The sequence below is a fragment of the Tamandua tetradactyla genome, chromosome 14 (genome assembly GCF_023851605.1).
Source record: "Tamandua tetradactyla isolate mTamTet1 chromosome 14, mTamTet1.pri, whole genome shotgun sequence".
In the NCBI taxonomy this organism is placed as follows: Eukaryota; Metazoa; Chordata; class Mammalia; order Pilosa; family Myrmecophagidae; genus Tamandua; species Tamandua tetradactyla.
In genome coordinates this window covers 10308278-10380366 of record NC_135340.1, presented here as the reverse complement: position 1 = coordinate 10380366, position 72089 = coordinate 10308278, and the positions used below count along the sequence as shown (strand labels likewise).

Here is a 72089-nt window from a genome sequence, read left to right as displayed (position 1 = left end):
AAGTATTAATGCATGTGCGTGTGTGTGTGTATGTGTGTGTGTGTGTAGCGATGGATGGGTAGATGAAATCTATGTAAAAGAGTATTTTGATGATTATATCTCTTCAAGGGGCAGACGTCATCAAAAACAATCCCAAAAGAGGACTCAGTGGTGGTCTCCACTTCCAAATTCCTGGAACCTATATAGATCCCCTTATATGACGAAGGTTGAATGTTGTCTTATATGGCAAAATATGTGATTAAGTTAAAAATCTTGAGAGGGGACACTTATCCTGAAGAATCCCAGTGGGCCTTAAATGCAGTAATATTTATCCTTTTAAGAGAGGCAGAGGGAGTTTAGAGATGGATAAAGACAGGAGAGACAGAAGGAAGAGAAGAGGCAATGTGATGAAGCCTCGAGTCTAGGAACCCCTGCATTTCCCAGAAGCTGAAAGAAACATGGAACTGAACGTCCCCATTAACCTTCTGCACGGGCACATCCTGCTGACACACTGATTTCAAACACTGGCCTCCAGACCTGGGTGAGAATAAATGTCTGTTCTTCTAAGCCAACAGCTTTGGGGTAATTTGTTATAGCAGCCACAGGAAACTAATACAGATTGTAACAATATTTTTGCAGAATATGAAATATTTTATTAGACAGCCCTACCTAGACATAATGTTGCCAATATAAAAATAAGAATTGTGTAATTATGTAAGAATGCTGTCAGGTTAATATACTTATATTAATATTAATATACTGATAACTTTATATATATATTAATATACTTATAATTTTATTTTTCTAAATGGGTCTTGGTAGAAGAATCTTCTAATATTCAACAACTATGTATTGAATGGGCTTTAAGAGACAATTTTCCCGACTCTGAAGATAAAATAGTGAACATGATTTATAGTATTGCTGTTACTGCAGCAACAAGGGAGTCAACAATCAAACATGGAAATAAGACAAAAATAAGGAATACAGAAATAAAGTAAAATAATTACAGATCATGAGTGCCATGAAGGGAAACAAATAAAATCTTGGCATATTAATCCAAAGAGAATAGGTTTGGGGGCAGTACAATGGTGGCTCAGTGACAGAATTCTTGCCTGCAATGCTGGAGACCTAGGTTCAATTCCCGGAGCCAAATCATGCCAAAAAAAAAAAAAAAAATAGGTTTGGGGATATCTGCTTCAGGAAATGCGTTTGGAGAAAATGTTCTAAAGAGGTATTTTATGAAAAACAAGTGTTCTAGTTTGCTGGAATGCAATATACCAGAAACAGAATGGTTTTTAAAAAGAAGAATTTAATAAGTTGCTGGTTTACAGTTCTAAGGCCGAGAAAATGTCCCAATTAAAACAAGTCTATAGAAATGTCCAATCAAAGGCATCCGGGGAAAGATACCTTGGTTCAAGAAGGCCGATGAAGTTCAAGGTTCCTCTCTCAAGTGAAAAGGCACATGGCGCACACGGCGTTATCTGCTAGTTTCTTCTCCTGGCTTCCTGTTTCATGAAGCTCCCCGGGAGGCATTTTCCTTCTTCATCTCCAAAGGTCGCTGGCTGGTGAACTCTGCTTCTTGTGGCTATGTCATTCTGCTCTGCTTTCTCTGAATTGCTTTCTCCAAAACGTTTCCTCTTTTATAGGACTCCAGTACACCAATCAAGACCCACCCAAATGGGTGGAGACATGTCACCTACTCCAGTTTAACGACCACTGTTGACTAAATCACATCATCCACGGAGACAATTCAATCACAGTTTCAAACATACAGTATTGAACAGGGATTATTATAGTTCTATGAAATGGGATTTTGATTGAAACATGGCTTTTCTAGGGGGCATACTTCCTTTCAAACCAGCACAACGAATGAATGACTCTTTAAATGTTGAGCACTGATGGATGAGAATAGGTTATAACATATTTCAAGGAGCACAAAGTCTGACGTAGGAAGAGCTCAGGATTTTCCAACCCCAAAGAGTGTACCCTCAGTTTAATAAATGGGGGCTTATATGTTTCGAGACATTTGCAGGGACAATATCATCAGAACTGTTAAAGTCATGGCATGGAATGTGTGTTTCGTTCTTGATGCTTTTTGAAAGTTTTCAATCAAAATGGTGATTTATTTGATCTAATTTTGAAGAAAACTTCTACATGGACAATATACTGTGATGGGCAAGAGTTAAAATTAGGTAACTGGTTATGAAGCTGTGGCAATTTTGCATGAAAGATGTTAACGGTCTTGTTTAAGGATACTGTGGTGGAGATAGAATAAATGGAAAACTAGGACTTGCTGATTGATCACATGTGGCAGATATTGTGAGGAGTGAGGTCCTGAAGGCAAGGAATGAATTAAACTCAACTCCGGTGTCCCTATCTTGAAACAGTACCTACATTATGCTATACAGTTATTATGATGGAGAATGTTCACGAATGATGATTATAACAATAATTATTTCTGTGAATTTGAGGGGGTAGAAGTTAGAATTTAAATAATTAGAGATTAAATAGGAATAATAGTGGACAATAAATGTGTGGAGTATGTTTTTTCAAAGTTAGCCAAAAAGAAGAGTAGAGAATAAAAGCAATGCATAGAGAAAAGTATGCAGTCTAGGAAAGAGTTTATGATTGTTAGATTTGGATTTCTCAAGTAATAAAAAAATTGGTTTAAAATAATTTTTCTTATGAATTTGGATTAGTTGTGTTTCTCTATAAATGACTGTTTCTGTCATCTGCCAACAATTCATATTTAAATGTTCTTTTTTAGTGATATTTATGTTATAGAAATAAATTTATATATGATTATGCTTCTATACTTCATATATGATAATTGTGCATGATTTTATGTATAATAAAGCAGTATTATTTCTTTTTTTATTTAATAGGTCTTTTTCAACCAATTTTATATGTAGCAAATATTTTTTTACTGTGTGACCTGTTTTCTTACTCTGTATGGTAATTTAAATATATTTTGAAACTTTAACGACATATTTGAGGTATAATTTAGATACCATAAAATTCATCCTTCAAAGTGTACACTTCAGTTTATTTTAAGAAGTTTATACACTTGTGCTTAGAATATTTCATCACTCCAATAATTTCCCTGTTGCTCCTTTTCAATCAATCCTTGTTTTCCATTTACAGCCCCAGGCATTTGATCATATTACTTTCTGTTTCCATGGTTTTGCTGCTGCTAGAAATTTAAAATAGAGTGACACTATATGTAGTCATTTGTGTCATGTTTCTTTTACTTAGCATAGTGTTTTTAAAATTTACCCACATTGCATGCACTAGTGGTTCATTACTTTTTATTGGTGAGTAACATTCAATTGTATGGATATATTAATTTTATTTACCCTTTCATCAATTGATAGATAATTGCGTTGTCTACAGTTTGGGGAGTTATAAATAATTCTGCTGTGAATATACATAGAAATCTTTGTGTGGAAAAAATATACATATATATTATTTCTCTTGGCTATTGACATAGGAATGGAACTACACTGCCTAACCATGAGTTTCTCCACCTGGAACACTGTTACTTCTTTTGTCTAGATTAGGCATGCTTGGGGAAAATATATCCAATGTTGTCTCCACCACCACTCCCTCCCCAAGCATTAGTCTAATACTCAGTGCCAGATCTGAGAGAGAGAGCTGAGGGTGTTATTCTTTTTCTCTGATCCATCTCTCCCTTACTGAAACAAAACAAAATATAAAAGCCCAACAAAAGGAGTCTCAATTAGATATAGAGTTTTCAAGTATTTTCTCCTAATCAATGGATTTTCTTTTCATGCTTCTGATGATATTCTTTGAAACACACGTTTTGAATTTTGTTGAAAAATGATTTTTTGGATTTTATCTTCCTTTTCTCTTGTTACCTTTTTGTATGTGTGTTTGTGTTGTGTATTGTGTATGTGTCAACCAAGAGTCTATTGCTAAAGCTGAAGTCCTGAAAGTTTATCACTATGTTTTCTTCAAAGGATTTACAGCTTTAGATGCAACGGTCACTATATCCATATCTCCATCTCTCTCTCTCTCTCTCCCTTGCTAGCAATCTACTTATCTATCTATGTCTATATGTATGCAAGTGCTGCAGTGTCTTGATAACTGTTTTATTGTAGTTAGTTTTGAAATTGAGAAATGTGACTCCCCCAAATGTGTTTTTTTAAGATTGCCTTGTCTATTCTGTTCCCTTGTGATTCCGAATGAATTGTAGAACGCATTTATCAATTTTTACAAAGAATCAAGCTAGAATTTTGATAGAAATACATCTGATCATGTTAAAATATGTAGCTCAACTTCAGAGTACTTTTGCTATACCAATATTGAGGTTTCTGTTTCAGGAGCATAAGGCATTTTTTCTGTTGATTAATATTTTCTTTAATATATTTTCATGATATTTTATAGCTTTTAGAGACTAGGCTTTGGATTATTTTGTTAAATGAAAGCATTTTTTTTCTTTTTTGATGATATTGAAAATGGAATTTATTTCTTTATTTTATTTTCAGATTTTTCATTGCTAACACACAGCTCATTTTTTGTACGTTGCTCTTGTTTTGTCCAAGCTTGTTGAACTCATTTATTCTAATAGTTTTTAGTGGATTTCTTAGGAGCATATTATTGGAAAATAGAGCTAAATTTAAATGTTTTTTTTAAATCTGGATGACATATATTTATTTTCTTGCCTAGTTGCTCTTGTACCTCTAGTACATATTTGTACAAGAAGTGTGAGAGCAAACATCCTTGCCTTCCTCCTGATCGTATGCAGAAAGTCATTTCATATAATGTTAGGTGTGTGTTTTTTTTTCTGTAGATGTCCTTTATCAGGTATGAATATTCTCTTCTGTTACTATTATTTTGTGTGGTTTTTCAAGAAAGAATTTTAGATTGTCAAATGCTTATTCTGTATCAAAACATATGATCACATGGTTTGTACTTCTGCATTCTGTTGATAAAGAGTGTTAGATTAATTGATTTTTGGATGTTAAATCAACCTTGCATTTCTGGATAGATCCCATTTGGTCATGTTGTAGAATTCATTTTATATGTTGCTGGATTTGGTTTGCTGGTTTTCTATAATAATACATCCATTTAGGGTCAGCGTTAGTCATCCCACAGAATGTGTTGGAAAATGTGCCCACCTCTTCTAAGGTTTAGGAATGTTTGTGAAGAGTTGTTATTGATTCTTTTGTGAGTTTGGTAAAATCCACTAGTGAAGGAAATTTAGTGTGGGCTTTTCTTTGTGGGAAGTTTTCAATAACTAATTCAGTTACTAGGCTTATTATAGGTCTATTTGGAGTCTATTCAAGTATTTCATCTTGAACTGCTTTTTTTGTGTGTGAATTTCTAAATATGTATCAATTCCACATAAAGTGTCTAATCTGTTGGTATACAACTGTTCATAATATTCCCTAAAGTCCTTTATTAATTTATGTAACATTACCCTATTTTATTTATAATTCTAATAATTTTGGTATTCTTTTTTCCCTTGGTCAATCTAGCCAAAGGTCTGTCAGTTTTGCTAATCTTTTCAAATACCTAACTTTTGTTTTTATTGGTTTTCTCTACTGTTTTTCATTCCCTATGTCATTAATTTCTCCTCTGACTGCCCTATGTCATTAATTTCTCCTCTGACTTTTATCATTCCCCTCCTCTTACTTTAGTTTCAGTTTGTTCTTCTTTTACAGTGTTGTAAAGTAGAAAGTTAAGTTATTGATTTGAGATCCTTGTTCTTTTTTAATATAGGAACTCACAGCTAAAATTTTCCTCTCAGCAGGAGTTTAGTTGCATTCCATATGTTTTAGTACATTGTGTCTTAATTTTCTTATCTTCAAGTATTTTATAATTCCCTTTAGATTTCTTCTTTGACTCACTGGTTATTGAACCAAATGCTGTGTAATTTCCACACATTTGTGGATTTCTCAAATTTCTGTCAGTTACTAATTTCCAATTTCATCCCATTGTATCAGAGAAGATAGCTTGTATTAATTCTATTCTTTTAAATTTACTGATTTTGTTTCATGACCTTTTGTGTGATCTATGCTGCAGAATATCTATGGGCACATAAAAAGAATGCAACTGCTGTTGCTGTGTGGAATGTTTTACATGGATGTCCAATAAGTCTAATTGAATTGTAGTGTTCTTAACATCTTATTTCCTTTTTGATCTTCTGCTGAGTTGTTCCATTCATTATTGAAATTGGGATTATTTCAATAAGAATTATTTATTACTCTATGCCTTTATATAGCTATCTTTGGTCTCTGGTTTTCAGTTTCTTCATATTTAAAATCTAGACTCATCTTCAATAAATGATTGGATATTGGATGAGTTAATGAGTGTTCAGCCTGAGCACAAAATTTAGAAAATAGAAACGATAGAACAAGTACCTGATATTCATACTAGAAGCACTAGAAGCACTCTCAATTATATTATCCACTTTAGCTCTGTGAATTTAGGTAAATTTAAACTCTCTGAAATTCAATTTATTGAAGTTATGACACATTTCCAGCCACTGCGTGTGGATTTGGTGAACTTCAAATGAGTTAATGTAGATACAGCAATAGAACCCAGGAATGCAGGAATAGAAATGCTTGGAGGGATTTACACTAAGAAAATGAACCCTGTGACTTTGATCTTTTATTTGCCTAGACGTGAAGTAAGCAATTTTGGATGGATAACATCTTTACCAATAATCGAAAGCTAGTAGGCAGGAAGTCGGAGTGAAAGAAGAATATAAACACCTTATGAGATTAATAAAAAGAAGTTCTTGGAAATTCTGATCAGATTATGGTCTTGACTAGACTGTGCTGCTGACACAAGAGCTTCTGGAACTTGAAGATACCAAATCTTAGTCTCTCAGACATAGACTATTTGTGTCTGTACATATTTGGCTCTATGGGGTTGTTTTTGTGTTTTGAGTAGACTCTTTGAACTGCATTAATTACTATATTTTAAACTTTATTTTATGCCTTTTAAAGTGTTTTGTATGTGTAAAGTTCTGATAGCCATGCAACATTTACTTTCTAAAGTATAAGCATATAAGCAATTGCATCATTGTAAACAACATTGATAATATTTATATTTGATCCAATGAATAAAAACTTGAAGCAAAGAGAAGAGAATTTTAGGGTATGTAAACAGATAATGTTCCTTCACGCTCATAATTCCAGTCTATGCGACAAAAGATACTTGTATTCCTTTTTCTTTCTTTTTTTATTCCAAAAAAGCCTGTCAATCACTTGCAAAATAAGTCATTGGAGAACTAAGAATAGCTCCATCAGTGAACAGCGTATAAACTCATTGGTGACGGATGTTTCATTAGTCTTACACATTTAACCAGAGTATTGGCATAATTGATAAGATCCTTAACTCTCTTTTAACTTTGGCATCCTTGTACTTCTTTTACTTAAAAGATATTTCAACAAAACTTTTTAAGGTGGTTTTAATCACTTGGAAACTCCTTCCTTAAAATTAGTCAAGAAACAATTTCACTCGTTGCCCAGATACTCTGCAAATTGCTCATAGGTACCTTGATGACATGGTGATGAGGTGATAACAGTATCTGTATAAGAGTTGGAGACACTGGGAGATTGATGGTTAGAAACAGAAATATTACAAAGAATGAGCCTATATTTTGAGCCTTCATATGCTATTAAAGAAATATTTCTAATTACATAATTCACTGTAATTATATAAAGATAAATTTTAAAATTATATAATTTTTTAAAACTATGTAAAATAGTTAAAATCTATATTCTAATTTGATTAACAAATTCTGGAGATCCTGCATCACGACACTCATAATGGTTTCTCCACAGTCAGAACAACATGACATCATGAAAAGTATAGGTTATGAACTAACTATTCACCAAATATTTAATAAGCATATGTTTTATACAAGATTCTGTGATAGACCATATAATAATTTAAAGCTGACTGAAATGGTTATTAAGCTACTGTCTCTTCTCACTTGATCCTGACCAATGCAATGACTCAAATAACTTACACTTTCCCATGGTAGAAAATGGACAGCTTTGAGTCTGATTGAAAAACTAGGAGAATTGTTTTCAAATGACAAATTTATTTATAAGCGACAATTGTTTGAACTCTGGGTACCAGTAACATTGAAAGAGGCTCGCTTCAGGTGACCCACAACTCACTGAAGGCAGCTTTCATTCTCACAGCGAAGGTTATGCGTCTTCACATTTCCCATGACATTCTACTTCAGGTTTGCTCTTTCTGAAGCATTTAACTTTGTTTATCAGAGCCCATTCAGTAATTTCCTATATTGTTCACATTAGTTCAGGAGAAGATGCTCCTATTTTTGTGGGTAAACAAGCACTAAATGCACCCACACCATGACATAGATTCTATTATTTGTGCCTCTGATTTACCTCCTGTGTAGATAGCTGACAGCAAAACGTGTTTTCTTTCATATCCTCTGATGTTTTATATTTCATTGCAAGTTCCCAAGAGTTATTTAAACAATGCCTTTTTCCTTGGAAGTATTTTGTGGGGAAATTTAGGAGTGGAACAACGCAAAGGAAAACGCTTCCAGTAAGTCATATTATGCGGCCATGCATAAAGCATTTTCAGTCCAGGTCTCCCCTCTGTATTGTAAGGTTTAAGAAAATGTATGAATAGTTCCATCCCTGTTGAGACAATGTAGCCATATTCTATTCTACTCTTATGACTTGTGACTCTTAGCTTTGTTCACTCCTGTTCAGCTTATAGTTCTGGTCTGAAAGGAGATTATGTGGGTGATTAGAGATATATTAGCCCAAATAGAAAATAAGACCTGGTAGAGTAACTCAAATGGTGCCCTACTGTCCTAGGAAAAGGGTCTCATACTACTGAGCTATCAGTATTCATGGAAGCCCTTTCTATGACAATCAATGGTATACTGAAATTGAGACTTCATCCAGGATTTTGCTAATTATTTCTTCCTACTTCATTTCACTTGGAATTAAACCTTTTTCCTGAGTAGCTATGTTATCTTATTATTAATAATCATGACCAAAAAATTTGATAAGCATTATACTACTTCAGATGAATACGCATCATATATTTATCAGTCAGTTTATAGTTTACATTATCAAAGAATTTTGATTGCTTTCTTAACTTGCATCCTTCTCACAATTCCAAACTGATTTTATTCGCTAGTATCCTAGGAAATCTTAGGGCTTTAGGCCAAATTTTTGTATTATTTGGTAACCAATGAAATTTCATCTTTATAATGAATGAAATTTTCATTACTTTATCTACTAGCACAGATAGTATTCCTGACTAAATTTATTTAGCAACAGAAAAAAATCACCTACAAAAGCCCTGCAGGATTTATCCTGTCTCACCTGACTTTGAAACTCATATCTAATATAGCTATTCAATATTTTAAAAAGATTTTATACAAATATAGTGATTTCTTTTCAGTTATAATATTGGAAAGTATGAGTTTAAGAATTTATTTGTACTAATATTATATCCATTAAGAATCTTGGAAGATAATTGCGTGGAATATTTTAAAATTTAAAGTCAGAGAATTCTCAATTGCTGTGAACGTTCACCTCAGTTGCATAATCTTAGACTTCTCTGGATTATGTTCAATAGAAAAATTCTAAAGCAAGTAAAAATTGCATATATTTTTATTCCATTGCAGACATAGTAGAGTATTTTTATTCCATTCCTTTTGCAGACATAGTAGAGTGCATTGCCTGGTCCTTTCTCACTAATGTGAACCAAATTTGGTTAGGTCAACAATACACAGAGACTCTAGAGATGTATCATTATGAAGCAAGCCAGTCATCTTAATCTCCTTTCCTTTTGCTGTTTCCCAGACTCCCTCAACTCGGGCCAGCTATATGACACAGATCTATTTAAAGAAAGGGAAAAAGATTTGAAAGTCTTCTGGCGAGTCTCTTCAAAAAGAAGGAATACTAACAAAAATCTGGCACTTCCTCTTCTTGATCGGAATGCTAATGATAAAGGATGATAATCTAGAGCTGGGGCAATCATCTTGCTGCTAAAAACATTAAAGTGAACACACTAATGTAAGAGGAGCTGAAATCCGGAAAGATTCTGGGTTTCTGCTCACACGATTAAGCAGTTGAATGGCTCTAGATTGCTTGTCTCACTCTATCTTTTGAATGCATAGCAATTGTTCTTATATTTTACGCCATCATTTTCTATTTTGTTTGGTGATAGCTAAAATTTCTTAACATTAAGTTACTTTCCAATTAATGGATAGTAGAGAGAAACTTCATTCAGTTTTTCAGTTTAAACACTGGCTTTTTGTTTTTACTTCATAAAATATGCATGCCTACACTCCCTTTAAAAAGAATATATGCACATGGTTACATGCAGCATATCTAATTCAATAATATTTTTGTGTTAGTAATTTGCTTATGTACTTCATATTACCATAATTAGTTTTGAAATTTGGTAGAATTGAAAGATGGAGGAATATACTAGACAATATTTTGGGTCAATATTCTTTGGAAATAACCTATTTTTTTTAATTTTATATTCTCCTGGACATTCCGATTTTTCCTCTGGTTGACCAGCATGCACAGCAGTTTAATCCTAGACTGAGATATTGTGGTTTCCTGTTTTAGAGAACCCTATTCATGTGCTCTTATGCATTGCAATATCATTGGTATAATTCATAATATATTTCTTCTCATCAACAAGGAGATATGCAATAATTGTGTAACTCTGTAGAAGCAAGTTGTTTATGCTTAAATTAGCAAATGAAAATTGAAATCAGGCATTGGGATAGACAAGGTAAAAAAATATCTATGCTATGTTTTAATTAAAACACCCAAACTAAGGACAAAATGTTAATAATTGAAATCATTTTAGTTAGCCTCTTCTTTAGAAATTAAGCAAAATTAAATACTTACTGGAAAAGTAAACATTTCAGTGTAGTATATCTTATTTGTTAGATACACATTTGTGTAGTTCATTTAGAGGCAGCATTATATATACAATAAGTTTAAGAATACCGCATACTTACCCCTACTAGAAGCCCAATTTCATAAAATCTGTAAATATCCATCAACCAATCTACTCCAATGTTCTAAGAAATATAGAGCGTAAATCTTGAAATAAATAAATACATGCAAGTTTTGCCTCATAAACATCATGTTTATGAGGCAAAACCTCTGCTAAGGAAATTTTCACTGCATTATTCATGTTATACATCAAAACCTTAAACAAACTTTGTTCTAGGTTAACTACGAAGGTTAAAATAAAAAAGTTTTGAGAGAATGACTCTTCAAAATCAAATAGCAGAGTGTTTAAATAAATCATTTTAAGTGTCATTGCGATGATGCAGGAAGTTGTACTGTGACTTGAGCCTTCATCTTTTGCAAAACAAAATAAAAAATACATATAGAAGTAACAGCACCACTCTCCTAGAGTTGCAATAAAGTAATAGATAGCATGGAATGCGTGGAGGCGTAGGTGATCATCATTACTCGTTGAAGTTGCTAGTTATTAGACACGGATAAAAGAAAAGATGAATACACAGAAAATATTAATTTTATGTAGGATATATTAATTTTATTAAAATGGTTACCATGGAATTCTATGTGCATTCTGTTAGGTGTATGATTTGAGCAAGAACAAGATAAATTCACTGCAGAATTGTTAGATCTAGCCTAGACCGAGGGTTTACAAACTATTTGTCTCTGAAGGGCCAGATATTAAATATTTTAGAGTCACTATCCAAAAGTCTCTGTTGCAATTGCTCAATGCAGTCCAGTAGAGTGAAAACAGCCATAGATAATTTGGAAAGAATGGGTGCGCATGTGTTCCAATAAAACTTTCTTTACAAAAACAGGCAGTGGTCCAAATATGGTCTATGGTCTATAGTTTGTTGCCCCTTGCTTAGACTAAAATCCTGAAAGGTTCACAAAATTAGTCACAACAAATTTTCATGATAGAACAACTTCAAAGCCTGGAGAGAGATGAGGTAGGAAAAGTATAGCAAATAAGATCCTTTCAAAAATCCTACATGGTTAATGGAGTTAACAAATTAAACACTTTGAACAAAGTTTATATAGAAGGAAATTGTCCTGCAGTAAATAGGAAACTGGAAATGCACAGTAAATTCATGGCACCCATCTTCAATCTATTTCTTCTCCCTATTTTGCATCTGGATAATAAAACTCAGTCATATTTATTTAAATGTAGAATTAAAAAATGCCCAGTAGTTATCTCTTGTAAAACAGATTGCCACAATAAAACCAACAAACTTTTATTTTCGCGTGTAATTTCTGAGTGTTAGGAGTCCAAAAGTAACTTAACTCGGTGATTCTGGAGCAGACAGGCAGATTTTACTTACGCGTTAGTACACATTGTGCTAGGACCCAAAATATTTTTAGAAGTCCATGAAAAATATTTTAATTTCTTTTAAAATCAGAATGAAACAAAAGAACTCGCAGGTATAGCAAAATATTTTCACAAATGATATTAATATATTCATATTTTAACAATGCAGTCATAAATACAGTATATTATTCAGACATATATATGTGTGTGTGTGTGTGTGTGTGTGTGTGTGTGTGCAAGTTTTATTATTTATTTGTTTGTTGCTTGTTTCTAAATAGAGCCCACAAAGGCACAAGTACCAGTGTCAAAATGCATATAATGTGTGAGTTCTGGGTGAGCCATCTGAAAGTGTGTGAGAGAGCAACCAAAGCAGATGTTACAGTATCTTTCATAACTTAATCTCCTAATTATAGCCCAGGAAAGGTTACATAATTTCTGTCATAGTCTACTCTTCACAGAGAACAACCCTGGGTATGTGGGAGAGACTGTACAAGGTATGAATGCTAGGAGGCGGGAATTGTGGGGTCATCCTGGAGGCTGGCTCCCAATCAAATGAGTAAGGAGAGGCATGAGATATCACTGTGAGCCACCATGTTGGATAGAAATTACAACATACGGTTGTCGCCCCACCAAAATTTCAAACTTAAACTTTATTATGGAAAAAAAATCCATGCAAATGATCTAGTAAATTTGAGCTTTATATATTTTAATTGCTAAATATAAAGTAAAACTATATTATATCATTATTAAAAATTCTCACTGATTACTATACAAAAGTCAACTGATACCTTTTGATAAAATTCTATGATTGGAAATACGTCACATTGTTTTATAAGCCAAATATTCCAATCGGCAGAAAAGCACATGTATCAGAGCTTGTATCTCTTATTTTTTGAGTACACTGCCTCAAATATTCTACAGAATAAAATCAGCCTAAATTAGAGCAAAATTGTAATGTTCTCATTATGGAAATAGTTAAAACTGGATGAGATACAGTCTTTGCTAACTTACTCCTTTTGAAAAGAGATTCTGTGAAATTAAAATGTGATCAAACATCATCGAGTCAATAGTTGGGTCTTCAACTCTAATCTCATATTTCCCAATTCCTAACTGACTGCTAGTGACCTACTGGTGTCGAAGCTACCAGAGTTTGCTTCTTTTCTCAAGACAGGGAATATAGAAGACATACCTTGCCTGTCCATTTTCATGAAAAATGAGCACAAATTACATGCTTCCAAGTGAAACTGGGGCAAGCTTCTTAATTTTTTTCTTCTTTTCTTTTTGCTCTAATTGCAGACTTCTTTGCTGCTAATACCTATACTAAGAAAGTCATTACATTTTTTCAAGCTAATGGAAAGAATACGTATCCCTTGATCCAGAGGGAAAAGATAAACACAGACAGGATTTTAAAGATTCAGTCAGAACGGGGATATACTGACTCAGCTTTGTACCCAAAGTACAAAATCCACTACTTCTTGAAATGCAATTATTAAATGACTCCAGAATTAATCCTTTATGGCACAAGTTTTCAGGGCAACAGAGTGGCCAACGGTTGGTAATGAGAGCATCGACCAAGCAATATTTTTTCCTCATGTCCCCAAGCCTTTCATTTAACATGAAATCAATGATAAGCAATGCACAACCATTTAAAATAAGTTAAAGGTTGTTTTTCTATATGGAAACCTTTTTAAATATGAAACAAGAATATTTAAAATCTATTTGTGCTGCTCGTCCATCCTCTCATGTCCTTCTGTACTGAAATGATTCTTCTGGTGACATCAAATTTAATGGTTTCCTTTTCAGGATATTTTTGCATCCTATTTATCATTTTCCAATTCCTATATTTCTAGACACTATAAGTATAGAAATATACTTTATAAGTTAATTTATTTATCCACTCGTTCAAAATTTCAAAATTAGTTATAAATATATAAATGAGAACTATAGAAAAATGCAGATAGAAATAGGTCTTATGGGAAACTGTTCTAGAGATGATGCTTCTTATCTGAAAGATGCTATACTTGATTAAAGTAATCAGGGATCATGTAGATAATATTCTTAAACAACTATGTGTGTTGACAGAAAAATGTGATTCATACTTTTGTGTGGGAATCTCACGCATCCTTCCTCTGCCTCATTCATATGCGCACTGAAATTACCAAAGAACTATACATAACCTGAAAAGCATAAAAAGCCAGAGAACAGTGATGAGAACATTTCAGTGTAATCAACTTAGAACTCCGATTGCGAAAAAAAAGAAAAAATCAAAAGAATCCTAGCTGAAGCTCATTAACATCCCCTAATTGGAGGAACGCGAGCTCGGGATGGGTTTTAGATCAATTCTTATATCGCTAATCAGTCTCTTTGAGAAGCAGCTGTGCTGGAAGCCCTTGGATAGTTTCCAATGCCGAAACCAAGCGGAAAGGTGGTGCTTCTGTTTCTCTTCCCTCACCATCCAAGCATCCCTGGAAGGACCCAGGCAGTTTCCCAACGTACGTGCATTACAGAGCCCCCTTTCATCAGGGCTGCTGGAAATCTGAACCCAAAACGTCTGTTCTCATTAACCGTCAGCATGGCATCTCTGCTGCAGGATATATTTCAGATTAATTTGAAGATTTTACACTTCACTTATTTTCTTCCTTCCTTTTCCACCTCCGCGTGTAACTCAACTGAGAATGTTTTAACTAAGGACTTCAAAGTGTAGCCTTATAAAGTAAATATTTTGAAAAAGAAGGAAGTGGCATCAGTGGGCAAAGTCCATGTCACCCCGAATCCAGGTGGGTCACAGGTCCAGGTGGTTTTCACTTCAACCTGTGCAGCTTATAATTACTGCAGTATTGTTGCTTCCTCTTGGACCAAGGCTGAGCTGTTGGGCAGTTCATCTTTTCCGTTCAGTTAAAAACAGAGGACTGAGCAGAAGTTCCATGATTTTTCTAGCCAAGATGGATGGAATGCCAAGATCAACAAGAAGAAATTTAAAAACAAATGTTTTTGCCCCAACACTTAGGATAGTATTTTCTATATTGCTTTCTTTAGATGATGATTTCCTAAAATATATTATAAAATATTAAATTTTTCTAGGTGAGCTTTATTTCCAAAATTCAGCATGCAAAATGTATCCCATTCTAAAATACTATTATTTTAAATCAAAGTCAATCTGGCTCAGAACTTGTGTGCCAATAGCCTATTAGGAAAATCAATATATTATTATTATTATTCAGGTCCTTTCACACTTCACAAACTTGGACCTGGAAAACTTTGCTGATTGTGGGGACCATGGTGTCAGGTCCTAACACATACCTAAGGACAACATGAAGACTTGTCCCAATTCTTTTTCTACTTCTATCCTTGCTTTTCTCAGGGGAGCCAGCTATAGCAGACTTTTCACATTGTCATCCCTTTGTAGTCTTAGGGAATGCTCCCCTTGCACACACACACACACACACACACACGCACACTCTCTCTCTCTCTTTTAAGTCAGTCACCTCTTTCTCCTTTATATTAGCAAAAAATCCTAAGGCACATTATGTTTTTTGGAAATCAAAACCAGGAATGCAAGTTATACATTGGCTGCTCATATTTAGCCTGGCAACACAAATCTCTGCTGGCAAGGAAATCAGAGGTCTGAAACTCTGCTTAAAAGGTGAAAGGGGAAGAAAGCATCAATTAATATCTCAATAAATTATCTTACCTCACTTGCATCCCTGACATTTAAAAAAAAATTGAAGTATATTTTAACTTTAGCAGGATATTAGATTTGATTTAATGGCATTTTATTTCCACAATAAAAGGTAATTGTTTGTGGCAATGATGTAAATATTCCTTGATAGATTCTAAGAGCCTACCTACTAAATGTTGAGTCTGATGTTCTTATTACAGGTGTGATTCATCAGCAAATTATAATTATAATAATTATAATCTTAACAATGTCTATCATTAAATAAATGCATGTTATGTGTCAGAAATATATCAGGAGAGCTGCATACATTATCTCATTAACTCATTTGTCGAATCCAGCAATGCTGTGTTAAGTAGTAGTATTCCAATATTTTATGTCGGTGTCAATTAAATTAAATTCACATGGATGGGAACTTGATGCACCATATCTTCAGATTACATAGTGTCCTTTTCTAGTGTTTGAACGGGGTGTTTTTTCACAGTTATTTTTAAAACAAATTAACATTTGCTGTATCTATTTTGATATATTTCCTTGGAACCATCTATTCCTTTGTTAAATTCAAATATTGGTATAGAGTTATGCATGTTTTTCTTTTTTCCTTTCTGTTTAAATATTCTTCAGCACCTGTGATATTACAGTCATTTCATTCCTTTTCATGCTTTTTGAGTTTTAACAGCTAGTTTGATTAAATACTGTTTTATCATCCTTTTATTAAGATCGCATTTTGTTTTATTTATTATTATTGCTTTTTGTTATTTCGTTAATGTCTATCTTTCATTCACCAATTGCTTTTCTTTATTTTCAGTTTGCTTTTCCTTCTGTCTTTGATGTCAACAATGGAATGATTATTCATTCATTTCCGTTATCATTACCATCAGTTAAAGTGGTGAAAGCAATGGACCAATCTCAAACATTCAATATATTTTGAAATGTCGTATTACTGTTCTCATTGCATAGCTTTCGTTTTTTGTTTCTCTTTGAGCATTTATTTATTCATTCACAAAATATTTATTGAGGGTATTTAATGTGCAGGATCTGTTGTTTTGGAAGAGAATTCAGTAAAAAACTGGCAGACAAGATCATTTGACTCTTATATCAAAAGTTTTATGGAGCGGGTAAAACAATAAGCAATTAAGGAAAACAACTAAAGATAAGAGCTCTGATGACAGCAAATCGAGGTAAGCAGATAGAGAGTAACTGAGTTGGGTGGTTTGATTATGTGGTCATAGTTGACACCTCTCTGAACATGAGACATTTGAGTTAAAACAAAGCATGAGTAAACAACCAGTCATAACTGATACAATTAACAGAGGTCCTAGAACAAAAGTGACTAGTTTGCCTTAAAGAACTAAAAGAAGGTTAGGGAGGCTAGATCCCAGGGAGCAGGTAGAAAGTTTATTGAGATGAGATTTGAGTTGAGCATTCATTGAGGTCATGTAGCAATTAACAAAACTATAAGAAATGTGGTTGGAAATTGTACTTGGAGGTCCAGTGCAGATTGTAAGTAGAAAAGTAATAGGGGACAATGAAAATTCTGAGAAAAAATACACTCTGGATCGGTTTTTGTGAAGATTCAGCACTTAGAGAACAAAGATGGAAATTCTAATTTCAAGATTGAGAGGATACTCACATGGTTTTGAATGACAAGAGGGAAAATAGGTTGTTAAAAATTGATTCAGGATATATTTTGGAGGAAAAGCAATAACATCTTATTTTGGAAAGTATAAGACCTGAGGGGAAAGGTGTGATTAAGGATGAATTACTTAATAGAGTAACATTTGCTTTTTGAGGGGTTTTCTTATTTTAATGTTTGTATCTAGCAACTTCAATTTTATTGCATGTGGTGGTTCTGCTGCTGGGAATATACTGAGAATATGTATGTACATATGCAAACATATACCCATTTAATGTATATCTGTTGAGTTATGTTCATATTAATACATGAAATTTGAGTTTTAATTAATCAGCTCGTGGGGAAATGTTAAGATGTTAAAAACCTAAGTAGGTATATAAACCTGCCATAAATACTGTACATTTCACTAATTCCCCATATATTTTCATTAAAGATGAGGTAATTCTATTAAATATTTTTTAAAAAATAATAATATGAGTTAAAAAATGAAAATTTGGAAAAATAAACAAATTTGTACTCATTTTAGAATGGTAGCCTTTCTTAATAATTTAGAATATCTCATAGTATTTTTTAGACATGCAACTATATACAAGTTTACTTTGTAGTTATAGGTATGGATTCATATTAGATATGGAAGTGTAACATATTGGATAAGAGTAAAAATTCTGACCCAAACATGCATGAGTAAAATGTTAGTTGTACTCACTAGATATGTGACTTTGGACAAGTTACATAAACTGTCTGCTCAGTTTTGTCATTGGTAAAATAGGAATAATAATAATAACAGATAGAGTTTTGTCATCATCACTATAATTAACATAGGTTTACTTTTTTTCCAACCTAAGAGGGGAAACAAGGGATAAGCATGATCTATGGCTTGCCTTTATTGAAAATCAGTGTTGGTTGTGTGTGCATAAGTATACATATGTACATATATGTAATATATGTTACATTACAGTTTTAATGTGTGTTCTTATATGTTTATTTACATGCTTAATTTTTTAAATTTAAATCATTCATCCTTTTACTGACTTGAAATAGTTCGTTGCAAATTAAGAAAATTAGCCCTTTGAGGAGCACGTATTTTCTAGTTTCTTCTACTGTGTAATTTGTCCTTTGATTTGTTTATGGCTTATTTTTCCAAAAAAAAAAAAGCTTTTCTTTTGAAGTTAAATTAATGAATGTTTTTTACACACTCTGCTATTTTGACTCATGCTTAAAAATGTCTTCATCTCTTCAAGATTATTGTCATCCTTTTTTTTTTTCCAAATTCTTTCTTTTTTCTTTAAAACATAAGGGATTTACTTTATGGACATTCATTTTGTTCTAGGATGCTTGTAATCTTTTCTTATAAATATTCTATTATTTCCTCAAATTAACAAACCTTCCCCTACTCCTTTAAACTCAATTGTGAGGAGATATTTTCCCTTACCCTACTAGAATTTTTGAAGTAGTGATCAGAGAAATTAACACCCAGGACCACATTGATGGCAAAATTGCTAAATATGATTGTTAATATTGCCTGTGACTTATCACGTGGAAAAGAAGAATTTTGTAGAAGGAGATATATTTCACCTATAAAGAGGCAGGGGATGAACTAATAAGAACCTTAAAACTATTTTATTTTCAGTCCCATTGTTTCTGAAGCTACCTGCAACGCTGAAATGGAGACATAAACATATATTTTTGTATAATTATCATTTAACATTCTAATTACTAATTTATTTGGTTTTAATTTACCTAGGTTTCATTTGAGTTACTGACATTTGGATTCAAAAAAGATCCTCAGACACTTGGCTTTTTTCCACTTAGATAAACTCAGGGTTTTGCTTTTAGTTCTTAAACTGGGTGAATTTTATGCAAACAGGTTAATAATCGAACAATCCTATTTTTACAAGAGGAGCTGAGTATTTAGGGAGCCTAACTAAGGGAGATTACTTATAGGTTTCCTCTCTGTGTTTATTGAAATTACTTCTCCATTTATTATATATCACATAATATTATTTTGTATATACAAATACATATATATCAAAACATGTAATAACATTATGCAATATGTACTATATTATACACAAATATAGCATGATACTTTATAATTACATTGCATGCTCTATTAGTTATGTATGATTATTTTAACTATATTTTAAATAATAAATTTTCAATTTTGGAATTGCCTACAGTCAAATTTTTGCATTTGTTAGGTTTTCTTTGGTACTGCATATTTTTGAGAAATGACTCTATGAAACAGGGAGGATAAGCTGTGCTACACCAGTGGATGAGGTAGACATAGCAGCAGGGTTCATTATAATAAATCTTTCAAAAAAGCAATATTTCTTTATAAAATCAATTCTAGATTTTGAAATTACTCTTCTACATTACTGAGGTCCACCAACATGAGCAAACTAAATCAGAGAAGCATCCAGTTGTCCCTATCTTTATTGCAGCTCATTTGTCTTGGACATGTTATTGGAACTTTAATTTATTTATTTTGCTTTCCTGTAACTGGACCTCAGGAACATAACATTGGTTAACCATAATTGTTATTTCACAACATGTTACCATTACTGGTCTGTGTGTGGATTGTTGGGCTCATTTTTCCATCCCTTAATTTATTCATAATGATTGTCTACAAACCTACGACACAAGATCTAGAACATTCCCTGTTACTTCCATATGCCTTTGTGTTTCTCCTGTCTTATTCCCCAACTTCCTTTCAATAGGTAACCGTATCACTGTATATGCTATTGCCTTGTTTTTATTTCTTCAAGGTATTTAAGTTTAAAGAGCTTTGCTTACTATTGTTTGTTTTTGAATTTCATAAAATGTTATCATGCTGTATTGGTAATCTATCGTGGAACTGCTTCTTTCTTTCAATATTATCTTATTAAGGTTTATGATTTATTGCATGTAGCAGTTTATGTATTTTCTCTGGAATATGACTATATCACATATTTTTTATTCAGTTTGTTGTCAAAGGACATTTCAGATAGTTCCAGGTTTTGTTTTATTTTTTTTCTTGTTTGTGGACGCTTTGTTTTGTTTTGTGTTTAGATGTATGTCTGTGCTAAACTTTCTCCTGTTTATATACCTAGTAGTAGAACTTAAGAGTCAAAGGGTATGCAAATGTTCACCCTTAAAAGATGTAGTGTCCCAGGCTCATGCCCCCTCCTAAGTGGGAGTAAGATCCCAAGCCCATAAAAGACCACTGTAACCAGGGCAAAGGTCAAGAAAGTAAACCATCCCCCCTGAGGGAGGAGAATGTAATCATGGACATAAAACAGCACTGATTGTTTCCTAGTCTTAAACATCAATCTTAGTAAAACATCAGGACTTAGAGCCTTTTAATGATTATGCTAGAGGCTGACGTCCTGATTTGATGTGGAATGCCTTTGTACTAAAATCATATGCATTTTGCCCCTTATACTCCTATTCCTTTGTGAAGCACCATGCTTTCATACTGGCCACCATTCGAGAATCTCTCCTGTTCATAAGTCCTAATAAATCTACATCTATTTCTGTGCCTGGCACATTTTTTGGTTTCGTGGCAGCACCAGTCCATACTTTGCATGAACTTGGTCTGGGCCCAAACACAAGATCATGCCTAATTATTTTCCAAAGTGCTCAGACTAATTCATACCCCGACCAATAATGTATAAGAGATGATATTAAACCATTCCCACCCTCCCTTTCCCCCACATATGCATTAAAACACCTTATCGTGGTCTCAATTTGCATTTCCTAGAATCATATGAGAATGAACATCTCTTTATGAGTTTATTGGCAATATTGCTTATTCTTCTGTAAAATGCCACTTTGATTTTATTTCCGTATTTTTATTGTTTGGTTTGTCTTTTAATTATGGATACCTAAAAGGATCCATTCGATATTATCACATAAATGCTTTGACTTTTCTAACATGTTATAAGTATCTTCTCTCAGTTTATAGGTAATTTTTGCTTTCTTAAAAATATTTTGATTAAAGTTCTTAAAAGCATTCAGTCAAATCTTTCAATATTTAAGTCAAAATTCCATATATATCAGTGGATCTGACTTTGAGATCATTATCTTATTCTATCTCAAATTGTTTACGCCTGCAGCAATGCTCAATGATATTAAATATTGTACCTTATAACAGTACTATAAGTACTATTTTCTTATGGTTACTTAGAGCAACCAGTATATGTACATAGTGTACTGGCTATTCATGGTCCCTTGTTCTATAATATGTATTATTAAAATTAGCATGTGAAGTTATATTAAAAAAATACTAATAGGGTTTTTAATTTTCTTTAAATATGTAACAAAACTTAAGGAGAGTTATGATTTTTATAATTTTTTATCCTTCTCAATATGAAATACCTCTCCATTTGTTCAAACTTTTTAATGTTCTTCAATAAGACTTTATAATTTTTATTTACAATTCTTATATTTTTTATTAGAATTATTCCTATGTATTATATAGTTTTTGTTACTGCTGAGACTTACTTTACATGGACTAACAATTGCATTGTACAGAAAAACAACTGACTTCATATATTGAGACAAACTGATTGTGTTCATTGATTATTTTTAGTGATGTGATGTAAGGTTTCCACATAGATAAGCGTGTGATCTGAAAATGATGGCAATGTTATTTCCATCTTTTCAAAAGTTATGCCTTTTATCATTCAATTTTCCACTTATGTTGGGTAGGATCTCAAATATAATGCTGAATAAACTCAGTGGTAAAAGTCATTTGTCTTCTTTTTTATTTTAAATGAAGGGTTTTCAAGATCTCATAAATCAACATGACTGAATATATGATTTGTGAGAAAAGAGTTCCCTTCATTCCTAATCAACCAAAAGACATTTTTATTGCTTAATTTTAAAAGACAGTTTGATTTTTAAAATCATACATGAAGATTATTTTGATAGTTTCCAAAAAACAAACTTTTAACTTCATTGATTGTCTTTGTTTTCTTTTTTATATTTCATTATTTCTGCTTTATGTTTCCTACAGATTTCTTCAACTTACTTTGGGTTTATTGTGCAGTTCTTTAACCACCTTTTATATGTTGGAAACTTGGTCTGCCAGATGAAGAATATTTAAATTTCATCTACTGTAATACCATTTATGCATATAAATTTCCTGTGAAATTTAAATTCCATTACAGCCAATAGGGTCTGAAATGATGCCTTTTAAATATATTTATTTTGATTATTTCAAAATGTAAATTATAATTTATTTTTGATACATGATTCATTTTCAAGTACATTTATTTTAACTTCTAAATATACATTGATAATGAAATTTTATTTGGATATTAACTTCCAATTTAATTATACCGTGGCTAGAGAACATAATATATATATAAAAATTGCCTATGAAATTTTCTAAAAATGGGATTAAAACATAGTATATGTAAATGTTCCATATGTGCTTGGAAGTAATGTGAACTTATAATTATTGATATCAGAATACTTTATACGTTTACAAGATCAAACTTGTTAACTGTGTTGTTGCTCACTTTTTGAGTAATCTTTGTCAGCTTCATCCATCAGTTAATGAGAGTTTATTTAAATCACTCACTATGATGATGAATTTCTCTAATTATCCCCCAGTGCTACGAATGTTTATTTTTATGGATTCAAGATATGAATCATATTAAAATATATCTATATACATCATGCAGATGATTTTAAATATTTTTTATTTTATGGTAAACTTCTATGAATCTAAAATATTTTAATCAAAAGTATTTACTCTGGTAGTAATATGAATGTTTAAAAAAATGTCTAAAGTATACTTGCTTGTTTTAAAATGTGTGCATGAGGGATTGGAAGGTGGAAAATGCTGCAAAACTCTTTCCCAGGTGAGGCAAGAGATGATTTCAAGAGAATGTTTAATTTGAGTTCTAACTGCCCTACAGTGAAAGATTAACTCAGAGTTTTTAATTGTCCCTATCTTACTGCTGAAACTTTCTAGGAACTTCTGAATGCTCTTGATCTGCAATTTTACACTTATTTCCACACGAAAAGATCCCACTCTTTTCCTTGGCATCTTTTGGACTAAGGAGTTTTTTTGTGGGGTGCATCAATACAATCCTTTACTTAACTCTTTCAAAACTGGAATATTTCCTCAGAAGAGGACTTTGTTTTGGATTTTGGTGGCTGGAATCAGTCTGGTCCAATAATGACTATGCTGATAATGTGTTCTTTGAAATTGTGGGAAGTGATTGTTATGTTCTGTTAAAGTTAAGTGCTGATATAAGATTTTTCAACATTTGGGAGACAGGCTATTTACATTGATTCATGAAGTAGAGTAGTGAGAGGTATTGCCACCTTGATAAGAGGTGCCCTTACATATTCTTTTAAAGTTAAAAGATGACAGTCATTCTCCAATGAAGTATTGTCAAAAATGATACTATTCAAAGGGAGCAGTTGAATCATTTATTTATATGAGCAATAATAATAAATACTTAGCCCTTATTTAAATTACAACTGTAGGGAGTACAAGAAGAATATGATATATTTCTTTTATAAAATTGAACAAAACATTCATTTTTTTGTTGTAAAGAATGTCTCAATTTCGATATCAAAAACGATATATGATTTTTTTTTATATCTTCATGAAAGGATGGGTGGATTTTCCATCATTTTGATTAAAACCTAATATTTCTCAAGAGGAGCTGCACCACAAAGTGTCCTGTAGTTGTTGCATTTGCTATTTGTACACAAAGACTTTGAGGGAACTGAGGAATAGTGACAGATACACGAACCCACACGTTTATTTTCAAAGGGTCTTAGGAGGTTGTTTACTCTTGCCAGTTAAGCTCTGTTCCCCTTTTATTTTGCAGAAGCAATTAAATACTTAGGTATTGGACTCAGATGGTCACCGTTAGAGAAATCGCAGACACCCTGTTAAGTGACAACCCCCAGACCTCAGATACCCTCACCTCCTTTTCTATGGGGTGCTGTTCCACAGCCAGGGGATAAGTGCAGTCCTAACGAAAAGGCCTGGCCAGACTTTTAACCGGAGACGGGGACCGAGCAGCTCCAGATGCTTATCAGAACAGGAATTCTCAGTGGCTGCTCACCCCAAGGTGAGTAAGAAAATACACTGTGGAAGTTGACCAATCCTCCCTTTGTCAGAAAGGTCAGCATAGCTGCGGGAGTTTACAGATAACAGCGTGGGGTTATCACCTCTGCTGGGAACTGCGGAAATTACAGGGGCTCTATCATGAACCATGAGACCCAATGAGACCTAATTGCAGGGGCTCTTTCAAGATCCTAAAGACACTTCTACTGCTATTTTGAGCATTGTATTGAGCTGTAGTTACACAATTGCATCTCTTGTTTTTGAACATACATTCAGAGAAATAAATATTTATCAGTCAAATCTGATAATTTTTATTAGCTGGAAAAAAAGTGCTTTTTAAAAGTTGATATTTCTGTTAAAACTCTTATTTTTTTGGAAGATCAAATAAGTAAATTTATTCCTTAAAATGGTTATTCTTATTTGCACAAATAATACATGTTCCTTATAGGAAATTTTTCAGGAAAAAAGAACACACCAAATATTCAAAAGTAGAAAATAAAAATTGCTCAATCCAAAATAAGCTGAAATCACCAGTTCTGTTATTTTATAAAATCATGAAGTAGGAATTTAAAGTAGGTTGTAAACATATATCCAGAATAACATGTTAGCCACAAATAATGATTTATAATACTTACTTAGTATTTCACTCTATGGTTGTTCTATAATATATTAAGCAATTCCTCCTTATGAATCATTAATATTGGTTCTATTTTCTATTTTTCACAACACAGTGATGAACTTGCAACTATTTAACGAGGCAGCAACATAATAGATGCCATAAAAATTTTTAAAAATACTACAACAGATAAATATGGTTGCCATATTACATTGTAAGACAAATGAATATTTACCTATTCCTTGAATTTTATTTAAAATATAAATGAATCAATTACAGGTTAAATAAATATATTTTTAAGAAGATACTTTTTCGAAACCAGAAAATAATAGTCAGAATATTATTTTTTTTTAAATTCTGCAAATTTCTTCAATGTCTAGCTTACTGGAAGACAGCTGGAGTATCCTATCTGCTCTTGCTTCCCATCTGTTGGGAATTGTTTTATTGTTGAAGTAGATGAAGAAAATTTGTCTTCACACAGATAGTTAGAAAAGGATTTAACAGTCCTTTCAGATAAAGTGGCTGTTCTAACTTGTTGTTACACCAAAACCTGACAAATGCTAGTGTATTAAAGGTTAATGCATTATAGAATTGGAAACATTAGCAATGAGCTTTTTATACTCTGTGCACTTGTGTGGGAATGAGGGTATAAAAAGAAATATATCCCTTAGCATTATTATGGATATAATTTTGGCCTCAGGAACCCCTCAATGGATATCGGGGACTCCCAGTATCCCTGGACCACATTTTAAGAATTGTTGCTTTTAGCCATTAATTGCAATTCTAGTGACATTAGTCATGGAGGGTTATTTTTATTTTTATTTTTTATATAACAGGCACCAGGAATCAAACCCAGATCTCCCCCATGGCAGACGAGAACTCTGCCACTGCGCCACCATTGGCAGCCCTGGAGGGCTTCTTTGTCTAAGTATAGAAAATAAAATTGTATGTTTTTTACATCACTTAAAATTTTCCCAAATCATGAAATTTTAAAAGTAGTTTGGATAAATGTTTGTCAATAACAAGAAAATATTACCACACCTGCTTGGCATATTTACCTTAGTTATTTTGGTGCTTTTAAAGACCAATTAGGGGTGGTGTGACAGTGGCTCAGTGGTAGGGTTCTTGTCAGCCATGCCGGAGATCCCTGGGTTCAAATCCTGGTGCCTACCCATGCCAAAAAAAAAAAAGACCAATTGGAAATTTTCTTATTCCTCAAATTCATTATGTAATGTAACACAGTCTATTTAACATTTGGAATAGACATTTAAATCTTAGGTATTATGTTAATGCTTCTGATACTTTGATACATTTATTTTTCCATTGATTTTTAGTAATGTAATATATTAATTTAGTAATTTTTCACATTCACAGGTTTTATAAATCCAAATGTTTAATTTTTTTTTCAATTGGATTATAGAAACACCATGTCCCAGGCTGAAAAATGAAATTATCCTTTTAAAGAAAGTGATAATATTCCTAACAAACTATTGAAGCAATATCAACAGTGAAACTTTTAGGAAATTGGAAACATTTTCCAATTACATCATTTTCAGACAACTTATCTGTTTCAGATAACATTATCTGTTTCAGATAACTTATCTGTTTCAGATAACATTTTCAGATAACTTATCATAAAGTACCCATAATTTACAATTTGAATTGGCTTTTCCCTCAGTTCTCTTTTGATAGCTAACTTCAGTAACTTGGTAGCGCTAATGAAAAATAATTATTTCTTGTGATTTTGTGTGTTGCACTTTGAGCAGCCCTAAGCTGGGCCATCTTTCTGCCGGTATTAACTGCAGTTAAGTCATTTCACACACTGACTGAGAGTTATCGGGACATAAAAAATGGCCCCACATACATTTCTGGCAGATACGCTCGGTGCTGGTGAGAGCCCTTCCCCAAGCATGTTGTCTGGGAGAAGGGGTCACAAAGCCATGCTTAGAATCCACATACCTACAACCACAATTCTACTCCATTCTGCTGCTCAGAGCAAATCACCATATCAGCCCAAATTCAAGTAGTAGCAATTTTAAGTCTTCTTCAACCCCTCAAACTAATCTTGCATCATTTTGAGCTAACCTATTTTTTTTTTCCTTTTAACAAACCAATGTAAGACATAAGATAAAATATCTTCCATGGATATATTGTTATATGTGATTTACTTTAGGCTTCATTTTAATCATTTAGAATTCTCTGCATTGATGACATATCTGCATGCTATGAATTGTCTCTACCATTTACTAGAGTTGGCCATTGAATAACAATGTTTATCCCCATCCCTGATTTCTTCAAATCAGTATCTAAAATTGCATCCTCAATTCACGTAATGGTAAAAACAGTCACTCTTCAAAGCCGTAAATGAAATAAAAATTTATCCTCTTCAATTTGATAATTATATAAAAACAAAATTCAGAGGATGTGAGAGGTGGTCAGAGATCAAAATGGACTTTCATTTCTACCTCTCCTCAACATACATTAGAAGTATATCCTTACATTGGTTAAGGTAAAAAAATCTCCTTGCACTGGCTAGAATGAAGGTCCATGTTAAATAAAAGGTTATTCATACTTGCTAAAATTGCACATATAATAATAAGACCAACAAAATATTTTATGATGATATTTTGGGTCAGTATGAAAACATTCAGTCCTCTTAACTATCCTACTACATATGTAATCTTAGTATCCTCACTACAAATGTATGGAAACTGAGGGTCATAAAAGCAGTAACTTGCTCACATCTCACATACCATCAAGCAATTTCTGTACACATGATATTTCTGCTTGTTCAACAACCATAACCCACAGAAATAACATCCTAAATTTACTTTGGACAACTTACATTCCCATAATTGGGCCATATGGTTCTGGAGTGGCCAAGCAGCCTCCAATCCCTTCCACATTGTGGATAGCCACGTATTTTCTCCTGATCTCTCCTGAGGTGAGTAGGTCCTCAGCTCCTTGGATCAACAATGAATGCGTAATCCAAGTGTATCAAGTGAGAGTAACTCTAGAGACTTTTCACTGGAACTTTTGAGAAAGTGTGTCCTTTTCTTTGGGATTGCTAGCTGTGGACATAATGCAAAACAAGTGCTATCACACAAGGTAGATACATAAACTAAAGGAATTAAATTAAGAGATCAGAAATAGATTCTCATATCTATGGCTGAGTTGACAAGGCCGCCAAGACTAAGCAATTGGAAAAGAACAGTCTCTTCAACAAATGGTGCTGGGAAAACTGGATATCCATATACCAAAATATGAAGGACTACCCCTATATCACACCCTATACAAAAATTAACTCAAAATTTTATCAAAGACCTAAATATAATAACCAGTATATAAAATTCCTAGAAGAAAATGTAGGGAAGCATCTTTGAGATCTTGTTTTAGGTAATGGTTTTTCAGGCTTTACACCCAAAGTCCAAACAACAAAAGAAAAAATAGATAAATAGGACCTCATCAATATTTTAAAAATTATTTTAGTTAAAAGGACTTTGGCATGAAAATGGAAAGACAGAATAATTTAATTAGTATTTTTAACTTCAATTATGCCTCTTTTAATTACATATATATAAAGGCATATATATAAAATAAGTATGATTTTGACCTACTATGAAGTCCTTTATTGTCTTGCATTATTTGATAGTAATAAAATACTATTTTTTCTGATCATGTTATGGTTTGGGAGGTTTTTAATTTGATGTAAGCTCTTCTGCGTACTTACTGTATGATCACAGCCATCTATTTATCCATCTCAGTATAGGGTTAATGTTTATTGTCCTCTTTCCATGCTTCTTGGTTGAGTTATAGAGGAAGGAACATCTACCCTGCTCCCCTTGTGTATGAGTCCTGCGGAAGGGTCTGCTCTCCCTCTTCCCATTTGCTTTGCTGGTTCTCCTTCCTGAAGCGATGTGCCTTGTTCAACTGAGTCAACTTTACATTTATTCTGGAAAGACCCCTTTAGAAAAAATCTTTTATTTTTTCTTTTAATATCTTCCCTTAAAAATGCACATAATTCTGCATAGTTGGGGTAGACAATACCCTTGCACATATACTTTTTAAAAATAAGTAATTTGCTGATGGGTGATTTGATTGTTACTTGGGGTGTTGGTTTGCAAGCTGCCAGAATGTGATAGAGCAGAATGAGAATTTTTTTTTTCCAGGATGGTTTTTAAAAAGGGAATTTAATAGGTTACAAGTTTACAGTTCTAAGCTTATGAAAATGTCCAAACTAAGGCATTCAGGGACAGATACCTAATTCAAGGAAAGCTGATGGGTCAGGAAAAGCACTGTCACCTATGAGATCATGTGGTTGGCATCTGCTGGTCCCTTGTACCCAGGCTCTCTTGCTTTCAGCTTCTGTTCCTGGGGGGTTCCTTACTTGGCTTCTCCCAGGCTGACTTTAATTCCTTGGCTCCTTTTGTCTCGCTCCAGGTTCTTGTTTTCTTAACATCTATGGAGATATCTGCTGGGTTCCAAGTGTCTCCAAACATCTGTGTCTCTCTTCTTTGCTTGTCAGCTCTGCTATGGAAATTTTCAGGTCTTTCTCTGTTGGCTTTGGCTCTCTCCAAAATGTTTCCTTTTTTAAAGGATTCCAGTAAACTCATGGGTTGTGTCACATCTTTCTCTACTCATAAGTCACCCCCACAATTGTATACATCACATCTTTGCAAAAATAATCTAATCAAATTTCCACCTATGATATTGCATCAGGATTAAAAGAAATGGCTGCCCCCACAAGATTGGCTCAGGATTGAAATATGGCTTTTCCAGGGTGCATAATAAATTCAAACCAGCACACTTGGTTTTAGTGCTGGCTCTTTCTTCTCAAATGTTGCCTTAGACATCATAGTGATCACTGGCTAATTATCTTAACTATAAAATAGAAATAGCCATGGAATATTTCTGCACTAAGGAATGTTAAAGCTTTTGAGAGTTACTTGGTTGTTACAAGTGTTGAGATTCCTACTTAGAGCTCATAATAATTTGTCTATCAAGTGCAGATTCTAAGTATAATATACAATCCTTGCAAGATGACAGTTTTCTTTTTGGTACAATACCTGAATTTAAAAAATCAGCATTGGGATGGGGTTTGACATGTAGTGAGCAATGATTCATCAAAAGCAATGATTCATCTAGACTGCTCAGGCTGGTTATTGTAACAGGATTTCATTGTGCTTTTCTTTCTTTTTTTTCATGAAGAAAATAACAGATTTTCATAATTCGTATCAGGTACAGGCATTCGTTACTTTCGCATAGAATATAGTTACAAAGGAATTTATCTATAATAATGCAGAAATGAAAAAGATGCAAAGAATTACTCAGGCATATTGGCTAAAATGCAAGAATATTTTTGTTCACACTTTACATTGTGTCTGGTTGAATTGTGTCATATAATTCCTCAGGACAAGTATTGTTAAGAGAGTGGAGAAAAACACCCTTTATTCATAGAAGACTTGTTCAAAAAACCATTATTTCCATGAAGAACACTTTGAGGACCTTGTTTCATCCTTTGAATATAAAAATAAGAGATAAACCATAAAGCCATCTTTATACCATTTAAGAAAACCAAATTTGAGTTATGCTCTGAATTTGGCAGTGTCTTCAAGTAATTATCTGAAGACATATATTCAAGAAATCCTTAAATAGCAGTTATAATTAGCAAATGGAGACATCATCTGTCTAGATCTTGTATGTTAAGGCAGTTCTGCTATAATTATATAAAAAGACACTATAAAATTGTGAGCTAATTCGAACTTTAGAGCTAGAACTCTGCCTTCAAATATGAATTTGACATTTTTCTCTACCTCCCTCTTCAATTTTCTTCATTAATGGGATGTGACAAAAAGGGTCGTGGAAAAAAATTTGGAAATAATAATTTACCTGGCAATACGTTTTTATTATTACTTGCTAGGAGAAAATAAAGAATAACATTTAGAAACAAACATAGCCCCTTGGGTTTTCATCCTATGTGAACGTATATTAGTTGGTCAAACAGGATTTGGGGTAGTCGTTGCATACATTTTCTTGAAATATACTTGATTTTTCAAAAGTCTAATGACTTGATTGTTTTGAGAGAAACAGCAACTTCTGGTGCAAAACACTGCTGAAGAGGGCATAGGGACATGTTAAATAACTACTGGATATCTAATCTGCATATGCAGGCCTCTGGGAAACACTATTTGAAGCATGCCTCAGTAACCCACTTCTCCTTGGGAAGAAGGACCTTTAAGGAGGTGCTGAGTTTGTGTTGGCTGCTTAGGCTTGGTGTTGATCTGGATCTACCAGGTTAGACCTCTCAGTGGTGTGTTCATCTGTAAACTTTATGATAATGCTAGGATGATAACATCTGGCCTATATCTAGAAATATCTGTATTTCTAGAAACAAACACATATTCATAGAAGTTGTAGGCAATATCTATTTGAATTATTGATGACTGAATGCAACTAACAATAACATCCTTACCATTTGTGTTAGTCAGAGATCTCTAGAGAGACAAAACCAACATATACACATGTATAATGTAAGTATTTTGATATTCATTATAGGAATTGGCTCCTGCAACCATGGAGGTTGGCAAGTCCTAATTCCATAGGGCAGGCCAAAAACTAGTATCTCCTATGAAGTTTAAACTGAATTCCCTAGGAGAAGCTGGCTGGTGGAAGTCGAGATAAAATGTCTTCCTTCTGAATGATGAAAGCTTCCATTCTTCCTTTAAGGCCTTCAACTGATTGGATGAGGATTCTCTTACTGCTGAAGACAATCTTCTTTGTTGATTGTAGATGCAATCAGCCATTGATGGAATCAAATGACCAAAGATTTAAATCTACAAAACATCCTTAGAGTAACAATAAGGCCAGTGCTTGCATGGCCAAATAATGGGCATCATAACCAAGCCAGGTTGACACATTAACTTAACCATTGCACTGTTTAAAGCACTTTACTAATATATTCTGGCTCTGAGTATAAAGGCAAATAGCACTGGACAAAAATGATGTGGTTCTTTCATCATTTTCATATGTGGGTGTTTCATTAAATACTGAAATTCTCCATAGGTCTTTTACATTCCAGATCAACTGCCTTTTCCTATTTATTTTCTTCAATTCCTTAAATATTTCATGCTCCCTCTTGACATTGGGATTTTCATCCTGATGATTTCTCTACATAAATGAATACTGAGCTTCACCAAAAAACTCTATTATCAAGGAGGTACCATTTTTATTTCATCATTACATTTCCTGTGCCTAAAAAATAACTATATCCAAATAAATAAATGCTAGGTCTACACTTGAAAAGTTTCTAAATCCATATTTCATTGTTATGTGTATTTTAAATAGAATAAATATTCTTATTTAAATAAATTGAAAGACACACTTTACTACAGAACTGACTAGTGGGTAAGAATTGAAATGCCAAATATCTTTCAGTAATCTTCTTTCAGTAATCAATATCTATTTTCTTCTAAAATTAAGTCTATAAAGTCAGTGCCAAATTAAAAAGGTGAACATATTTAATAGATACTATATTGTTATATTTCCAAAGGAATTATGTGGGAGACAATTTTGATTATTAAGCATCTTGGTTGCCTGAGAGATATTATGCATGCTCCTTCTCCCTTCCACCATGACACATACTCAAACAAGGTACAGGGTTTACAAGCATATATTTTTTTCATTTAATTCAGATTAGAGACCCAGTTTTATGAATTACTTGTGATGTGGACTTTGTAGGACTTTTTAATCACAGAAAGCCTCTGTTTCTTGCTTATTCATTAGGTTCAACTAAAAATGTAGAACAGTGAATAGATCAAAAGACTGAAAGATTGTAAAGGATTTAGCCAGACCTGGCATATAGTATGCATTCAATCTTATATTTAGTATTATTTTTGTAAGATAAACAATAAATTATATCAGCAATTTATACTTTACCAACAATAAAACATTATTTTAGCAATAAATGATGCTAAACAACTATTCAACTGTTTGACAACGATTAATGAGGAGCTACATTATGGCCTTATAAAATATTTGGTTAAATTTGACACTGTTTTTTTTTTCAAAATAATCTACACCTAAATTTTACAGAAAAAGGTGCTAATCACATTTTGACATTTTCTGAATGTTTATCTTTATGCTATCAGCATATTTATCTTGACCTATTAAAATTTTTCTACAGGATTTGCTTTTTAGTCCTGTTTTGTTTCAATTCAAGATTAATGGGAAATCTAGTTTAGATATTACATTCTAAAAATTTACAAGGATGGCAAAATACTTGTCATCTAATCTGCTTTGAAAATTTGAGAGCTTTTGACATTGTATTGCCATTCATCAGAGACTGCCAGAGAGGAACTGTGAGTCAGAGATACCCCAGATCAGACTAAGAGGCTGCATGATTCACTAGAAGGACTCACCAGACTCAGAAAAACTATTATACTCATGGCTGCAGTTTGTTACAGACAAAAAATACTAATTAAATGAGGCAAAATGAAAAGGTCTATGGGGTGAAGTACAAAGGAAACCAGGAGCTAGCTTCCAAGTGTCCCTTCCCAATGAAGCTGCACCAGGACACAATGAAGTCTCCAAAGGATACATGACAGCTAGGGATGGCCATGGGAGTCTTAGTGTCCAGACTTTTTTCTTATTGGAGGTCAGTCAGGTAAGCAAGAGTGCCTGCATGCCTGACATCCCCTACTCAGTTCCCAGCCCCTCCCAGAGCAAAAATAGACATTCTCTACAAGTCTGTGTTAGCATAAATGATCTGATCAGACTAGGTTGGTGTGGCCCAGTTTCTCAGGCATACAAAAACAGTCTTATCCAACAGAATATTTCAGGGTCACTGAGCTCATTTCCCAGGAGCCAGCCAAAAACCTGTCCTGAAATCTGCCCTTACTCCTTACTTGAGAATGTGTTAGTTTTGGCCAACCCAGTCCCACTGAGTTAATTCCTTCCTGAGCAGTCCGCCCTGCAAGACCCTGGCCTAGTCTTTCACAGAAAAATGATCATATATTCATGAGTGTTTATATTAAGTATGACATTTACATAACAGATACAGCAATAGCATCAGCATGAAAAGGCACTGTGTACAAGGATAAAATTAAAGAAACAACTAATCCATCACATAAAGCTATTACATATATCTTCATATTTTTGGACTAATTTGATTACTCAGTGCCCCTTTTGATCGCCTTTGTGTGTAAACTTATACCTAACTGTTTAATATATTAACTAGTTGATGGTTAGCTAAATCCATTTCTTTCTCAGGCCATTCACTTACCCTTGCTAATAAATCTTAATGAGGCTTTAATTCAGTTTCCCAGTACATACAATCGTCAATATCAGTATTATCATATGACTGATTTGCATATGTAATTGACTTTTAGCAACACTGCCAGGGTTACACGATACTGAAATATGGTCATAGGCCATTTCAGTTTCGTTAGATGATGAATCAATAAGAATTGATGTTTGATTTGCCTTCCCAACAGAACTGGTCTTTTCCCATAATTCAGATATTTTTATGGACAGGCGTCATTACAATTGTTCCCAAGTTATATGGGGACAAATCAGTCACCCTGTTTAGTTCACAGGTTTGTACTGAGATTGGTTTTGTGCTGTATAATATTATAAGTGGAGAGAAACTGGGTGTTATTCAGAATAGTTCCTATCTCTTCTAACTGCTCTTCAGGATATGTCTTATTTTGATCTATGCATGAGGTGGGGGCAGTAGTAATGCACTAATGTACATTATAAGTGCATCCCTCACCCCAGAGAACCTCGACAAGTTTTAGAGTCATAGATTCCAGTAGGTGTTCCCTATCAACATCAGCTGCTAGAATGAAGAAGGGCCACTGACTCTTTGGTCCTAGCGTCATCCATCATTATTTGTTAAATCTGAACCACCAACTTCACTAAAGCTTCATAATCTTTCCAAGCTGATTCTCATTCCTTGTCTACCTCCTGTGAGAGAATTCTCTCTAATGCGCTTACCCTAATAAATAAATATTTTCCCCTCTGAATGCCACTCCTCATCAAAAGGAAACTCATCTTGCCCCATGAGCTGGCACTGTTTATCTTCCCTAAATCCCTACTCTGTCTTGAGGCCAACGTGGCTCAACCCTTTACACACATTGCCATTGTGTACTAAGGGCCTGCATGCAGTTAGAATTCATGCTTTCACTCACAGTTCTGAGTCCCCCATATTTAGGTTAGATGGATGGTAGTCACACTTAGATGTAATTTAGTCTGAGAATGCCATAAGGCCTTGAACTGCCATTCTCATCTCAGAGTGGGGCCATTCCCCAGGAGAATTTCGATCCCTTATGTGAAGCTAAACTGCTTTATTCCCATCAGAAACTCATTGTCTTTTCCTATTCTAATAACATTCACCCACCAAAACATGGTTATTATGTGCACAGAACACTGCAGCCTGCTGGCTATGAGGCTGCTGTATTCTGTCCATTATACCCAGAGATCTTTCTTAGAATTAGATAATGAAGGTTTATAGTTACACAGTTATCAGTTTGTCAGGAATTTTATGCTGCATGCTCTGAAGGCCCAGTGGGAAATAGATCCTAGAAATTTCTTCTCATATTATCCTTTGTAGTTGATGTAGCTTTTTAAAAAGAGCCAAAACACAATGACACATTCCTAGAGTTCCCCTTGGTAAACAGCAATTGATCTAGTTTATCATCAAATTATCTGATGAAACTATCTCCCAAAGCAATTCCATTCAAGTTTAGAGATTTTCATTTGAGCTTATCAGGCTCTGAAGGCAGGCGCGGTCTGGGCTAACATATAGCTTCATTCTTTCAGGCATGTGGTATAATTGTGCTAATAGACAATATCATTTTCTTGCTCAGAGCCCCTTTCCAGAGCAAGAAATGTAATATTGGATTTTCCTCATTGCAAAACAATTTATTCATTCCTTTACCAGCATCTACTATTATTCTTCCTTATCATTTGCCATTTATTATAATCCAAACATTTCCACCTTTGAAAGGGATGTTACGTTCAGCCACTGGGCAGGTCCAGACAGCTGACAGCGATAGCAGCTACTGGGGAGCCCCCCGACCCCCAGTCCATTTCTGCTTAAATAAGATAGTACTACATAAGGTACAGAATTAGTGGGTCATCTTGACCACTAGGCAATACAGCTGCATTCACTGTCAATCCAAATTTTTACAGATGAGATAAAGGTGCAAACCAACCCATCAGACCCTTAGCGATTCTGGCATAAAGGTTAAAAGTTTCAGTTTCAGAGTTTTGCTTAGGAATCATCCCTACTCTGGCAGGTGTAGTTCAGCTCTGGACCAGGACCACGGCGTCATGCAGGAAAAAGAAATTTGAGATGATACGGAGAAGAATTGTAGTTACACCAGTATCTTCTCCCACTACCTCTTCCCCAAATAGCTCACGTTGGTGAAGGTGTGTAAGCCAGCTCTTTATTCCTTTATTACCTCCCATTTTAGACAACAAATATTCTAATTTCCATTCAAATGTTCTATTAAATAACTATTCTTAGGATTATATGCAACATGGTATTCCATTTGATGTGACATCTCTTTGCCCATTGTTGTACACTGTGGTTTTTAAAGTGTGTTCCTTGGTCTGAAGAAATATATTACAGTTGTACAAATTGACACATTTATTCTGTCCTAGTCTTTTTGTTGTGTTTTCGGCAGTTGTATTTACTATGTGTCTATTCCTCTAGGACCTGTGTATAGTCTCTTGTGTCTACAGGTATTAGCCCATTATAATCTACTTGTCAGCTATGTGCAAAGCCTTCAACCTGAATTTGTCCCATAGACATCTGAGTTCTCTGCTGTTCTTGCAGGCAGATGGGACACTGCTCGGCATTCTCTGCCTCAGAGGATACAGCAGGGATATGTTGACAATCAGATCATTGCTGAATCTCCCGCATGTCCTCTTATTTCCTAATTGACCACCTCAAGTGAGAGATGAGGATGTCTAATTGATGGTTCTAATCATCTTCCAATCTTAAAGGGATTTTCTTCCTGTTGGGCATCAATCTGCACTACTTGGTACACCAACAGTGATAGCCATAGGGACATGCCTCAAACAGGAATTGTTTTAGTGTCCCAGTTTTCCACTGTTCATCTGGTTGACTATATGACTAATCTAGGACTCTTATTACTATTTAATTTTTCTGTCACTCCAAGGAAAAGAACACATTATTTAGCCCATTGAGCTGATTTGTTCTTATCTTCTTCAACTTGAGTTTCCCATCAATTGATCTTAGTGTGACATTCTTAGAAATAGGATGTTTCTATCCACTTTGGAACTGCCACCTGTAAACCAAGCAGCTCTTTGTTAGTCAATCAAAAGCTGTACATAGAATAGCACGCACACAGCAATTGAATGTGGCAGCAGCTCCTCAGGTGGTTCCAAAGTGAGCCCTAGAAGAGGCTGCCTGTTCGTTAATGCAAGGCTACTACTGCCTGGCATTCCTCCCATAGCACATGCCTGTTCAATCCTTTTCCACTTTATTAGGGAACTCTGGATACTGCCCTCTTATTAGAGTGTTTCTCTGACATTACCCAAGACATTCTGGGCATTTCAAGTTTAAAGAATATTTTGTATCCTTCAGTCATGAATGGAATTTCAATAAATGCCCAAATAGCAAGCCAATAGATATCTCTCAAATGGTGCATACTCCCACATCTGGGAATTTTCTGATTCATAACCCTTGTGGTTGCTGCTAGGTAGCACTCACAAACTTTTGTCATAAGCTCTCGTCTGCATAAATATGAGTTGCAGATACATCCAAAATTATATCTGAGAGTGCATTTTAACACCCCAAAGGCACTGATTGATTATTCAGACATAGCTTGGTGTTGGTCAAGTCTTCATTCAAATGCAGCTTTCTTTTGAGGAGTTTATGGACAGGAGTTAGCAATATTACCAGATATGAAATGTGCTGCCTCCCAAACCCAAACAACCTGGAATGGTGCTAACTGATTAGAATTTGGGGAAAGCAATAGTGGCGGTTTATTTTTAGTTGAGTATAGAATATCATGGGGTGGGCATGGGGGCTCCTGCCCAGGTTATTATGAATAAGTTCATCATTTGGGTGGGTGGGTCATTTATCAACTAGCCTCTGTAATCATATGTATTGCCACTGTATTTTCCTCAGTCCTGGCTTATTTTTCAGCCTCTGATATTATCCTGATACCTGCAATGTAGTATATTATCACACTCAGAGTCTACATCAAGTTGAAATGCCTTTTAACCCAATTATGATAGTAGGCTGGTGAATTCACATAATCTTGTGGCAATAGAATAGATGGAAATTGGGACTCTTCCCATATGAAAGTAAACTGTGATTTGCTCCTTTCTGAGTTTGGGATTGAGAAAAAAAACATTTGCATGATAAATCACTGAATACAAGTCTTCTTTACTTTGCTGAATTGTTTGCATTGCTGAAACTATATCAGGGACTGCTGATGGTTCAGGTTATACTAATTTACTTAAAATACGTATTTTTCATTTTATGTTTTTAAACTATTTATACTGGAAATATATTAGAAGTATAACTCTTTATGTTAATATTTCTCCCTTGAGCAAAGACATTAGAATGTGAAATTAAATGTAGCCTGTATAATTCCTTTATATTAAGAAAAATACATTTTAAAAGGTTATCAAAGTTATTTTTTCTTCACGTGCAATAGGAAATAGTAGAAGGGTTTATTACTCATATTAAAAGATAAATTAGGGCAGGTGATGGTGGCGCAGTGGCAGTTTTCTCACCTGCTTTCTCGGAGACCTGGGTTCGATTCCCGGTGCCTGTCTGTGCAAAAAAAAAGGATAAATTAACTATGCCAAACATTTTAAGTTGATATTCTTGGTAGTGCACTGATTGTAATTATGTTTACCCTCTCGGTTCTTCTGAATCAGTCTTGATTGGATTTAATAAGGAGTTTAGGTATGTTTTAATAACACTTTTGAATTAATCAAAACCCAAGTAATTTAATATTTAAGACATTCATCAGGAAGCTAATGTTTTCATAGCTGTGTTAGAACAATATCGCTATTAACTTAGTTTAAAGGACGGCCCACATGGTAGCTCTGTTGTGCCACAGTTCTTTATAGAGTAGAGCGCAGTGGACCTTGTCAAAGTGAAATCCACTTGGAATTATCATCTTATATGCAAGTGTGTGCATGTGGGATGGCTTATTAAATTCAATTAATAAAAGTTCTGCTTACACAGAAATAACTTTGAACTACGAACTGTAAAATTGGCAGTAGTATTAACTGAACAGAAAACTGTTCATGGGTATACCTTATCTGGTTTTCTCAATGATATTAGGATAATGGCTTTAAGATTAGATTGAAATGGATAAATTAACCCACTTATTTCACTAGGTGATATGATGGTTTGAGTTGGAATACATTATTGTAAATACCTAGAAAATTGAACAAGGAATCTCTTACTGTTCAGCATTTTTTTATATGTTCCCTGGATAAAGGGTTCAATTATGAACTGTCAATTTACAAACACAGTAAATTGGACATATATAAATTTAAAAACTAATTTCAAAAATATAGTCAACAGTATTAAAGTCCTAGAATCTTATATTATTGAAACTTGGGATGCTTGATTTTGGATGAGGATAACAAACTGCACACCTAAAATACCTTGAAATGTAGAAACCCATATGTAGTTAATTAATTTTTTTAACCCTGATTTTAAAAAAAAAGAAAATTTTCCATCAGTAGATCAAGGCTTTTGGAGAATTGTTCGAAGATGATGGATCCAGGTGATGGAAAGCAGGACACATTCTCCCTGGAAATGGTGAGAGCATGGATAGATAAATGTGCCAAACAAATGAGGACCAGTCTTGTCCAACTATAGATGGGTGGAGCAGTGGTGAGGGAACTGCTACCTGGACTTTCTCCAGTCCCTGTTTTGGATTTCTAAATTCACCCCTGGAGCAGCTCTTTCAGGGAGTCAGGGGTTAAAGAGAGGGGTCCACAGACCCAATCTGAACTGCAAAGTATATAGATACAATCTCCTAGTAATCTCCAAGAATGCCTGCAGCTTTGGGCAGCCTTTTCCTAAACCTATTGTCATAGATGAAAAACCCCTCCAAAGGTTTCGTTCCCACCCATTGATAGTGCCCCTAGGACTGAGCTAGGCTTTCCCTGGTGAAATACCCCGCAGTACCCATAAATTCATCCAAATGATCTCCTGGCACCCTCCAGAACGCCCCCTGACTCGTCTAGCACCTCCCAAAAGTGGAGTCTTCAGGTTTTATACTTTTCTATAAGTGCAATGTACTAAATCTACTGCCATGCTAGCTGCTCCAGTTTTATCAAGAGCTGAACTGAGGTGAGATATATATTAATAAATGCAAATTTGCAGAAAAAAATGGGAAAATAGTTAAGTACAATTTAAATGGTCAAAGAACATTTGCAGGATATTTGCAAATGATAAATACTACTCAAGAATAAATATATAAAAAGTTCCATTTCAGAATCATATAAGTTAAAAAAATGTATAGACATATTCCACCTTGTATAAAATAAATTAAAAATGAGCTATTAGCTATTAAATTGGTTAACATTTAAAAATAAGAAAAAATAGTCAATAACATATGGTGGGAAATTTCTGAAAACCTCCAAACTGCAGCCTTCCAATGGCTTCCAGATATTGCTGATTTCTTCTCTTCCACTTTCCAAATCACTTGTGAATACCTCTCATTATCTAACCCAGAACTGGGCTTTCAAGGGATGCTGTGAAAGAGAGTCCCCTTGATTCTCCCTTCTGATGTATGGTGGGGGAGTGGAAGGGCACAAACTGATCTTAAGTTGATAATCAACAATCAGGATACATCTCACAATGAAATTTGTAAAAGACTAATGTTACTTAAATTAGATTTTCCAACCATCTGAGGAGAAAGGATAGGGAAAAAACACTTTTTCTTTTGACTTCGTATAATTCAGTTTGACAGACAAGTTATTAAAAATAAATTTGCATTGCTCCCTTCCTTAATTTGAGGACATTATGGGGACAAGAACCTATAATATAAATCAGAAAGGGCTTTATGTAAGGGAGATGAATCTAAGTAGACTGAACAGTGGATAGAAAGAAATATCAAGGGTAGAAGCAGGTGGTCCAATATGTGAAAGAGCCCTACCTAGAATTTATTTCATCAAAGTGTCCAGTGTTCTCCATACGGCCAATTCTTTTTTTATCTTGATTTCTATTTTATTGTAGACACAATATTAGGGCTAATTTACTGAGACTTTAGAAATACACTAATAAATTTAAATGCAAGTTGATTGATAAAGAGGAAGTAAAAACAACTTGAACTTGATCTTGCCTCATCATGAAATTTATCCATAATTGGAAGCATACATTTTTCATATTATTCTGAAATATTTACTTGTGAGGTTAACTTTGAAAAATAATGAAAATTAAAATTTAAAACATACCTCCTAGAGATTCCAAGATTATACTGTCAGCCATATATATATGATATCTGATTTTCATAATTATAGATTATAAATTTCATTGATATCTATTTTTAAAAGGTAATAGTACTGTGGCTGCAACAATATTCTAGTTCTAATCCACAATGGATATTCTATCTTACTTAATATTTTATATGGTACCTCCTGTAAGTCCTCAAAAGTACCTTTTATCTTATATGTCTGATGAATTCATTTTTCTATTGAAGGAAATGAGGCTAAAAGATGCTAAAAAAAATCTTTAAAAATCACATATTTATTAGCAAAGTCACAACTAGAAATTACTTCTCCAAAACTTGAATTAGTGCTGTTTTATCCTCCTAAATTCATTTCATAGAACTTGATTCCTAGTTAATGGACATGAAACCTTTTAAGATTTTTAAAAGATACTATCAAGTTTTTGCCCAAGTATTTGTTTGCCAACTAGATATGGGAATAATAGTGGGCTGATTTCACCAGTTGAAATCTGACCTTCACAAGTACCCCTAAGCATTTCCTATCCAGTGTTCAAATGTTAATTCAAGCACAATCTTATTAGTAAGGCTTTCCTAATGACTCCAGTTCAAAACAATTTCCATTACAGAATAGTCAGTATTATTCAATAAATGCTTTAACACATAGGATTTTTTGTCATAATTTTGCATATCATTACAGTTTAACTTTCTATCCTATGATTTCAATGTTTTAAATTTTGTCATTCAATACCCTATAATATTTTTATGAGAAAAGACCACATCAATATTTTCAAGATACAGTCCAAATTTCAAAACACAATATATTCAATAGGTTAATCATTCAAATAATTCTCACAGGTGATGTCTATCATCCTGACCAAATGGCCTACAGCAAAATGCCATTAAGTAGAACCAAACTTACCAAGAAGTTAATCAATTATCTTTATTCTCTTTTTTCTGAAACGCTTCTCATCATATACCCTTAATTATAGCATACATATTTGTTGTAGAAAATTGGGAAAATAATGACTACTAAATATATGTTGAAAATAGTTTGTATAGTTATTAACTTAATGCTATTTATCTCTCAGGAATATTTTCTGTCCAGACTTGATTTCTTCTATTAACTGCTGAAACATTTTCTTTGTTCAACTTTTCTTTCTTATTTTCTGATTTTTACAAAAGGACGTATAGTTGTTCAGTTTTAAAAGTCATGCAGGGATTTGACAGAAATTGCATATGTCCTTCAGGAATCTAGTTCAAAATTTTAAGTCCAATAGAACAAAAAAAGAGTAAGTTTCAATGTTGTTTTACTTTGACTGAAGATTCCATTTTAGGGAGTGATCGTCACTAGATCATCACTACAGATAATTTCATCAGGGTTATAAAATACTTCATTTCTTGGCTGTTGTGGCTATTTTAAGCTTAGCTAAACGGGACTATTTCTTTCACTGAAATAGCTGTTTTCATTTAGGAGCTCAGCATAACAATGTCCATTACATTAGCACACTGTCTGAACTGATATGGCTTCATGCTTTGTTAATATTTTAACCACATAGCACCTAATATTTATCCTTTAAAATATTTCATGCTCAACTATGTACTCCATTTTTTTCATTATTAATTATATTATATATCACTCTGCTTCAGTTTTCTATACACAAAATAAGAGGTACTGTTTCTAGATTGTTGATGGATTTATCAACAATGCTAGAGACTATTTTAGCTACTTGTTAAGTGTTTGCCTACTTTCTGGCAAGCATAATAATTTAGAGATAACTATACATTATAGAAGCACCACTCCCCCAAATTCTCTATATCCCACCATATAATTAATCACCCCTAACCCACTTGAGCCAAAGGCATTGAGTGGAATTCCACTGTGATTACAGTGCAATTGCTTAGGTGTGGGTCTTCTCTTTCCAATTAAGAAATTGATAGACACATTTGTCTTCCATACTTATACTGATGTGTGTATTACATATATAAAAATCTTTGACGTGATTGTGCTGAGAATAGTATTAGTCCTCAATATCCCACTGTGGCATTACTTTTGCCTATTATTTATATTGTTCCACACTGTGTTTGCCAAACACATGATTAAAACACCCCTGACCGGATCACTATATTTTTCTGGAACCCATTTAACTAATATTACACTATTTGAAGAGAGTGGAGACCTTTATATCAGTTAAACTAAATATTAGCTGAAATAACAGATAGTCCCAGAAATTTCATTTTCTCCATAAAAAAATAAGTGTTTTTCATATGTTTATGACTTTATTTGGCAGTGGGAATGATTCATTGGGAAGATTTTGCGCTGTTGTATTATTTATAGATGCACAATAACATCCATTTAGACAAATATCTTTTAGGGTCTCATCTGCCACAGATGAGAGATGAAATAACAGGAAATTCCAAGGAATTTTTAATGGTCCAGGCTTAGAAGGAACATGCATTTCTTATGCCTTAATTTCTTTGACAAAATTTAAATACCATAAGCTCACCTGGATGCAAGAGGAAATAGGAAATTTATTCTCTGGCTGTCCAGCAATAAGTCAACACTATGGAAAAGGAATACAAATCAATACTGTTCACCTAATCATCTTTGTGAAACTGAAAGAAAATGCATCATTAAAGAAGAAAATCAGGAGTCTATGTTTGGGTCGCGATGTAGATTTTAACGCTAGGTGTTATCCTTGGTAGGAAATAAAGAAAACTAGATTAACTACTGATATGGCATGCCTAGAGCTTTGATCAACATAAGCCTAGACATATTAACATCTAACCCATTATATATTAAAAAAGAGGTTAAAGTGAATTGGAGAGTATGGACATAAATATAGCCACAGATTCCTCTTATCCTAGTTTGCACACCTGTTTCCATCAACTATTCTGTTTTACTCATCGAGTTGAAAAGTATATTTCCACATCCCTTATAACGAGTTGGGCTTGTAACTTGTCTTAACCAATAGAAATGATATGCAACTCCCAAGGCTAGGCCTTCAGCTTGTGCTTTCACTTTTGTTGGAAAGAAACCGATCAGAAATACATGGAAAGAGAATTCCTGCCCTCCTGCCCTCTTGCTTTCCAAGATAAACCCTGTACCCAGGTTGTGCATAAATAAATGCAGGTCAAATTAGCAGGAGAACTGCCAGAAAGACACACAGAATTATGAAAAATAATGAACGATTATTGTTTTAAATTTCAGTGTGATTATGGAAAATAAAGTTAATCAAAACATCAGCTCATTATATTGTCCTTTCTTGTGAACAAAAGTAGGCCTAGCAATTAAACATCCTACTAGCAGGAAGCCTGTACCTAGAGGTGGTGAAAGGAGTACAGGGTATTAGGAAGGATGGAAACAGGAAAAGAACATAATTGTTCTTAAGAGTTGATAAATGATTTTGAAAGAGGTAATGTGTCGATGAAAGCTTCAGTATAAATAGATGTTAGGCAGATAAAAGAAGGAATGGAAGACAATGTTTGAAATAAAGTGAATATGGTTATAAAAAAGAATTAAATGCTTGAATAGTTGAGTATAATTCCATTTGGCTTGAGTCTGTAGAATTGGTAAGTGAAGAAATGAAAGGATGAGATGGCCACATTAATTTTGAAACCTCTATGCTATATAGAGGAATTATGAGTTTATTTTGAGGATAATGAAAAGTTGAATAATGCTGTTTGAATTACAGAAAAATCATTCTTACAGGATAAGGGATGAAAGGCAGCCAAGTATGATTCAAGGAGTGGAAAGGAGTATTTTAAAGAAGTGAGGTAATTTAAAAATATATATTGGATTGGCTTAAATAAAGAAATAGCAGTGAGGCTGTAGGGATGGAGATGGTCTTGACATTAGAAGATGGTCATTAGAAGACTGAATTGACACTCTTGGTGATTGATTACATGGTCTGCCAGTTTGAATCTGTTACACACCCTAGAAAAGCCATGTCCTTTAGTCCTCATTCAATATTGCTGGGTGGGACCATTCTGATTGTTCCAGCAATTCCTAACTATTATGAGAAATATATACTGAGATAAGTCACTGTGTTCAAGAAGTTGACTATATTCTGAGCTTTCCCAAAATTAATTCCATTTAGAATGCATTATACAATGTCAATGTTTATTAAAGGACATATAATGATTTTGTTAATCTGAATATATGAATACCATACACATATATCTATTTCCAGAGTTTGTGTGTGTGTGTATATATACACACACACACACACACACACACACATATATATATATATATATATATATATATATATATATATCAACTGAGGCATACATTTATCCCAAGAGTAACTGCACCAAGTTTAAATGACCAACAAATTTTGTTGTATTTTTTTTTGGGGGGGTGTGGTATGATTGAATTGTAGGCACATGGTTAATAAATAACAGGGCAACTTTAATGAGTTTTATCATTGTTTCTGGACACTCTATTCCACACATAGTGTTAATGCCTCCCCCCATCCCTGCCTTGTTACAGTGCTCAGTGTGAAAAAGCTATTGAAATTTTCAAAGACACTGAAGAGTGAACAGGGTGGTAGGAGAAAACAAACAGAAAAAGCAAAAAACAAAAGAGGACCCTAAAGTGATTATGTAGTATCACTGAAACCAAAAGAATCTGGATACATCTATAATCCCGAGCAAATATCATACTCAGAAAGGTTCTTAGTGCCATGAAATATCAGTGGAAACTTCAAAGTCATTTAATATAACTAAACAGACATAAATAAAACCATGCAATCCTTACATATATTTGTGTATTCATTAAACACAAGTCTCAGATTAAAAAAAAAGATATTTAAAAGCTAGTAATAAGTCTTTACACAACAATAGGAATATTTGAAAGGATAAATAATAGTTTGTAGCATTTTACTCCCAGCTTCCTAGTAACAGCTTATTTTGAATGTTTTTTAAATCATTAAGTCACATTTTTCTAAACGTGCTAAAAATCATTTCCCAAAATAAGCAAAAAAAAAAAAAAAGAGAGAGAGAGAACTTTACAATACACAACAAAGGGATTTAGAGAGATATTTAATGTCTCAGAAGATTTTTTTGAATAGGCATCTTTTACTATTTTATAGTAAAAAGCTCTAAATGGAATCTCTCATCTAAACTGTCTTTTAAAAAATGAGTAATTTGCAGTATAAAAGCAAGGAGCTAACAGACTATTATGCTCATTCCTACACTTCACAAGCAAAAGTGATTTGAGATTATGCCCTATTTAAAAGAAAAAAAATTAAAACAACTCTCATTTTCCTTGTCATAACCTTTGCAGACTGATTTGGTAAATAATTTGTCAATGATTGTCATTAAAAATATTGTTACTTAATTAGACTCATTTGAAATGAAGCATAACCTTATAAAGTTAAAAAATGTTGCATCATTTAAAATTTTTCAGGCAACTAACATCACATACAAAGAGCATATTAACAATAAATTGAAAATAATAAAAATGTCTATTTTACAATTATTTTATTCTAAAACCTTTAACTTTTTTGTAACAAAAATTGTGGCTCCCATCCCTCATCAATTTTAGCCAATTGGATAGCTCACAGTAGATAACCAGGCAGTCTTTGAAGCCAGATGACCTGGTTTCAAATTTTGTTTCTGCAAATTCCAAGTAGTTTGGCCAGAGAAATCATTACAGTTCTCTATATTGAAGTTTACAAATCTGAAAAGGGGGAGATTTTTAGTTTCTACTTTATAGGATTTTTTTTGACCATCAAATTCAATGATATAATCAACTTCTAGGGTCTAATTAGTAATAGATACAGCTTGTCCTTGCTTCAGCTCTCTCCAGGGCTTTATTGACTCTTCTCCTGTCTTTGGGGATGGTAACAGCTTCCCACACTTTTTTCCCCTGATGTTTTATCTCCTTGTCTGTTTCCTTTATACTGCCAGCACCTATATAAACAGTTCCCTCTCTGAAATTAAATCATTTTTATTTTGTTGTCTGTTTCCTTCCAGATACTTAGCAGATAATGTTTTAGTTTATAAATGCTACTCTTGAGACAAATGTCTTTTTTGGAAAATATAAACTAATAAGTCCACTGAATCCTGATTTATCTAACTAATATTCCTTCAGTTATTAGTAATGTATTTTCCCCTTAGGATATTTGACTTTCTATATTTAACCATCAGAAATTGAATGTTAGCACAACATGTGTTTATGATTAGAAATCCAATGTTTTTACCATCAAATAAGTGTGGAAAATCCAAAGAAAAATGCATACTATGAATTGTATAAACAAGTAATATCAGTATGCATTTTACGAAAAAGTAATGTTTTAAGCAGTTATTTAAAAAGCATATAATGTTAAGGAGCTGCAATATATATTTATAAAGATAATAAGAGTTGTAAAATGGTTAAATTTTCCAACTAATATTAGTTTTGAACAACTTTACATGTACGTAAGAGTTTTTGGAAGATATAATACTTTGCAATCATGTATTAAATTTTAAAGGTATTTACTCTTCCACTGTGATGGCAAAGGGTATATAATTATTGACAAATCAATTCAGGAATGACTAATTACCAGAATAAATAACCCACAACAAACCACAACTGAGTTATGATTAGAACATGTGACAATCTTTTAGTTTTTCAAAAAACTGAACATGTTATAGAGACAACTATAATAAATAAGTCAATCTATAGTGTAATTTAACAAGGATTACAGATATTCATTCATCTTTTGAGAATACAAAAATTCATAATGTTTTTGCATTTACCTGCATGTAACTGTGATTCATTCCTTGTTTGTCCTGTTATGGTGACACATTTTCTAACAATGCCAATAAGGCTGTTTCAGCATTGCCATTATAAATCTGTAATTTCTGGCCATTTATAATCTGTGACAAATTATCTTCAGGACAAAATTTGTATCACAAATGTTCTTTTTAAAATAAATTTAAACAAAGTTTTAAAAGCTGCCTTTTGCAGAAAAATTAGATCCCATCATGAGAAAAGAATGTATTGATAATGATGGCTAATTCCCTTCACATTTTTGTCTTTAATGCACATTGCTTTTCAGTAAGAAAATAAATAGATGTTATTAAAATGCAAATTTCATTTATCATTAACAAACAAGCATTTTACTATATATAGTAAACATACTATAAATGTATGTTGAAGATTAGGTAATACTGATACACTAATTATGTCTCTTGAACATACTTCCACTGAAATTTTTATGTTTTCCTGAAAATATATAAAGTTAAGCTAGGGATACACCTAGCTCTTTTCTAAATTAACTTTGAAGTAACCAAAATAATATAAAAGGCAAAACCTGCATAAAACCACCAAATTTGGGAATAATGCTATCCATCAAGGAGAAAATTTTAGAATTGCTACTGTGGAAGTTGATTTGATAATTGTCTTCCTGATAAGATAGAAGAAATCTAAAATGGGAGAAGTCAAAATAAGTATTTGAGAGTCTGCAATATTCTGCTCTATGGCTAATAACCTAATTCGAACAGGTGAGTGTCAAATATGAGAGAGTTTCGGAAATATGTAGGAAGGGTATTATTGTTTTTTTCCTCTTAATTCTTTAGATTACACCACTTGAGACATCAGGAAGCAATGGGAAATGATTACCAATTCCAGTCAAGATGGAGCCCAAAGGACCGAGTTTTCCTTCCCACTTGAAATATTTAAAAATTAAGCAAATTTATAAAAAAAGAAAAAATTAAGCAAAATATATTCTTAAATAGGTATTCAAGACATTGAATATTAGGAAATAAAAGACTGAATGAAAGACAGGAAGGAACATGAGCCCTACCATTGGAGGACATGGTCAAGGAGAGGTGAACCATGATGGAGCCTGGCAACCGCTGTGATCCTGAAGTGCAAACATGCATAGAATTTGTAGGGCAAAGTTCAAAGAAGAGGATGAAGATGGACATAACGAGGACTTCAGGGATCTGAAGAGGGTCTCCTTGAGAATCCCCCTTTGAGTATGACTTTTGACCATAATATGCATGTGAGGATGCAGAGGAAAGACACAAAGCAGGAATAAAGGTCCAGTCCCTGGAGCCCATGTAGGGCCTGGAACATGCCTGATTCCAACATTAAGGCTGGTCAAGTTTGTGATTAGGGTGCCTCAGTTAGAGCACTGTGATTCTTGCCTCAATTGTGGGAAAAATTAACCCTAAAATAAATATGTCTCTGATACTATTAAATATATATCATTAATTTTAATATATTTTGAAGTATATTCTATGTGTTTCTTTATTTAGTATATACAAAAGCTTAAAATACAGACCTGAAGAGATCAGTCTCTTTCCAAATACTTAACCATGTCCAAGAACAGAGCGTTCAAGAATATTTTAAGGAAGGCAAAATTGTACAGGACTCTACAAGGTAAAAACACAATATCTGGTATTCAATAAATAAGTATGAGGCATTCAAAGATGCAGGAAAATACAATCCATAATGAGGAGAAAAATTAATCAAAATTGACCCCCAAATTGCAAAAATTATACAATTGGTAGAAAAGGGCATTAAAACAACTAGTATAACAGTATTCTACATGTTCAATTAGCTAGAGTAGGATTCAAGAAACACCTTTTATAAAAGGCCACAGAGTAAATATTTTAGATTTTTTAGGTTTCATGGGCCATTCAGCTTCTACTGTAACTGCAATGTGAAATCAGTCACAAATAATATATAAATGAAAGGATATGGTTGTGTTTTAGTAGAACTTTATTCACAAAAATATAGTCTAAGTTTGGCTTGTGGCTATAGTTTCTTGATTCTTAAGCTAGAAAAATGAATATTGCAGAAGAAGATATTGCAGAAGAAAAGATCAGTGAATCCTTCAATAGAAAGTATCCATCAATAGAAATGATCTAAATACAGACATCTATAGACACAGCACTGGAAATGATCTAAAATGAAATACAGAAAGAAAAAAGAACTAAACATTTTTATAAAGCATGAACGAATTGGAGGACAACTTCAAATAATTAAGTATGTAATTGGATTCCTCAAAGAATATGGAAGCAAGTGGGTAGTGAGAAATGCTTTGAAAAGCAATGACAGCCCAACTCTGCAAGTGAAATCATTGCTCTCCTCCCGAAGCGGGACATGACATCCCGGGGTGAAAGTCTCCCTGGCAATGTGGGAGATGACTCCCAGGGATGAATCTGGCCCTGGCATCATGATATCAATGGTTCCATCCTGACCAAAAGGGTGAAAAGAAGTGTAACTAATAAAGTATCAGTGGCAGAGAAAGAGTTCAAAAAGAGTTGAGAGGCTACTCTGGAGGCTGCTCTTCCGCAAGCTTCAGTTAGACCTTGCTAACCACAACCAGGACCATTCCAGCCAATCCTAAAGAACACTTAGTCAATATATGAGATTCCACAAGGGTTCCATGCACTAGAGTAACTTTCCAGAAACCTCCAACCTCCACATGGGTCCCTGGTCCAGATAAATCCTGAAACCTAGCCCAGTCTCTCCAGAACATCACATAGTCCTATTCCGTTACCCCATATTAGTGACAGACCCTTCCAACATAAAAAAGTTAGAATCACCATAGCCCAAACACCCCTAAAGAGAGGGATGGAAAGATCAAAGGTGATGGTGGAGTTATACAGACAAGATAAGTTTTAATAAATGAATATGATTGCTGTATCATTAAAGTGGTATCTCTTTTAGTTTCCAGTATCTTAGAGAAGCTCAAAGCAAAAACCTAAAATTGTGAAACTATAACCCATGTCAAACTCTGAAATATGTTCTACAATTAATTGTGACACTGTGCTTTGAAATTTATTGTTCTTTTGTATATATGTTGTATATATTACTATGTATATATATATATATATATTATGTATGTATATATAGTATTGTTCTTTTGTATATATGTTTTGTATATATATGTATATATGTTGTTTTTCACACATGAAAAAATAAAAAGAAAGTCAATTGTGATGATGAAAAAAATTTTAACCTGTCTAGCCTCCTGTGTTCTGGGGCAGCTAGAAGGAAATATCTGAGAGGATCTTATGGTAGCCCATGACAAACTCTAGGATCTGCCCTGTAACCATTTGTTGAAGAGTACTTTGAAAACTATTGCTCTTTTGTTTCTATGCTTTGTATATATGTCATAACATGAAGTAAAACAGTTAAAAAAAACAATGGCCAAATGTTTACAAATTTGATGGAAACTATAATTTCACATATCAAAGAAAGCTAACAACCTCAAGCAAAAAATATATGACGAAAACTACACCAAGGCACCATCCAATTTTTCAAAACAGTGATAAAGAGAAAATCTTGAAATTATCTGGGCATCAAAATGACACATTATACACAGAAAAATAAAGGTAAGGGTAACAGAAGATTTCTCACCTGAAACACACAAGCTAGAAGACAATGGGGTAACATTTCTACAGTACGGAAAAAAACAAACAAAACTGTCATCCTAAATTTCTTTCCCCTGTAAACAGAGATGGAATCAATACATTTTTAGACACAACAAAAGTTGAAAGAATTAATCACTAGAAGACTTGTTCTATAACAAATGTTAAAGGAAGTCCTTTTAGTAGAAGGAAAAGGATAACAAATGTGAATATGGATCTACATAAATGAAAGGAAAACATCAGAAATAGTAACTATATGGTTAAATACATTTTTTCTTCTTATTAAATATCTTTAAAAGATCACGTATATCTAACAGTGTATGACTGGATTTATAATATATGTGTCACAACAACAGAAGAAAGGTTCATAGGGAGGAAACAGAAGGACAATTTTCTTAGGCTTATTAAACTGTATGATATATAAGATATCACTTGAAATTAGAATGCGAAATAACTGAATACACTTTTATAGCATTGATGTGTATTATTAATGCTAACAAAGCCTCCAAAATAACAAAACAACAAATAAAATGAAATCTCTAAAAAAGCAAACAAAATATGCAGGGATAAAGGAATAACAAAAGGATGAATAGAAAATGAACAAAATGGTAGAGTTAAACTTAATCATATCAACAATCACATTAAATGCAAATGGTAAAAGCTCTGACAAAGACAGAGTTAGGTTGGATAAAATGCAAACCTCAATAGTTGCTGCCTTAAATAATCTTCTATAAATGTAAAAACATAAATAGGTTAAAAGTAAAAGGATGCTAACACTAACTAAAGAAATCTGGAGTGTCTCTATTAATACCAGAGTGCATAGATTTCAAATCAAAGAATATTTCTAGGCATAAAGAGCATACATTCTTAATGATAAAAGAGTCAACTACCAAGATGACACAACAATCCTAAATATTTGTTTACCTAACAGCAGAAGTTCCAAGTACATAAATAAAAAATGGATAGAAATGTTCTGCTTGACAAAACTAGACAAAACCTCAGTTACAGCTCGATATTTCAAAATTCCCGTTAAGTTAAAACAGAAATGTGTCATCAATATAAAATACTTATTAGATAATGGAAACAGTGAGAAAAATTAATGTAAAATTCATACATTTTTACATTGATTACAGGTTAAAATAAAAATATATTGACTCTAACCGGGTAGATAAAATATATTAATAAAATTAATTATATCTCTTTCTTTTATTTTCATGTGAATGCTAGAGAAATTTAAATTGCATGTGGAATGTGCCTCATATTTTTATTGCACAATGTTGATCTTGAAACACATTACTTAGAAAACATCACATAGGCAAATGAAATATTTCTTAGTTGTCTAAAATTTGTGACAAATATGAATAAATTGCTTGAGTAATAATAAGTTTAATTAGTAATATATGGAGTCAGATCCATATATTAATATATGAAATAAGGGAGAACTTCTCTCTCTGAATATTGCATATACAAATACATATATACCAGTTATGTATGTATGTATATAATACGTATATACACACATATCATATGTGTGTATATATTGTATATAAATGAAAAAAATCTTCTGAAAGTTTTACTTCTATTCTTTAAGAAAAAAACGTGCCCTACCATTTACTAAACCAGTCAATTCATTCTTGAACTTCTTCATCTTTCTATGCTGTCCAAGCATACCATGGTATTCTCAAATAGAGAAATCTGTCATTTTTCCTGTTCATTTTTTAGCAGCAGTTGGAGGGAAACTGTTGTGTATTATTCCTTTTGGGTTTAATTGTGGATTTTCCACCAGACACATTTGGTTGATTACTTTTTAAAAATCCTGATCCATGAGGGAGCCTTTATATAATTATACCTTCAATACAGAGTTGAAAAATTCACTTAATCCAGATCAAAGCTCTTTGTTCATTTTTAGTGTGTGTGCAGAGACTATCTATATGTTATTGCCAAATATTAGCGTTTCCTTTGCTGCCTCAGCCATAGAATGCATCCAGCAGTGCCGATGGCTTACAGTTGAAAATACTACCACCAAGCCCCTAGAAAAGAGTGCATTATTTTTTATTATTTTTATGCAAATAAAATTTTCAATGTGATCTGGTTGATCAGAAATTTCAAAATGCTTTTCTTATAATATTTATCTTATCTCAATTCATGTATTTGCTATGAAAGACTCTAGTGGTAAATATTGGTGAAAACCAACCACCACAAACAAACTATAAGAGAGATTTTGAGAAAACTAGTTTTGGGTTATTGTATCCTCTGACTCAAAAAGAAAAAAAAATAAATTAACAAGATTAAAAGCAACCTTGTGATGAATTATTAAAGGTATATCCTCTTCAGTAATAATAAACTGGAAAAATTGGATAGACAAAATCTCAGCACATTCTGTGGTTGAAACATAATAAAATTTAGCCCTGTTGTAATACACATCTGTAATGTATTTTTTTTACATGTGTAAGGGAAACAAAGTTATAAGAGACATGAAATTGCATTATTTTTTGCACGCTTTTTTATGTTAACTATGAATTGTGCACCAGATAATATCCGGCAAGTGCAGAAATGCCACCCAGCTTACTATCACGGATTGCACTGCATTCACACACACAGGTGCATGCGTGCACATAGAAACATGCACACGTACCTGACAAACACTCCTCGTCTGCTCTCTGTTACTCAGCATTTCTCAAGTGCAATATTTCGGAGTCCCCAAGTTATGTATTTTATCTGAAAAATATAGTATCGCAAACAAATAAGCATCTTCTTTTATGAACCTTAAGCTGTAAATGAAAAAGAAATGACAACTGTAAATATTAAGGACAAGTGTGAACTTAAAAATTAGTTTTCAAAAGAAAGAGAGAACTTGTGCATTTTGGAGGAACAGCAGCTCGGAACGGATGCAGGCACACTTCAGCAGAGGCAACACGATGAATATAAAATAAGAGCTTTTATTTTTCAAAGGGATAAAAACGCACCGACAATACATTCAAGCTAACAACTGTAAAGCAGGTGCAGAGAAATAGCTTTTAAGGAATCGGTATCATCTGCAGCCTTGTCAGAAGCCTCTATGGAAGAAAGAAACTGGCTAAATTAGAGCAGATGAAAGCGGAAGCGGACAGTGGGCCACCACCTCCGCCTCAGGTATTCCAACATTTTGCTAATGGTTGATGACATTCTTTCTTCCCTTTCTTCTTTAAGACTAAAACTTATGCAAATTTTACCTCATCCATTTTTACCCAGCGTGTGGTTTTAGTTGTCTGGGCTGCTCAGACAAATACCATGGAACGATGCAGCTTGAACAATAAGAATTCATTCGCTCAGTTTCGAGGCTGAGAAAATGTTTAAACTGAGGCATCAGAAGATGACACTTGCTCCCCATAGACTGCGTCATTCTGGGGCTGGCCATCAGTGATCTTGCTTCTGCTACATGGCAAGGCCAGATTTCGTTCACTTTTGCTTCCTATCAGGGCTTCCTCTCTCACGGGAAGACTTTCCAACAGAGCTTTCCCTCTCTCATCTCTGTATCCATTCTACATACAAAGGACTCCAGTAAGAGGATTAAGGTCCATCCTGATTGGGCTGGCAACAGCTTTAAACTGAAATAAACTTACCAAAAGTCTTACTTACAATGGGTTCATACCCACATGAATGGAATATAACTAAGTACATGTTTTTCTAGGGTCCGTACAGCTTCAAACATCCACACGTGTCCTTTGTCAAGTTGAAACGGTAAATTTATGTTAATGTTTTCACTGTTAGGAATCTAAGATACTTAAAACTGTGGGGTCTAAATAAATGAGTTTGAATGATTGATGTGAAGAGGAGATTTAAGTTAATATGGGCAGTATGTGTAAAGGTCCAGAGATGCAGAAAAGGAAATTGTTTCAGAGCTAGTGGCCTCTTTGCCTAATGTGCACAGGAGTCAATGTTGTGACACTAGGACTTGAAGAAAACAGTTCATTGTGAAGCTGCTCAGCAAGAAGACAGGAGGCAAGCTCTAATCTGTCTGCCTGAGAGGAAGGGGTTTGGGATTTGTATATGGTTTGGAGGTGATTGGCTTAAGGAAATGGGATGAAATGACATAGAGTGATATGATGTGAGGTAAGTTGGGGACAGGATTTAGTTGAACATGCACAGAGAAAAATCATGCTTGGTCATGTATTGCATGATCAAAAATGGTGGCTTAGCATGATAATTGTGTGTGAGTTTTAGTATTATAATTAGATATAGTTCACTTTAGGTCAAGTTTTCTTCACTTTCTGCATTCTCCAGTAGTCAGAACCAGCCTTAACTCACTCTCTTGGGGAAGGAGAAGCAGGGACTTATTTCCAAGTCAAGCAAGTCTGTCATTAATTAACATCAGTAGAAGGGTTTTCTAAAAAAAGAGGAAGCAGAAACTTTTGCCAGCAAGTAAAGGTGGGGGTCCTAGGAAAGTGGGCGGGATGGTGTTGGTTTGAAAATTTGAACTATTGCAACAAAAAGAGGCTTCTGTTTTTAAACAGGTTACAATCAATCAATTCAGGCCTATGATCCCACAGAAACAATAGAAAAGCCACTTAAATTACAAAATACATATTTGGAGTCAATAGAGAAGCAAGTAGGACTAGATGAAGAAAAATGTCAGATAGGAAAACCATACAAAGGTGCGGTATTTTTTTGTTCTCCTGGAGACCTGTTGATTCTGTGCAGAAATTGAGGTTTAGATATCCCCCACAAAGGAGACCTCTATTGTTAAAAAGAGAAACTGAAAATAATGTTGGCAGTCACTTAGAGCTATTCTGACATATGAGAGACACAAAGAGGCCAAGACACTTGGGTAGCTTTCGCTACGGGACATTTATTGATTTCCGGCGCTGCAGTGGAGGAAGGAGAGATTGGTTACACACTTTGATGAGTCAAAATAATGTTCCCAAATATCAACACTTAGGAGACATTACAGCTATACTGAATTCACCTGCTTCAACCTTATAACCAGTCTTCCTATCAAGATATTTGCCATATTTTAAAGCTGCTGGACAGAAATTGGTGGTCTTTAAGGAAGGCAAAAACACATGCTCAAAACCTATGTAGGGCAACAACTGAATTTCCCGGTCTTCAGACATTCAACCTAAATTCCATATTATCTTATCCCCAGATCCTGCAGAGTCTCAAGGCTAGTAAAAATATTTAAATATTCAAAACTTATTCCTTCTCGAAATTTGCAGCAAATAAAATCTGCTTATTTTACTGCCAAACTTCTGTCAAGAAAACATTTTATTTTTCCCTAAAAGTGCTTAATATGCAGAAATCTTTCCAAGGCTGATAGAAGGCTTAATTTACCCTCCGTGTTCTGGGTAAGACCTTTTAGTCCCTGCTGACCCCAATAAACTTGTGTAGCAGCTTTCTATCAAAATAATTACCTCTCAAACTCATTAGTTAGAGAAAGAATGCCACTAAAACACCCCAGAAGACCTAGAGACACCGGAATTTCATCTCTCAAAACCAGGATCCACGGTTTTTGTTTTGATAAACTCATATGATTAGAAGCTGTATTTCTAATTTCTATCAACCATTGCTCTGATCAGAGACATACTACCACCTTGGTTTTTGCAAATACAGAGGTACTAGAAATAACTGCCCATTTATGCAATTCATAAAATTGATGGGAGGAAGGTCAAATGGAATACATATTAATGGAATAATGGATATTGAAATATTTTGAAGGGATCATAAGATGTGAAATCTAGCAAAATTATATTAGAACACTCATGAATGACTGAGGACCCCAGGATTGCCAGCAGTTGGTATTCAGGAAGAAAGTATTACCTTGATGATGCTTCCCTTGGTTTGAACATTTTTTGAATCTCAAAACTTTAAGCTAATAAATTCCCATTGTCTCAACTTACCTATTTTATGGTATTTGTTTGGAGCAGCCTAGGAAACTAAACAGTTATGCGTCAATTCATTTCATCTTCCATTAATTATACAGTTTATATGATTTTCCTCATTCTCCAAACAGCTATAATTCCATCAATTCATAAATTACAGTTTTGTTTTGTTTTTTAAGAACAAGGATTTTAGAGGTTTTTAAAAGAGATTTTAAATGATTCTTGGAGCAACCAGTTATATACTGCTACAAGCAATTCATGGATAAAAAAAAATCATCTTTCTTCTAGTAAATATCATTAGTATTTTATAAGAGCCTTGGCTATTAATGTATTTATAAAGAGATGTATCTGGGTCATTTTTTCCTTCTTCATCCAAGGTAAAGAGAACGAATAAATTTTAGGCTTGCTCTAACTCTGTCCTGGCTATCACTGAGTTCTCAAATTAACAAAAAGGATAAAATAATAATTTAAAACTTTATGAAAACAGCAAAAAGAAAGAAAAGATAAAATAAAGAAAATTAAACATATTAGTAAATCATAAAATATGACTAGTTAAAGATTTATGTTTATTACACTAAATGTCAATGAACTGAACTCTCTACAGACATATTAACCAAAACCTTCATATTTTAAAATAAAAATATCAGAGATAAAAATAATGGGAAAAAATTTTAAAAATATGTATGTATATGTATGTATAGAAATAACTTTACATATAATTAATAAAGTACATTTTATTTACACATAAACTTTCATTAATTTGACAGTATAAAACAAATAAATCTCAATAAATTTTTAAAAATCAGTTCTATTGGTATGATGCATGCTATTTTAAAAAATGGTGTAGATATAAAATATGAATTATAAATTTGTTTGAAGCTTTAAAAGTGTAATCAAAATAGCAAGCATTAGAAAGGAACTCACACTATAAATTATAAAACATTTAAAACTGAATGATAGCACTGTGTATAACAAAGCATAAAAGATACAATCAGAATAGTAATTAGAGATAAGGACTGAGGTCCTAAATACATTTCTTTATAAATACCATATTGAAAGCAAATATATAAATTGTTCATAGAAGAATTCAATAAAAGTCCATCAAAATAAATGAACAAAGTACAAAGAAGTATATAATAACATTAATATATAAATTAATTAAGTACCAAGAAGTATATAATAACATTATATAGAAATGATCAAATAGAAAGTCAAGAGAAAGAAATAGAGAAGTAAAAGAAAACAAAACCTTCAAAAAAATCTATGCAATAGACATTTCTATACTAACATTTTTTTTAAAATAGAAAGAAAAAATAAGAAAAATAGAAGACATGGTCTTTTTACTTAATAAATAATTATATTTACTCCTTTGCTAATAGTAAGTCTTGAGGACATATTTATCCTTGTGGTATATCTCCTTAGAAATAGCCATAGATTTTAGATGTAATAACCATTTGAAAATATTTGATTATAGTATATTTTATAAATATAATCTTATGTTTACAATAACATCTTTTCTCTGTGATAAGTTTCTTCTACCCACTTCTACAAAACAAATAGCAGAAGGCTAAAATTACAAGTTTTTTAAACAAAGTTCTTATTTATGGTTAGAACCATAGATTGTGAGGTTAATCTAATAATCTCCTTTAAAATCTACTTTCACCTTATTACATTTTAATGAAAATTTAAATTGATAGATGACTGACCTAATACTTGCAAATGTCTGAGAATAAGAGAAAGGAAGAAGAGATAAGCACAAATTAAATGATATAAACTTAAATATATCCAAATATTTATGCTTTTTTTTATTTTTAGGATATGGTTCTCTACCTAAACATAAAGTTGAACATTTTAAATTCATTTATAATTACTATTTTGTTTATTCTCTTTTGTATCACATGAAAAATTTAATTATTCTGAAAATATTACAGATTCTATGTCATTCATTGGAGGCTTTCTCATAAATTTGACAAGTTGCCTTTTATCATTAAACATTAAGCCAATTTCCAGTCAGTCATCCTGACAGTATTCACGTTCCAACCCATTTAAATACCTTTTGCATAGTGTTATGTCAAAATCCTATTCAGCGTTTTAATAACTTTAAGATATATCAGTGCATATATTTAGCAATTCTGTCAAACATTCACTTTTGTTTAATATGGTGAATACTTTAAAAATACAATGTACTCATTGCTGTGATCACATCATAATATATATATGCCTTCTTTTCCTTCACTTAAAAAAAAACATATTTCCTAAACAGAAAAACTAGTAATACTTTGAAGAACAATGATGCCTTTACATCCTTCCATATGGTTTAGGAAATTTAGATAGCTTTTAATAGTAGATTGAACCATGTACACCAAGTTAGAATGTTTGGATCTGTCTTCCTGTGAGAGTCCACAGCAAATAGGATCTCTTGAGAAGTCTGTCTTAGTTAAGGTGTGGCCCAAGTGAATGACAGGGAGCCTCAGTCTGGGCTACTGGTGTCCTTTTGTAAGCGGAGAAGTTTAGACCTAGTCAGAGAAGGCCACAGAAGGCAGGGGAAAGTCTGCAGGAACCAGAAAGAGGAAGAAGGGGACATTATTTCTTTCCTTTGTATCAGGAAGCAGAGACAAGCCAAAGATGCCCAGGGTTTGCTGTGAGCCAGTACTGGATCACACTCCCCGGGGGAAGAGGCCAGCCCTCTAGCCTCTGAAACAGAGAGACAATAAATTCTTGTTGTTTAAGCCAATCCATTATGTGGTATTTCACATAGCAGCCTGACAAACTAAGACAGGGGATGAAGTCCTTGTTTTCTTTGAGGCGAAAAGACATCAAACGTACATAGAAATCTGAGTATACTTTATCTTATTATTTGCAATTGATATTGTCAGTGCTTTAATTATTTTATTCCAATGAAAATGCATATTGTGTTCATGTCCGAAAAATGTATGAGTTTAGTTGTCAATAAAAATTAGCAATACTTTCCTTTCTTAATTTATGTACTTTTTTCAGATTTGCATAATATTTATTGTTAATAAATTTGGTTGCTAATGTGTGGAAGAATATAACTTCTATGTAATTTTATTTATTAGATTGTCATTCTAATCTCTTGTTTAAATATACTGAGTAATTTTCCTGAAACACAAAGGCCCACATCAGGGAAACTAATTCATAGTTTTCCTAATTTCTTCTAATTCCATCAACTAAGGTATACATTTTCTAAATGTCTGCTACAAAATTGGTGTTTTAGTTTCAATAGTCATAGACATTTAATTAAACACTACAAAAACATGTTATATATTAGTTCATAAATTATAATTTAGAAAAGAAAAAATGCATTTCTGAAAAAAATACTGTCGAAATCATTAGAAAAATTTGGGAAAAAATCTTTCTAATTAGTATTATAGAACAGATATCTAATTGGAAAACAAGCTAAAATATAATAATTCTATAAGCAAATCATTTTGGAAGTTCATTTAATTGATTGGGCACTATAAAGAAGTAAAAAAAATGAAAATAAGATTTATTTAAGTGTGTTTTCTGTAGAAATTTTGCACATTACTATTATTATGTAACACATATTTAAAGAAAATCCATTGACTCTAAATAAATACCATACTGAAAATGTGCATTGATATATATTTGACTAAAATAATATATTTAAGTTACATATTTTCCATTTAAAATCATTTTGTTAACTTATCATTTGCAATGTCATCAGATCGAAAATATGTATAAAATTGAGGAGAAGTTTAAAGTTTGGTAGAGTAGGTTCCATTATATATTGTGCTCATCATATAAGAACCTTCATGATCCTGTTTTAGTGCTGGTATATATGCAGTACTCAGAGCCTCCCACCCCCTTTCTTCATGCTTTCATCCTGCAAAAATACATGGGTTTCTCATTTTAGGGTAGCAAATCTGTTGTTGAATAAGCTTTGGCACCACTCTCCCTAAGACAAACTGTTGCTGAACTGATTTTTAAGCAGCATGATGAATTACTGGATATATTCATTCTAATCCTTCCTAGCCTGCCTTCAGGAGTCAAATAAATAATCCTCAATACCAGACTCTTACATGAAGAAAAGAGGGTAATGTATATGGGTGTTATAAAGCAATAAATAAATGAATAATCAAACAAAAAACAAACAAACGAAAGCATAAGAAAGCAAGTATGGCACTAATAGCGCACACTTCATTCTCCTAAGCAAGGGCCCAATGCAAGAAATGCTCAGTCTGTGTATCGTATCTCTGGATCGAAGTCACTGCTCATTTCTTTGGGAAAAGAAACCTGGTTGCTTAAAATAATTTATTTCCAAGTATGTTGTTTAATTACTGCAATGGAAATTAGTGGGGCTTGAATTTGGTCTTAAAAAAATCACGTAGGCTAGTTATATGCTATGGAGTCTTATCATCTTATATTGCACCAAAAAATTCTATTCTTTTCCTTTAAACACTGACTTTTCACATGTCCCTTTAGGCTAGTCTTCTGTATCAGCAAGAAAATAATTCTGCAAGTGTAGAGTTATCTTTACTATTTGTTCAAATATGTTAGCTTGGTTAGGCTACAAAGTGTGGTTAATACTTAGGAAACAAAATACTCTCCTACCCTAATTGCTCAGATCAGAATAAAACTTGCTTTGATTAGTTCTGTATTTTAAACACAGACATGGTTATTGTTTAATGCTATTACAATCAAGGAGCCATCCCTCTTCATAGGAACTGTCTTTAATTCACACTGTCTCTAATTCTGTCATAATTTGCACATTGTTGAGTTTCCTGAAGTTCTTATGTCCTCAACCTCTTGGCTTCTTGATGCTTCCTATTTAAAATATAAATACAGAGAATCTCTTTTTCACTAAAACAATAAATCAAGCATGCTCCATTAAGTCAACTCCCCCATTTTACTGCTATTCTGACCATTCTGTTTACCTAAATATTCCCAAGGTTTTCTGTGTCCTTTTCTTTACCCGACACTCATTCCTCAAGTTATCTTGCCTTCTGTCTGTACTGCTCCACTGAAAGAGCTCTTTTTACATGAGTCGTTGCCATCATTCCACACACTTGGCTAATTCTTCTAAATTGATATACTCTTTGTCTGGAATCCCACGGGCTTTTCCTATAATTCTAGCCAATTTTCCTCGGAACCCATTTATAGCATAGAGCTCTACTTTAAAATCATCAGGGGAATCTCGTCTTTGCCATTGGCTATCCCACCCAACAAATGATGACACAAATATGGATTTTCAGCCCCACCGTCTCCTCTGAGTTACAGAACTTTGTGCCAGTTTCCACATGACATGTCATCTTGACCATCTCAAAATCACCTAAAGGCAACGTGTCTAAAACTGAAACTTAAACCTCCTCTTCACGATTGGTTCTTCTTCTTGGTGACTAAGATCATCCATATCTAGTTGCATAGACCAGAAACCTAGGCGCCATCCTCTTCACTTCTCCCTACCGCTCCACTTCTCCCAAATCAATCCACTGCTTAGTCTGTCATATTATACCTCCTAAACATTTCTCACATAATTCCTTCTTTATAAATTCACTGTTAAAACTTTGGGGCAAGATGCTCTGAAGGAGATAGCATTGTATGATGCCTAAATTGTCCTCGGGCAAATTGCATAACCTCTGTGTTTCAGTTTTCTCATATAGAAAAGTGGGATTAATAATGGGATTATTTTGAGAATTAAATGAAACTGTATGTTTAGTATTTGCATGACAGTAAAATTTCAGTACATTTAACAATTACATAATTTCTCTCCTGGGCTTGACAATAGATGCCTAATAGATTTCAGTCATATTGAATATTCTAGTCTTATAAATTATCCACCATAGAGCAAGAATGGTGAATTTAAAAAGTGCAAATTTGACCATGCCACTCCCTGTCTAAATTCCACCAATTCTCTTCTGCATTTTTTTAGAAAACTGGTCTAAACAATTAACACAGACCTTATGACTCTTAGTTCCATGTTCCAGGTTTCTCTCCAAATTCATTCTAGACTACATTCAGTTACTCTTGTTCTTATCACTTCCTCCTAACTCAGAATCTCCACGGTATCACAACATAGGCAAACTTTCCTGCGGTATGAAGTCTTAGTAATCTCTCCCCTTCAGACATTATCAGGGTTTGCAATTACATGCATACCTTCTTATTTTTGGATGCTAATTTATGTCACTAGTCTATGAGTTTCATGAGGGAAAGATTGTGCTTTTTAATTTATTATTATTCCACCAAAGTTTAACATAATGTCTGTTTTATATTAGGGATTCAGTTAATAATTATTTAATAGATTTATGGATTATCACATGGAAGGACAGGCTTTTAAGCATATTGCGATTTTATTTCTCTTTTTTGAAATCTATACAGGATGGTATTCTGATATTCTTACTCTCTAGTTTAAATAATTAGCAAGATAAACAGAAAGCATTTAAACATACATTTAATAGAGAGATAATATTTTTTAATTTTTGATGGCATTTTGCTAATAGAGAAAATAGTCAAGATTTATAATACAACACGAACTTATCTGAAAATATAAAATGTAGTTTCCATATGGTTTTATGCTTTAAAAAGTAGAGCAATTATTTTTTTAGCAAAATCTATTAAACACATATCATGTGCCAAGCACCTGTGCTAAGGCTTGGGTTAAATTAATAATATATAATGGTTAGAAAAAGTACCTGTATTTGTTTGTGAGACACTGGAACCCAATATACCAGAATTGGAATGGCTTTTTTATAATGGACATTTAATAAGTTACAAGTTTACAGTTCTAAGCCTATAAAATTGTCCAAACTAAGGCATCCAGGAGTAGATACCTTAATTCAAGGAAGGCTGAAGGGTCAGGAACACCTCTATGAGCTGGGTAGTCACAGGGCTGGCATCTGCTGGTCCCTTGCTCCTGGGCTCTGTTGCTTTCAGCCTCTGTTTCTGTGTGTGGTGGTGGGGGGCGGGGGGGCGTCCTCATTTTGCTTCTCCAGGACTGGCCTTCATCTCTTGGCTTCCCTTGGCTCTCTTCAGGTTCTGGCTTTTTTAACATCACATTGCGATGTCTGCTGGGGCCCAAGAATCTCCAAACATCCAAATGTCAGCATGTGTGTCAGCTCTGGGCTCTGTCGGCTCCCTCTCTGTCAGCTCTGTTGTTCTGATGGCTCTGTAGTTTCCCTCCAAAATGTTTCCTCCTTTAAAGGATTCCAGTAAACTAATCAAATTGTCTCTCTATAAGCTCTATCTAATCGCATGGTCATACCCACAATTGTGTGTCACATTTCTAATCAGAAGTTTCCAACCTACAGCATCAAGTCAGGATTAAAAGAAACTGCTGCCCAAAAAGATTGGATGATGATCGAAGCATAGTACTTTCAAACTGGCACAGTATCTAATTTTCTGTGGGTGAATCCTGGGTTTATCACTTGCTAACTGTCCTCAATAAGCTTTTTAATCTCTATTTACCTCCCTTTCTTTAATGATGAAGAAACAATAATATTGCCTACCTTCAAGGGTCATTGTGAGGATTTAAGTAACATAAATCTTTTTGGATTGTAATTTGTGTAAAAATCTAAGATATATACATGGCATATATATGAAGCTTTATATATTATAAAATATATTATTACTGCTATTTTTTAGAGTGATATGCTTACCTTACAATTGCATAGGAGATTAGAAAAACAAGTAAATGGACACCAACAATAAATTGTGATATACATCACGTGCAATTAAAAATTTTATGGTATCAAATAAGTGGGATTCCTTACTTGAATTTAATAGTAAAAGAAGACTTGCTACCCAGTAGAGCTATAATAAGGCCTGAAGGGTGAACCTAAGTTGGTCAGTGCTGATAATGAATAGTTCCCTTCCTTCATTTCTTCCATTTTTCTCAGTTTTTAAAGTTTTCTTGTCTTCCCTCTTTATAAATGTCTGTGCTCCTTTGTTTCTTTATGTTCTTTTCTGGCTCTTTAGGAACTCACGATTGTTAAAACCAATTTAGGTCTTCTGGCTGAAATAAATCTTTATCCCTGATTAAGCACACACATACACACACACATACACACACACACACACACACACACACACATTCAGGCACTAAAAAAGGTGTTACTAAGAAGGCAGAAATGAACCAGTATCAAAATAATTTGAAATAGTTGGAAAGGGGATGAAGGCAGAGAGTTTCATCTGTGCTTTAGTACCAATTTTTCAGAGGGCTAATGTTACGTTTCTATAAAAAAGAAAGTTCACTTAGGGATGGCGTTTTTCTTGAATTTTATACTCCAGAAAAATATGTTCTTAATCTTGGTTTCATTCCTGCAGAAGTGAATTGATTGTAATAGGATTTCTTGCAGATACTATTTTTAATTAAGAAGGCACCAACTGAATCAGGATGGGTCCTAACCCTGTGGCTGAGGGCATTAGGAAGAGAAAACAATAGGGAGGGTGTATTAGTTAGGGTTCTCTAGAGAAACAGAATCAATAGGGAACACTTGCAAATATAAAATTTATGAAAGTGTCTCACGTGACCGTAGGAATGCAGAGTCCAAAATCCACAGGGCAGGCTGCGAAGCCAATGACTCCGATGGATGGCCTGGACGAACTCCACAGGAGAGGTTCACCAGCCAAAGCAGGAATGGAACCTGTCTCCTCTGAGTCCTCCTTAAAAGGCTTCCCATGATTGGATTTAGGATCACTAATTGCAGAAGACACTCCCCTTTGGCTGATTACAAATGGAATCAGCTGTGGATGTAGCTGACGTGATCATGACCTAATCCTATGAAATGTCCTCATTGCAACAGACAGGCCAGCACTTGCCCAATCAGATGAACAGGTACCACAACTTGGCCAAGTTGACACCTGTCCCTAACCATGACAGAGGGGCTGGAAGCCAGAGGTCAGCGGCACCTGGGAGAGAAAATAGGGGACAGTACCATGGAAGGCAGCACCAAAGAGCTAAAGCCTTGCAGGTCAGCCAAAAAGCATCCAACCAGGGGGAAGCAAGCCTTCTAGCCTCAGAAACTCTGAGCCAATGAATTCCTATTATTAAGTCATCCCATTGTGTGCTATTTGTATAGCAGCCTGGAAACTAAAGATATTACATGTCCATTTTTAAATAAATGTTTCTATTTGCTCTCAATATTAATACATTTAGTGCATCATGATTTGAAGTAAATCATCAAATCTGTCAACTTTTTTTCCTTTGTAGGTTTAGAATGAATTCAATAGCCCTTAGCCATGAGTGTTGCCTAAGATGTTTTATTTGAGCAAGTGGAACTGTGGGCTGACAAACTTGCCATTACACATTGCCAGTATTGAAACTATTACAAAGGGATTATGAGATTTATGTAGGGCCAGAGTGCTAGTCATTGACTAGTTGGCTGAAAATTATGTTGCAGATGCCTGATTCTTAACCCAGTTGGCTGTGTAAAATCCCTTGAGAACATTGCTGCTAAAAGATTCAGGCTGTTTCAATTTACTCTTTTAATTAAAACATAGAACTGGAGAAGAAACAAATAACAGAGATGAGAGCAGGACTTAAAATATCATGAGAATAGGGTTTAGAATATTCGCTGGCTCACCCTCAGTATTGTTACAATTCTGCATTAAGGCTCCACCAACAAATCTCTGAAAAACTGCCGCTATCTCATTTTCATTATGCAACATGCCACATTTACAGGCTCAGAATGGTATTTCAAATTCTACATCTTCAACATAGTAGCGTTAAAAAGGAAGAAATAATTCCAAGCACCAACACCAAGAAAACGCAATGTGTTATGTTATGTTGCTTCATTATACACCCTCTTTTAGCGTCAGAAACTATAGATTAAAAATCTGACATCAGTTCTCACTGAGCATACACTGTGGTGAGAATCCATTAACTACAGGAGGTAACACTGCAGTGAAATCATAGAACTTGCCTGAAGAGAATAATGTTAACTATCTTGGTGAAAGGGGTAGTAAGAAAACATCAGTGTAGTCTCAATGATATATCCATGTGAAAATGCATCTTCCCTTCCCCAAATTATGGAAGATTTAAAGGTACCAAAAAAATTAGGATAAAAATTTTTCATCATGGATTTCTCCATTCAATAGTTATTTAATGAACACTTCCTAGGTTCTGTGATAAACTTTAAGGATGAATGAGTTAAGTATGACTTTTACCCACAAGTAGCTTTCATTCTGGTAAATGAGACAGACATATTACAGGTAAATACTGAAGTGGCAAATGTCAGGAATTAAAAATTTAAGACATTAAGAATTTGTCACTGAGTAAATTGAATACCGACTTGAGAAATTTAGGTACACTGTTTTATTTTCAGTCATTTTAACTACAATGAATATATCACTGTAAGTAAACATATTTAAAAGAAAAATAAATCAAGGTAATTAATTATGAATGAAAATTCAATTCAAATATAATGACAGCAGGGTAGTTTATTGCTCTGGCCAACTTAATGTATTTGTCTAAATGTATACCATACAGAATTGGAAAAAATTTGGAGCTATAATTAACACAACAGCAATGGAAAATTACAGGGCACTATGCTGAGGCTTCACTATATTTCTTGGCTAGTGTAGAAATAATCTAAGATAGGTTTGCTATGAGAGACACTTAGGTCACAAATTTACCTGTGACAATAATTGAAGTAGTAAAATCACGTTCTTATTTAGAGAGATGCATGTATATATTAAATGAAAGGAAACTTTAATTCTGCATAACATAATGCAAATACAAATCCTGGAGCCAGACTCATTGTGTATGAATATCAGCTTGGCCAGTTAACTGAACCACATAGTGCTGGCAACATGACTTCCCCGGTTCAAGTTCACTTGGACATTAAAAATAGGAAAGTAAGAGATTCAAATTTTCTCAACCCAGAATTCCTGTCCTATTAAATCTATACCACATGTGCTGGTATTGCCTGACTCTTACAGTTTCACTGTGGGAATTGGGGCTCAGGGAAAAGGTACAAATAGCCCTGATATTCTGGATACTGCTATTTGTTTGAGCAGTAAACTTCCATCTCCAACTCGGGAATTGCATGTTTTCTACCAACACACATAAAACTGTGGCAGGTTAATTTGTTGGCTTCTAAATAACACAGAATCTTAGATTTGTTACAGGTCTTAGCAAAGTGTATATATTGTGAAATTTTTTACTACATGGCATTAAATGGCTTATATTTAGGAAAGGAATTTGCTGACATAACTAATATTTAAAGAGACTGTTTTAATGATTAGAAGTCCAATGATTAGAAATTCAGAAGACAAAGATTTACAGAATTTTTCAAACAATTAAAATTCTTGCATAGTTTTATTCGTGACCATCTTTGAAATATATTTGAAAGGTAAGAATGACTGTTTTAAAATATTCAACTAGTGATTCTCAACAGAGGCTGATTTGTGTTCCCCAGGGGACATTTGGCAATATCATGAGTCTTAGCTCTCATAATTAGAGTGTGCTAATTCTACCTAGAGACTAGAGGCAAGGGATGCCACTAAACAGTCTACGACACACAAGACAGTTTCTCACAAGAAAAATGATCTATCCTCAAATGTCAGTTATGTCTATGCATGTCAACATCAGCAAACCCTGTTATTATATGAGACATAAACACTCACATTTTTGTATGTATCTATATATATGCATCTGAAATTGAGATCTGAAGTTGATATATATACTTTTATTCTCTCCATATTTAGGATTAATCTGCATATGAAGTATTACAGAGTTGTAAACTTCTACTTATATTTATATAATCTATCATTATTCTATTTCATAGTAGTACTCTATAATCAAACCTGTCACTACATAGCAATAATCAACAGAAAATCGTGTCCTAACTTTTCAAAGTTTATTAAAATATAATTGCACTTGTATATAATTGAGGAATATACTTTATTTTTATTAATAATAATGATATAAACTTAAAAATGTATATACAAAGAAGAATTGTATTGCATATGTAAATGAGGTGCATGAGTGTGAACATTTAAAAAAATATTCAGCTTTTACTTGGTTCTTTAAGCCTACGCTGTTACTATAGGAACAAGAGTCCTATATATTTACTTGGTACCATAGCAACCTATCAAGGAGAGTGTGGTACCTTATAATTTGTATACATTACTTCTTGAATGTATTTGAATATTATCTTCCTGGTAGCATAACTTTTAAATGTATACGACTTTAAAAATTATATTAAAATAATGAACACAGGTATGACCAGTGTGCATACACAACCACACTCATACACACACCCATCTATTTGTATGTTTGTATATGTGTTAATGTATACACCTAACCAGCCAACACAAAGTAAGCATTCATGTCATAGTATCATGCAACATTTATCAAAATTGATCTAGTTGGTTTCCTATAGTATAAAACTATTTTGCAAGTATGATCTAAAAGTGTCTTCATGCATGTCATCTTTTATTAGTAAGATCCATCTACCCAGAAGTTAGGATATTTCCCTAGGAGAGAATTAATTTTCTTTCAAAGACAATAAAAACTTAGTTCCACTACTTGATTGGATAGTTATTGAAATCAATTGGTCAGTTGGATAATGAACATATTTTGTTAGTCAGTTTAGTAAAGTTCATTGTAAATAAAATCGATATTTACCTGACTCCAAGGAAGAAGAATAAACAATTGCTATAGTCACTTCAAGGAAACGATTCACATTTAACTAAGACAAGAATTTCATCCTAAATAAAAATTTAAGTCTTTCTTTTACTCATAATCTCTCATTTTAAAATCATTTTTATCTAGAATTTTTAAAAAGCAGCATCTTATTGACAATCAAATGAGAGTTATATTGTTTCATTTAAAAAATTCCAAGTTTTTATATACATGTGGGTATATTTAGGTTTCTATTTGTTGCTATTTATCATGCAGTCAAAAGTAACTCTCTTTGAGTATCTGTGTATGTGTGTGTGTCAATACATGTCTAAAAGGTAAAGTCCAGGAATCCTGAAATATGTGGTGGGCAAAAGCTTGCAAATTATAAATTAAAACAAAATTTAAATGAGTAGAATAGAGAAAACTGTTCTATACAGCTGCCATGTGCAAAGGGTCATGTTTCTACTTCTGAAAACATGAACAAGTGAAAACAGAAGTTTTAAATAATAGAATTTTTAAAGTGAAAGTAATATAAGGAATCTAAGTGATCATTTAATTATACAATGTTGGATTTTAGAAAGGAGCCTAGAAAGAGAGTTTAAGGCATTTCTTAAACGTCATCTGGATAGTGAAAAGCAGAGTAGACTACCATGTTTGCCATCTTTTAAGGTAACTGTGCCCAGGCCATCCTGCGGACACCTCCTCCACGTGACCTGGTGACCTCTCTTCCTCATTTGCATAGTTAGCCCAAACGCTCAGGCCATGGCAATGCTTCTTGGTGCCACCCCTCTGCCTAAGAGGCATGAGACCTTTGATAATAGTCAAGAGACTCTGCAAGGCTAGTGTCATTGCCCCTCTTCCTTGGGTATTCTCCTGCACGGGCTTTTCTGGGGACGGATATATTTAAAAACCTAAATATACCCACACATATATATTACTGCTATATAACATTCCATTGTATCTCCATCGCTCCCTGAAGGCTATGGAATGGTGTCCAGCACATGATTAGCAAACTTTTCCAAAGTGTGAGTGAATTGAACACAGTGCTACATTCTGTCCCAGCGAATCTGGGTCTTCTACTAAACAATAAATATACAGAAATGAATTAGTCAGTCAAATATGTAAGTCCATTTGTCACATGGCCATTGTTAAACATTTCCACTCGATCTGTCTATCTGTAGAATATTTCTATTTTACCACGATCAAAATAATTCCTCTTGTATCCACGTGCTCACCCCCAGCACATAGAGAAAAACTTGCTCACTGTCATCCTTGGTGTATTCAGCAAGTGAATATTTTGTTTGTCTAACGTATTTCCTTTCCAGGTACATTTTGTCATTATGCATTTCAATCCATACCTATTTCTGAGAAGAACTGGTACATTACCCACATTTAAAAATCCTTTCTTTTAAGGTGCTACAGGTAATAAACCCTGAACTATTCTTGCTCAGCAGTCTTAAGTCAAACTTTCTTTTTCCTTTGTT

The 72089-nt window shown here is 33.6% G+C and overlaps 1 long non-coding RNA gene across 1 annotated transcript; it reads right to left on the bottom strand.

Annotated features, from left to right (window-relative positions):
• Positions 1-39021: 39021 nt before the first annotated feature.
• On the bottom strand, positions 39022-67000 carry LOC143654796 (uncharacterized). The gene is made up of 3 exons (XR_013161963.1): positions 66914-67000; positions 54779-54861; positions 39022-39128 (listed from the first exon to the last, which is right to left on the bottom strand). It is a non-coding gene; the product is annotated as an uncharacterized LOC143654796 (long non-coding RNA).
• Positions 67001-72089: the final 5089 nt, after the last annotated feature.